The sequence below is a fragment of the Rhamphochromis sp. 'chilingali' genome (assembly GCF_963969265.1).
Source record: "Rhamphochromis sp. 'chilingali' genome assembly, chromosome: 2".
In the NCBI taxonomy this organism is placed as follows: domain Eukaryota; kingdom Metazoa; phylum Chordata; class Actinopteri; order Cichliformes; family Cichlidae; genus Rhamphochromis; species Rhamphochromis sp. 'chilingali'.
The window spans coordinates 35,687,574-35,759,662 of NC_137930.1; the positions used below are offsets into that span (position 1 = coordinate 35,687,574).

Sequence of the window (72,089 nt, forward strand, 5' to 3'; positions counted from 1 at the left end):
TTTACATATTGACTCCAACTTTACTCCAACTCTTCAGAGGGGACATTGAGGCTTGGCCAAGCTAGTAATGCAATGCAAACTCAACTGGGTTTGCTCCCGATAAGACATAAAACCCCTCACCTAGGAGTCATGCTAGTCAGATACCTGAACCAAATGAGCTGGCTCTTTTCGATGTGGAGGATTAGTTGCTCCACTCTTAGCTTGTCAGAAATGACCCAGCTACTAACTCTATATCTAAGGGAGAGCCAAAATTGAGCCAATTGAGAGCCCAAGATATTTGAATTCCTCAGCTTTGGTACAGGAAGTCATCGCCAACCCAAACAGCCACTGAAGGAGTGTTAAGACAATTCAGTCCATCAAAAAAAGTATTTATTTACATTTAGGAGTTATCTCTATATTCATGCCTGGATGGCTTAAAAGGGGCCAATAGTGATGCATTTACTGTATATAAAAGCTGAATGTTCCTTAACCCTTTAAGACCTACCATAAAACCAAGTCCGCCAGAGCTTATATTATATTTTTACATGCTGTGGAGCCATTTCTTGGAGCATTTCAAGTTGCTATACATCAATACAACCATTATAGCCTAGATTTTAATAATATGTATTCATTAAGTGCATAGTAATTACATAAATTGCAAAAAAGTGCAATAAACTACAAAAAAATTGAAAATCGTTTTTGCTTTTTTAACATATATTTCTAGTTAGAGAAATTTAAGAGGCTTATCCCTCATAACTGTAAATACAAAAAAGTTGCACAAAATAGTTTCCCACCACAGGAAATTTATTTTGAGTGTCTTCATAGTTTTATTTTTGAAATACACCAATTTTTATACACTGCAGGAAAAACGAATTTGCAAAAAAGCAGCATCTGCATCTAAATTAAATATTTCCAGCAGTGCAATATGAGTCCTAAGCATCCCAGAAACGACACAGAAAGTCATAAAGTCAAAGATAACTTTTAAAAAGACCAGTATAGGCCCTGAGGTCCTGAGGCCCTGATGGTAAAAAAGACTACATTTCCACGAAAATGACGTCACTTCCAGTTTCGGGCAGGTAATGGCGGAAATGCAAAAGTTCGCGCTGACGTCTATTCCAACGTAGGAAGTGTTATGAACAGCTGATCGGATCGGCAAAGCGTGTTTCTGGAATATTACGTTTTTGTTCCTGCAAGCGCTTTTTATGCAGTTTTTGCAAAGCTTTATGTGGAAGGAAACCGTGACCTAGGACAAGCTGATGGCATAAGATGTAAGTACAACTCCTCCGGTTTCATATGCAAAAAAAATTATTGCGCTAGCTTACATGGTTGCAGTGCTACCGGGATTTAAAAATAGTTACGCAAAACAGAGCGTGCCCGCTCCGATCGGCTCTAAAGGGTTAAGGCAACTGAAAGGCAAAGCTAATGTGATCACGTCTTAAACCTGATTCTTTTTCTAACAGTCAAAGATGGCGACTTCTCTCCTTATATAAAGAAGATCCATTAATATAAGCATGTTTCCAGTCTCTTTTTTTATGGAATTTGAGGCTCATTTTGTAAATTACAATATTATTTAGCATAAGTCAAGCTACTTTACACTAACTTACTACTGTTGATGCTGATGATGCATTTGTTACTTCTGAGCTGGAATATTCTATCTCACATTTTAGTGTTGTTTCTTTCCTTTTTTGAAACGTTGTGCTGCTGTTATGTCCTTCATTTATATACCATGTACTGGGTTATAAAGCACTTTCTGACACTATACTGTATAACTAAGTATGACATTCTTGCTTGAACATGCACAGATGGATCTTTTGGTATTGTCATATATTGTCCATAAAAGTTATATTAAAATATTAAACATTCCACCCTGAGTGGAGCCCACAGGCCCTCATCTCAATATAGTCTAGACTAGAAACACATTTCATTATGATGCAACAAACGTCAGCAGTATTGCTAACATCCTCCAAACTCACACACATCTGAGTGATCACTTCTTTACAACTCTGTCATTTCGAACAGGAACTCAACGCCGGTCCTTTACACTGCTTTTTATAAAAGACCTCTGAATTGATGTCTACTTTTAGCTGGGTGCTTTCACTGAAGGCCTATATTTAACTCAGTCAGTTCATGTGAATGTTTAAACCTGAACCCTCCTCACATAGCACACACACGGCAGCTGTTTTGCATGCATGCAAATGATGGCAACTCCTCGCCAGCTGGCTATGGCACATTTTATTTTTCTCTGACGAAAAGGAAGTGGAGCTGATTTCCTCTTGTGATACCATCGCCAGCATATCTTCCCTCTAAAGAGGCACACGAATGGCCCACACATGCTAAAACAATGACACATTCACAGCTAAGATGGCACAGATTAAGATGGAAAAGTTGACCGCTTGCCCCCCTTAACACAAAGTGGAGAGGCGGAAAAAAGAAGAGATTCTCACTCACCTTGATCGGCATGGTGCTGTGAAGAAACTGGCCAATGCGTGTCTGGGAAAAGGCAGTGACAGAGAAATACTGTGTGATATCAGCTCTTAGGCTGACTGTGGTGAAATGAGGAGCCAAGTGCTGCAGCGACTGTAGAGCATCCTCACCACTTCCTCTCTCCCTCTCTCTCTCTCACTCGCTCTGTCTGTTTGTCCCCCCGCCTACCTGTTGTATTATTTCCCAGCACATACATGACTCACTCTGAGTTGTAGAAAGGTTTAAAAGTGCAAGGTGTTAAAGTGCCAATGTAGGAAAAAGTCTTGAAAATAAATATCATGCACAACAGCTTTTAAAAGCTTTCTACCACAAATTTGGTCACATAAATATTGTTTACAGTAATGGTATAAAGCTAGCTCATAGAGTTATGTTGTAATATTAATATATGAGCTCAGAAGAAGATTTTTTATTAAGATATGAAATTGCAAAAAGCACAAAAGTTGGTTGAAAGGAAATGAGGGGAAAGACACAGGAAATGACATGGTGCAAGGATCAAGAACTCCTTAAGAGTCACAAATTTGAGATACTCTACCTTGATTTGAAATTCATATTTCCTGGTTTCTTTCTGGAATAAGATTTTACATTTTATAAAGGTTTTTTAAAAATAGGGTTGACCACTCAAAACCTATACATTCAATACAGCACCTTATTTACCTCACCTGCCCGGCCAGTTTAGAATCCCCAGGCTACCTAACAGGGATGTCTTTGGACTTCAGCCGGAACAAGAAGAACATAAACGTCACACAGAAAGACACCAAACAGCAGATCTGAACCCAAAACCTTGTTACTGTGAGGCGACGGCGTATGTTCTGCTATTGCAGCATCTGAAACAACCGTGTCCACGGTCTCATTTCCATCTAGGTGACCCAGTCTCTCTGCCTTTGTTTCCTTCCTGGTGTCGGTAAAGCCATCCCCCGTCTTCCTCAATAACTTCAAACACATTAAAAAACCTTTTGGGCTTTTGAGAAGAAGCCAAGTCACTTGTCACAGAGTAACTGTTACCACAGCACCGGACATCAAATATAAATGCACTTTGTTTTTGTTTAAATCTGGTCATCCAGTGGCCTTTAAAAAGTGTCCCTTGATGTCTAAATTAAATTGATAAAATTAATGAACTCAAGTGGCCTTTTCAGACTGATACCATTTTGAATTCCACCTAATTTCAACACAAGTTCATTATAACCTACTGAGCGACCCAATCATTGATTCAAAAGTGCAAATGCAAGTCTTTTTTTTTATGAAGTCAGGGGTTATTATGAAGTAGTAGTGGTTTTATCTTTGCAAAAAGAAACAGCAGGACGGACGGTCTTAGCAGCACCTTTACCTTTGTCCCACTTGATCAACACCACCACACACACAGTTGGAATGTCTTAGAGGTAGATTCAACACATTATTATAAATGTATTAAAAGGTCAAAGTGTAAGCATTCATTTTCACATGCTTTCATGTGAAAATGAAGTTCACAGGACTCTGTGCAGCCCTAAACTAAGTGCACCCTTACAGCTTCAACAGGATTGAAGAAGGTAAGTGGCAGCCCGGTTCCACTTAGCAAATGCACTTGATTAAATATTTTTCACTAAATGTACCTGTATATTGTTCACATGTTTGAAATAAATTAACAAAACAAACGAACAAAACAAACAAATTATCATTAGGAAGTGTGACCAACAGAAATTTGGGCAGTTTGTTGGTCTGCACAAATATTGCCTGTTTGGAAGGATTGTCAGGAGAAAGCCTCTTCCCGTTACAAACCACATGGCAGGACATCTTAGGACTAAACAAATTGCAAGACTTCTGGAACAATGTCATTTAGCCAGACAAGACCACATGTGTGGTCATAATGCACAGTGATACACTTGGTGAAAACCAAAAACAGCATATAAAAACACCTTATACCAAGTGTCAAACACGGTGGTGGAGGGGTTATAATTTGGGCTTGTTTTGCGGCCACAGGACCTGAGCACCTTGTGGTCATTAAGTTAAGCATGAACTCATGAGTTACTCATGAGCAACACTGAACACATGAACACTGATGTTTTCCTGTCTCAAACATAAGGTCGGCTGCTCCACAAGTAAAGCCTGGTAACAGGACCATGATCTCAAGCACACTATCAAATCTACAACAGAATGACTGAAAAATAGAAAAATACTAGTGTTGCAATGGCCTGGTCAGAATCCAGACCTAAACGGGAGTGAAATGGTGTGGGGGACATAAAGAGAGCTGTGGGTAAACTAATGTCTGCAAACTGCAATAAACTGAAGCAATGTAAAGAAGAGTGGGCTAAAATCTTCCTATAACAACATCAGAGACTGAGAAAGCTGATAAATCATGATCTGAAGTAAGTGCTGCTTTAAGTGACTCTTCAAGATGCTGAATCATGGGGTATAGTATTTCACACTATGCCTTAGAGCTGTGAAAACCCAAGATAGAGGCTTTATAGAGCCAGACTTTGAGACTTCAAAATGCAGAGCCCAAAACCAATAGATGGACTTCACGGATGCTACGTCTATCATTAATTCAGTGGACGGGCCTCATGGAACATGTAGTGAAAGGCACCTACATCCACATTGACTTTTATATTTGATGGAAGTATTTGTTGGCTTTTTTTTTGCCATGGTTCCTAATTTAACGTATCACACACTGTCAGCTGTCACAGTTAACTTGATCACAGCATGAACCAAATGAGGTGCGTTAACTTCCTGTAAAGTGCAGCATTCATACAGTACTACGACGTAAACACCATCATTTTGTATTATATACAAACTGGAAGAAAGTTGGTTTATTTATTTTTATTTTATTTATTATTAGCCTGTTTGTTTGTCCATTTTCACCAACCAGTTTGAAGTCTATTGACAGTTCTTTATTTCTGTATATGTTTAATAACCTTCCACCATTAATCATTTAATCTTTGGTGTTCAAAAGGCACCGCATCTAAGAGCCACAAACATGATGCAGTCATGAAGACGTTATTCTTGGTTAATCGCGATTGCATCAGTATCATTCTGCAGAATAAACACTCACTTCCTGTCAGTTTTTTAGCCCTTCCCCTGCCATAAACGTAGAACTGACTATGACGTTTAAATAGCCTTAGTTTTGCATAAATGTATGCATTGCTCATGTTTGCGCGATATCATATGGTCCCGGTAAGTTCCAGATGGCTTACGAGTTGCTACATGAAATTACTGAAGCTTTTTCATGCATAAAAAGATCATGTATGAATTCATGTTTCCTAAAATAAAATTTGGCTCTGAGTCAGTAGTCTCCTTATTGGATGAGGGTTAAAGTTTAAATTCATTTTAATTAAAGGTCTTTGGTGGAATAGTACCAAGAAAACGAGTAAATTTCCACCACAAAGCATTTCCTCTAACTGAGCACAGACAGGGAAGGGGAAGTTTTCTACACCCTGCCTTGTGTGTGCCTTCTCAGATACACTTTAAGGCACTGATGTCAGTGTTTCTTTCTTTAGGAGCTTCTATGTATCCTCTAGGGGGAGTAGTGGCAGCTCTGGCACATACCCTCCCATTGCCAGTAATGATAGTTATTTATCGAAGCTTTTCCTGTTGTTTGTCATATTTCTACTTGTCTCCTCCCTTTCTTTTGTTTCCTTTAATCTTGCTCCTTCCTCTTTTTTATGCTGATTTTATATTGTTATTGTTTACGCCTAAAAGCAGTTCTCCATCGCTTACTCTCCCTTTCTGTTTGTCTTCCTCTTTTCTCTCTCCAGCCCTTCCTCCATCTCCCCTTTGTCCTCTAAGTGGGCCAGAGGTCTGCTTGTCTGAAGTTTGTTTGGGAACACCATAGGGGACAGATTGCCCACTCCTTAAACATCAAAACGGTGACTAGAGGCGATCGTATATCAGCTCAGTCCACCAAGATTGAACACACAACTTTTGTCACATTTGTCTGTAGGTCAGTCATGAGGCTTCACAGCTGCTGGTTTGCTGCTGGCTTTAAGTTTGATTTGACTCCAGCAGTCGGTCATTTAAATTTAATAGAGAGATTCATTCAATGCTGAATACAGGAAACTGTTGTGTCCTCTCTCTATCACCATTGTTTTTATGGTCCCTCTTTCATGAAAAATGTTTTAAATATTCATGTAAAAAATATTTGGTCTTATCTAAAAAGGAAGTCTTAAGCCTGAGGTGAAAACAAGTAAACATAAAACAAAATACAGGAAGTCTTGCTGTTTTTTATGTGGTGTAAGAATAACCACAGAAATCTGCTGAGGCCCTTTGTTTGCAGTTGAAATTGCATTTTAAGTCAGTTCTGAGAACATGTTGGCAAAACCCCCAATTCCAAGTCTGCATCGTGGGTTTGAGCAAACATGTCCAGAAAATGTCACAGTTATGTAATGGTTATGCAGTGTTGTGTAATACTATGCACAATACACTTTAAAAAACAACAACAAATAAGAAGACTGCATTATACCACCTTTAGCTTTGATTACAGCCTGCTATCCCTGTGGCGTTTTTTAACACCATAACTCAGAGGAATATAGAACATCCAAATATAAAACAAACTGTCATGAAACACAGGGAAAGGAGGAGAGGACACAACAAAGGGCAAGAGGAGATGCAATGCATACATAAGGTAAGGTGGGAAACACAGCAGGAACAAATCAAGAATAACAAGACAAGGGAAGTTAAACTCAACACAAGGCACACGAGATGATAGACTGTCAAAATAAAACAGAAAATAAATTAAGGTGAGACAAAGGGGGTGTCCACATTCATGGGCTGTGTCACTACCATTGACTGTAGTCAATTGTCACTACCCGATCCGTACCGGAAACCCGATTGGTACCATGTGTAACAGTGTTTATGTGGTATTATTCCACTTGCCACAAATGTCAGTGTAATGGCGAAACAGAGCCCCCTCTCAGTGTTGCCAACTTAGCGACTTTGTCGCTATATTTAGCGAGTTTTCAGACCCCTTAGCGACTTTTTTTTCTTAAAAAAGTCGCTAAAAAAGACGTGAAAGCGCTACTCTCAACAAGCAGCGGGTGCTGTAACGCAGTCAGTTCTTCTTTTACTCTTTTACTCTTATGCTGTTTTGTGGATCACAAGGTTTAAAACTACTTATAAACACACACACACAAAGTAACTCCACCAGAGTGCCTATTTTGGGTCACTTTTGCCGGTCCAAGCCCGGGTAAAGGAGCAGGGTTGGAATTGTGACATTAAAAAAAACAATAATTGCTAAAAGAAATTTAATTTGTAGTTCTAAATAAACTCTAAATGCTTTTAGGACGTTTTTTACTCACTTTATGTCTCTTCCACGATGTTATTTCTCTCTCCAACAACATAGGTTACAGTTAGATTAGCATGACCAATTATGCAAATTAGGCGATGACGTCATTTAGCGACTTCTAGCGACTTTTAGGACAACCAACAGCGATTTTCCTTACTGAGGAGTTGGCAACACTGCCCTCTCTTGGTGTGGCTGGTTAGGTGAGGCTGGCTGCAGTAATCGCTGCCAGTCTGCCGTAGCCATACGAGAGGTGAGTTGTATTGTTGCACACACAATGTAGCTAAGTAGTACAGACACGTAAAAGATGTTTGATTAACTGATGGGCACCGAGTGTAATAAGGGCGTAGTGGACACATGTCCACAACACCCGTTTTATGTACTTTTCATTTGTTTATTATTGTGTAAAACTGTATGCTAAAGCAGAATGCTAATGGGATGTTCTGCCATAGTGTGCTGTTTGGAGTGGTGTGTGGCGAGCCTTTGCACTGATAAAACACCGCTGTTTCCATTCAGCAAATAATGTGGCAACGATCGATCAGAGACTCCTTGTCTTCTTAAAAACACAACACAACGCAGAGTCGAGGAGTCTGTTTGGGCCGAACTGTTGCAGTGGGGTGACGCAGAAACCGGTTACACCCGCATGTGAGAAAGGTGTCTACTTCCGGCCGAAGCATTTTACAATAGTTACGGGTCAGAATATCTGTTAAGATGTTAAGAATAATAAGTATCGCCTAAATTGTTTGGAGTAATGAAACATTTCAATATAATGTAGACAAAAACGAAAAATAAAACGATAGTTACGGATCAGGACTCCCCGATCCTTACTGCGCATGTGCAAAGTCGGACCGTACAAATCGGGTCTACCTCATTCGTACCGTGCATGTGCAGAAGTATTCTTCTTCTTCTGTTTCGTTTAATGGCAGTTTACTCCCCAGTGTACGAGGATACCGCCACCTGGTGACTGAGCGAATGAGCCCTATTGTAAAATGAACGAGCGTCATTACAAATGCGTGTTAAATTTGATTTAGTGATAGTCGAGTGTGTTTATGATTGTCTGTGTGGAGAGGATTGTTGGAATAGTAATGATGATGTCCGCTATCGCTGTCAATTGTCAGTAAACACTTCATCTGGCTGATGAATCTTCATGTGACATATTACTAAGTCAGTATTATTAAGTCTGTAATTAGGCGCCATTCTTCTTATTTTACGGAGCTGTTGTTCGATTAGGGGACGCTCTCTGTTGAGGAGAAAAGCATGCTATGAGCTAACTGGGTGCTAACCGTGTCACTCAAATACATTAACTGTCGCAATGTTGGCAAAGAGAGGAAGTGACGTAAGATTTGCGCATGCGTGGTACCGATCGGGTTTCTGGTGCGGATCGGGTAGTGACAGGCTCCATCCTCCGGAGGCAGCATTTGTAGGCCGATTACGTCAGAGCGACGCACCAAAGGCTGTCCAAATTCGTAGACTCCAAACGCAGCCAACAAATGCGTCCTCCTTTTCCCGAATTTGAAGGATGGGTCGGGTGTATCCTTCATGGCCAACCATATCCCAGAATTCATAGCACAGCCCAGCCAATTCCAGTTTCCAACAATGGCAGCCACTACTAAGTTTTAATATTACTCTTATTACTCTTTCTGGGTCACAAAATAAACTTTTAACATATTTTCCAGCGAGAATGTAGCTGTGTAAACTTCAAATATCTGCTTGGTTCCTCCTTGGTTTTCACACAGCTGAATAAACGTTAAACAGAAAACTGATTAAATAGAAGTGTGAGATGGTCGAGAATTTACGCCAGTGTCCTGTTATATTTTAGATAGCAGGGAGCAGGCGGCCGAGTTTATTAAACTCCACCGAGACAGCGGTGACGCTAATCAGAAAGCTAGACCGTCCAGTTTCACAGCCATTTACTTCCGGCCTACCCGACCTTCTGAGGACCCGGCCCAAGTAGACCGCGAATGACGGGTCCAGAAGGCTTAGAACCAAACGCAGATTCAATGCACATGGTTAAACTATTCATAAGAATTTGTTTAAAGAGATGGAATGGAGAACGTGGCTAGAGCTAGGAGTGTCAGCAGAGAGCAGGAACCAGAGGAAAAGCTATCGAGAGACTGATCACCTGGGTCGTGATGGGAACAGTCCAATGGGAATTCTGCATCAATCAGTCAGCGTAATGCCTAAAAGTTTATTCAGATGTAAATATATAAAAATTTTAAAATGAACAATATGAAAAAAAATCATCAGTGTTTTTAATGACACTGCATTTCATTCATGTGTCTCTATTGGACAGTGTTGTAGAAGTTACAGAAGATAGGAATCAGTTCCACCTTGGCCTGACGTTTGATCACGTTTGGTTGTACTGGCTTTGAGCCTGTTTGTGATACGCTACATCCACATGATACAGCTACTCTAGCTTTTTTTGAAGTGTCGTGAAATATTTTTGCTTAAATGTTCTGCAGAACGAATGCAGCGCACATACAGTACAGATATTATCTGAAACAGCATTACACAGTGTTACACCTACTTTACAGTTTCACCACAGTGCAACGTCTCTCAGTATTGTTGAGATGTTTTCTATTATTATGTCCAGTATCAAATTTCTGCTGTACTCAAATCTTTCTATTCTCTCTTTTTCTTCTGTGTGAGGGATTCCTGCATTAATCATGCAGCTTAGAAACTTCATATGCACACCGTGAAAACACCTCCAAATAAATTCAGTGAAAGGTTGTCAAGATAAGGTTGTCTAAAACATTTATGAATGAACTTGTATAGAAAGTGTTTCTAGGAAACATTATCTAACACTTCTACATTCTTAAAAAAAAAGTATGCTTGGTTTAACTTTCAAATAACCAACGAACCAGTCCATCAGCTCAAAGCTATTGTACATTACTGCATTTTTGTCATAATTAGTGGTAAAATTGAATGATGATGAGATGCTCCCCACTCATATAATTACAAATATGGGAAAATATGCTCACTTTACTTTTGCTATCAATGGCTTGGCTCTATTAACAGGTTGTACCACATACGACATGGGCAAGAGTATGAGGCAACAACTCTTAACTGATATCAGCACAAAACCTGTACAACAGGAGCTTCATGTCACTGGTTTCCATTAATGTTTAATTCTTGTCAGACAGAAACAGAAAAAAAAACCAGCACATGTTATAGTATAGTGACTCTGAACTTTTTAATATAATAACATACTGTTGTTCCAAATGCTTGGTACACTGTTCACTGATACAGCAGGACGACCAGATGAAGAAACACTGTCAGACTTTAACAAATGCTAAGCAGTTAAATCATTTCATGTATAAGAGTCTATATTTAGTGGTTGATGTGATAATCGCAGGTAGATATTCTCAGAATCTGCAGCACAATCCACAGACACCAGCATTGCAGCAGCCGCAGCAAAAGCGACACTTAATGCCACGCTTCTGTCCGTGGTACGGCATCTGTGTGAAAGAGGAGAAGAGCAGAGAGTTTATCTTCAGCTGCAAGTCACTTCATTGTTTCTAATTTTATGTAAAGCTGTGAGTGCACAGTCTATTTTAAACATCTTCCTGTATTTGAGAGATCTCACAATTACTGTCTTCATTCATTCATTTATTGAATGAAACTCACCACCCATGAGTCAGCTGATATCTCCTGATGTTCAGCAGCTGGACTGTCATTGCTCACAGCCTCTTGTAGCTCTTGCAGTTCTCGTATCTGTAGAGAAAGAAAACAGATCTTAGCATCTTCACAACAAATTCATGCAGAAGAAGCACATTACATGAATTTAACACAGTCTGTAACCTCAGCAAATGTGGCAGAGCTCTGCTGAATGCAAATACACATGAGTGCAACGGCCACTGCAACTGCAACGCTGAACGTCTTCATCTTCAGGAGGTTTGAGTGGTTTAAGGTGGTCAGATCCTTTGACTCTCTCGTTGACTCTTGTCAGCTCCTTTGTGATGGTTGACTGAGGGAAAAGGTGCTGGTATTTATACTCATTTGCTCCACTGCTGCCTCGTCACTTAGAGTACAGAAACTATGAACAGGCTTGCATCAATAGGACAGGGAAAACCCATATAGTTAAACATCCGAAGAAAAGGTCAAAGTTCATGCCGACTGAGAAAAGTACAGATTTTCTCGTTCCTCAGGAATTTCCCATTCCCAGAATTTCATAGCACAGGAAAATAAGGAGTTTTGCAAAGTATTGCAAAACTCCTTATTTTTGCAATAAGGAGTTTCTGCTCCTCAGAACTGCAAACCGTGGAGTTTGCGGTTCTGAGGATTCCTGCTCCAACAACCACTCAGTATTAACAAACTGTATGTCACAGACAATGTGTGAGATTATACTGTTTTAGTAACATTGTGTCCTCAGTTACTGCATCAACTACATGCTTGTATTACACAGTTTATCACAATAAACTTTATGGTCATTTAGATATAATGTGGAATTTTGTTGTCATTTTAAATGTCGTATTTTCCTTTGTTACATTTGTAAAACTGACTGCTATGCACCGTCCATCCATCAATTCATCCATCAAAGCTGCCATAAAACCTAATTTTTGGATTAACCCTCCGAAGTCTGAATCCCAGCTGTGCACATCAACATCACTGATTTGCACAAATACAGTTTATAATGAAGACATGTTAAATATTAAGCACTGAAAACAGTTTGGTTGTTGTTTGGAACGTCATTTAATGCATGTTGTTTTGTTGCCATAGTGATGCCTCCAGGGGAAAATTAGGGAGCAGAGCAAGAATAAGACTGTGGATATATGTTTTGATAGCTTTGGGTTCTCTTTGTTTTTGCCTAACAATCATAAAGAAATGTATTATATTTTGTGTGTGTCCTCATTATTGAGCTTTAATCCTGCATAAAGGCCAAGATGAATCTCTTAGAGTAGAACTTTACAGTAACTATTAGAATAAAAAAAAAACACACATTGACTGCTTTAGTTTTTAAGATTCACTTCTGTCTTAAGTATTTTTTGTCTCTATATAAAAGATATCAAAATCTGTGCATACAACTTGATGTAAAAAGAATCTATGTACATTCTGCAGTCTATGATGCTAGAATGGCATCACAGCATTTAAACATGTTTTGAATGAAAACATCAGTATATGAAAACAAAACTGAAGAGACACTGCAACCGTATGAAGGAAGACGACTATTTAGTGAAATTTCTACATTTCCCTGAGGATTAACTGCTCTGTCATTTACCAAGAACTAAAGTAAGCTCAAATTTCATTTTATAGACTTAAGATCATTTACTTAAATATAAAGCCTGATTTTCCTGCCTGCCAGGACAGTATTTATGTACTTTACATTGTGCAAGTCTAGACTATATTTTACATCATAGAGAGGATGATGTGGATCTATTATTCAGGAAAACAAATGAAGACTTAACTATTTGTCAGCTGTTGTAATATTTGACAAATTATACATAAATTAGAAAATGTTCTTAATCATATCTTAGAGTGACAGAAGCTCTGCTGTTAATCTTAGTATCTGCCGTTTTTACATGCTTACATGAACACACACAGTTACTGTCCCTCCATTTAGAAAGACAGAGGCATCAGAGTGAGCATCATTCAACACAGATGCTCTCACAACACAAATCCTGACGTCGGTTTGCAATAAATGTAATTTAAAAAATTTACATTCATGTATGCTATATGCATTTTGTCCATTCCAAAGTTGTGAGTCTATACCAGCTAAAATGCTGTCTTTAGTTATTAACATTTGAAATGATGAAGGCACTTGAAAGTAACACAACATTAGCTGCCTTTCCAGAAAAAGACAAAAACCTTTCAGAAGTACGTAAGGTTTTGTGAGGTTTTCCTCCCAGGCTTCTAGACTTCTGATTGGCCAATATTTCTACACAGTTAGGATTTGGCATGTTCCTGACTTTGTTTTTAGGGTTTACATGTGGAAGGAGATATTTTTTCAAAACTGCACATGTGGACGGGAATTTTTTTTAAACGAAAAAGGAAAATTTCCGTTTACAAAAATGCCCGTGTACGTGTGGACGTAGCCTAAAGTTATCACAAAAAAAGCAAATTCGCTGAACATTCTGAGTTTTTTAGTGATCATTGTTGTTTTCTGTTCCTTGTAGTCAAAATGAATGGAAGCGGAGATGGATCACAAAATAACCGTAATGGTAAGCACATGTACTCAGTCGTAAAATTGATGAAAAACTGATTTTCAGCAGATATTTATGAATGCTAATTAAAAGATAAAATGATCTTGCAGGCCGACAGGTTAACCCAGAAATGTTTCCAAGAGGAGATCAGGAGCCAGCTTATGAACCTGTTGGTGGATTCTGGGGTTTACTGGAAAGACTTTATGTTACTCTCTATGATATCTTTTTTTGGAGGCTGACTGAGCTACTAGATGAATTAGAGGATCGATATAATGTCTTATATATTGACTTTCACAATGTCAATGACGGCAATGTCAACAATGTAAACAATCACAATATTAATGTGAGAGACAATAATGCCAATGTTGACAACAATGAACTGCATGATGATCATAACGCTATTGTTGTTGTCGGCATTGAAAATGACGATTCTGATGAGGCATTTGAAGACTGTGAGGATGTTCACCCGTACATCCCAGAAGAGGATCCTCAGCCAGGTGTATCCAGGAAGAGGTCTAGAGAGATGGATGTGGAAGATGTGGACCCAAACAAAAGAATCAGATGGAGCAAGGAGTTTTCTGATGATGACTCTGACTCTATCTCTGCCTGTGACACTGATAGCGAGGGCTGTCCTCATCTTGGTAATATTGCTGATGAGGTACCGCTGCCTGTTGGATCCACGAAAAGGTCCAGAAAGGAAGATGGAGATGAAGAAAAGCCTAATAGCAAAAAATCCAGGCTCGCAAACTCTGATTCGGGGACCAGCTCAATTGTGTATGATCACTCTGAGAGCAGTAATGATGAACTTTTTGAAGATGCCCATGAAGAGCCTGACAACCATGAAACTGGAGGCACGAGGAAAAGGTCCCGAGAGGATTTGGAGGAAGAAGAGGAATACTTGCGCGTTTGCAAATTTCGGAGGTGTTCAAATGAGTCCACCAGCACCAGTGATGACAACTAACACTATTTCAACTGGATTTTTCTGTATCCTTTTAGTAGGCTGATGGCCTGCTCAGGTGACCCTGAATCCTCCCGTGGTTTTGCTGCAATAAGCTGGGCATACACTGTGCAATTTTTTCAGTCGTGTTATTCAGCTCCTGTTCAAACTGTACGATTGACTCGTAGGGGTTAGAAGTTCGTAGGTCACGATGCAGGGTCTCATACTATACGGCCCGCTGCTCTGTGCAACCTGAGTGCTCACACTGTGTGTCCATAGCATGAAGGTTATAACACAAAAGTTTACACTATTTTCACGGTTGTTGTGAGGCCACATCGAAAAGGCTCAGATGAGCTTGGCAGTTCTACAAGTTGTGCCTCCATCCCTTGTGTCCGGATCACACGCTGCACTGCTGTGCTGTTCTGTCTTTTCGCTTTCATCTCTGTGTTTGCGCGTGCGCAGTGTGAGACGCTGCGTTGACACCCTCACGACGGCCGACAGGATTTCAAACAGGTTTGATTTTCTTACGACCAAACGACTGATGATCGGGAGCTGGTCGTGAGGTGTTAATCACTTCTCGTTACCCCACGTATACGATGTACGACACACGATTAAGGCCAAACTCGGGTCGATCCCCAAAACGGTCGCATGACTGAAAAATCGGCTCAAAATGGGCCAAAAAATTGCACATTGTATGTCCAGCATTAGGCGTAGGCTGCCGGGGGATTCCCATGATGCACTGGGTGTTTCTTCTTCACCCACTATGTGTTAATAGACCTCTCTGCACTGAATTGTACTTGTTGTTAACCTCTGGCTCTCTTCCACAGAATGTCTTTATCCTGTTTTCCTTCCCCCTCCCCAACCGGTCGCAGCAGATGGCCGCCCCTCCCTGAGCCTGGTTCTGCTGGAGGTTTCTTCCTGTTAAAAGGGAGTTTTTCCTTCTCACTGTCGCCAAAGTGCTTGCTCATAGGGGGTCATTTGATTGTTGGGTTTTTCTTTGTAAGTATACCTTACAATATAAAGCACCTTGAGGTGACTGTTACTGTGATTTGGCACTCTATAAAAAAAAATGAATTGAATTTAAAATTGAATGGATGTCACTGTGTAGATTCCCTCCATACACAGCAAATCCAGCATGTCCAAATTAACACTGTCGGATTTGATTTCAACACTATTAAAGTGTCTATATGGGTCCACACCAGAGAGTGTTAATTTAACTCTTTTTAGAGAGTTGGTACGTTAACTCTGATTTAGTGTTAAACACCAAATCTGTCTGGAGTTGATAATTTAACACTTGGTGTTAAGAGTTTATATATTAACTCTCAAAGAGTATTTTAGTTTAACTACGTAAGAGTTATCTTCTAATTCATTCTAAAAAGTGGGAATTTTACTGTTCTGAACTTCTAGAAATTTCCTTTGGAAATAAACATTTACTAAAAAGATGCAATGGTTTTTGAAAAACATTTATTCTGAACTGTGCACCACAATTTCAAAACATTTTCTGAAAGATGTAACAGTATACATGTTCTCACTTTCATTAGAATTTTGTTTATCAAAAGGTCTGACATGGTAAATGCAAATAACAGCATTCTCATCACTTATTTCTTCAATACAATATGCATGTCCTTCATTCATCCCTTTGTGGAACTTCAACGCACTTCTGCTCTCCCCCATATTCCATCTTCACAAGCATATCCTGTGCGGAGATTGAATAAAAATTAGTTGACACTAATTAATGGCACAAATAATCCAGTAAACAATTGCAGCACAGTAAAAAAAAAAAAAAGTAATCCTCTTTGAGCTATTACTTGTGTAAAGTATTTTCCCAAAAGACAAGGACACAGGCAACAGGTAATACTGAACTAAATGTAAAACCTCAACCTTTTTCATTTTTACCTAAACCGTGTGCACAAAACTCTGGAGGGATCTAAATGCTAAGGTACAACAACAACAACAACAACAATCTTTATTTATAGAGCACATTTAAAAGCCAAGGGCATGCCAAAGTGCTTTACATAAAAGAATAAAACAATAAAACAATTAACACTATAACATCAGAGTCATATAAGTGTGGAATTATGTTCACAGGTAAAAACCACTAATAAGAGTAAACTATAGCACATAGCTATAGCAAAGTAAAGCGGTACCATCAAACACAGTGATAGAGAACATAGACAACGCAAGACAACGCAAGACAAACAGAAAAATTAATAGAATAACTCACTGCAAACAAGGCCAGGATTTAACTGGTAGAAAAAGCAAGTTCAAACAGATATGTTTTAAGCCGTGATTTAAAAGATTGAATAGAATCAGACGCCCGGATGCCAATCGGGAGATTGTTCCACAGCTCAGGTGCAGCTAGAGCAAACGCTCGATCACCTCTAGACTTCAAACGAGATCTGGGCTGAACCAACAATAACTGTGAGGATGATCTTAAAGCCCTCGCAGGAGCATATGAGTTTAAGAGTTCCTTAAGATAGCTTGGTCCTGTGTTATTAGTAATTTTAAAAGTAAGCAACAGAATTTTAAATTGAATACGAAATTTCACAGGCAACCAGTGCAGATCAGCGAGGACGGGAGTGATGTGAGCAAACTTCTTAGTTTTTGTCATGGTCCTGCGACCATGACTCAGTGACTTTATGTTTACGTACTTATTGTTATTACTTTCATTATTATTCATGGCTGTTTTGGGATGGTTTGTGTTTGGGATTTTAGACACTGGGTTCTGGGTTTGTGCTCCCTCTGTTGGTCCCTGGTGTTAGTGTTCCCCTGTCTCGTCAGGTTAATCAGGTCCAGCTGTTTCCCCCATCTGTGTGTGATTTCCCAGTGTCTCTTTGTGTATTTATAGCGTGTGATTTCCTCTGCTCCTCGTCGCGTCGTCTGTGTTCCTACCTGTGTTCATCCTCTGTGTTACCCTGCGTACTCTGCATCTACCCTGTGAAATCCTCTGCGTGCTCTCCCTGCTGTTCTCCCTTCGTGTTCAGGTTTGCCACTCCTTTGTGTAGTTTCACCCAGTTTAGTTCATCCGTAGTTCTGTTTTGCCATCTCCTCTTTATGTTTGTTATTATCAATAAATCACCCTCACACCTGAATGAGTGCTGCGCTTTAAGTCCTCCTTCCACTCTCCACACGGCCGCTGCCCCGGACCGTGACAGTACGACGCGAACACAACATGGACCCAGCAGCGCTTAATCCATCCAGGGAACTACGGGAAAATCTCATCGATGCCACACAGGAGCTGATCGACCTGTGGCTGGAAAGCCCGGGTGGCACGTCCCAGCGCGCTGTAGAGAGGCGGCTACAGCGTCTGGTGACCGGTCTCCCATGGCTTCTGGGCTCGCTTTGTTCGTGGGAGCGGGAGTTCCTCCTTCTGGACCTCGGTCTTCACCCCCCGTCTGCTTTTACTTCCGAGCAGTCCGAGGCGGTGAGCGAGCGACATGTTCTGGCTTCCCCAGATTCCGAGACTCTGTTTTCTGGGGCTATCCAGAGCGGGATGGGAGACTGTTCGGATCGCTTACCCACCTTCGTGGTAACGGACCCTTCGCAAGTGGGCGTGTACAGACCCTCTGTGAAACCGAGAGACTGTTTCTCTGCCGCTCCTTCTGAGCCAGGACTCTATCACCATTCTCCGGCTCAGTTCTGTGTCCAGCCACAAGCTTCCCAGTCTGTAGCTCAACCATTAGCCTCCCTTAAGCCACAATTTTCACACTGTTTTTCCACCGCCGTTTCTGAGCAGGGAGACAAACTGTTACATTACGGACCTGTTCCTCAACAGCTGGCAACATTAGTGACTGTTACTCACTCCGGGGCTTCCCCAGAGGCGGGGTTGCTGCCCTCAGCTTACTCTGGACCCCTGGTGGCCAAGATGCCAGCTGTGAACTGCACCGGGCTGTCACTGCCTGAGCAGGGTCAGTGCTCTGCGCAGCTGCAGCCCTCCGTATGTGTGCCAGAGGCCCACGTGCCTACTGGTTTTGTTTCACATGTGCCAGAGGCCCACGTGCCTACTGGTTTTGTTTCACATGTGCCAGAGGCCCACGTGCCTACTGGTTTTGTTTCATGTGTGCCAGAGGCCCACGTGCCTACTGGCTTTGTTTCATGTGTGCCGGCGGCCCCGGTGCCCACTGGTTCTGCGGCTGTTTTCGCTGGGGGGCCCGAGGAGCCCGTCCAGTCTCCCGCTTCGCCTGCTGGGGGGCCCGAGGAGCCCGTCCAGCCTCCTGCTTCGCCTGCTGGGGGGCCCGAGGAGCCCGTCCAGCCTCCTGTTTCGCCTGCTGGGGGGCCCGAGGAGCCCGTCCAGCCTCCTGCTTCGCCTGCTGGGGGGCCCGAGGATCCCGTCCGGCCACCTGTGGCTGCTTCTCCACCTGTGGCTGCTTCTCCACCTGTGGCTGCAGCGCCGCCTCCTGCAGTATCATCACCTGCAGCGCTACCACCTGCTACTGCCACGCCTCAGCCTGAAGCTTCAGCCTCGCCTGGTTCTGGTCCAGCTTCATCCTCACCTGGCCCAGCTTCAGCTTCAGCGTCTGCTTCGCCTAGCCCAGCTTCAGCTACAGCTTCATCCACGCCTGGCCCGGCTTCATCCACGCCTGGCCCGGCTTCATCCTCGCCTGATTCTGGTCCAGCTTCATCCTCACCTGGCCCAGCTTCAGCTACAGCGTCAGCTTCGCCTGGCCCAGCTTCAGCTGCAGCTTCTTCATCGCCTGGCCCGGTTTCATCCTCGCCTGGCCCATTTTCATCCACGCCTGGCCCGGTTTCATCCTCGCCTGGCCCGGTTTCATCTTCGCCTGGCCCGGTTTCATCTTCGCCTGGCCCGGTTTCATCTTCATCTTCGCCTGGTCCGGCTTCATCTTCGCCTGGTCCGGCTTCATCTTCATCTTCGTCTGGTCCGACTTCATCTTCGTCTGGTCCAGCTTCAGCATCATCAGCATCGTCTGGTCCATCATCAGCATCGTCTGGTCCATCATCAGCATCGTCTGGTCCATCATCAGCATCATCAGCATCGTCTGGTCCAGCCTTCGTGTCTGCATCCTCGCCTGGTCCAGCCTCCGTGTCTGCATCCTCGCCTGGTCCAGCCTCCGTGTCTGCATCCTCGCCTGGTCCAGCCTTCGTGTCTGCATCCTCGCCTGGTCCAGCCTCCGTGTCTGCATCCTCGCCTGGTCCAGCCTCCGTGTCTGCATCCTCGCCTGGTCCAGCCTCCGTGTCTGCACCCTCGTCTGGTCCAGCCTTCGTGTCTGCACCCTCGTCTGGTCCAGCCTTCGTGTCTGCATCCTCGTCTGGTCCAGCCTTTGTGTCTGCATCATCATCTCTGCCTGCTGCGGTCCCGGCTTCCGTGCCCTCAGCCTCGCCTGGCCCAGCCTCGTTTGGGTCTGGAGCTAAACGGCCGTTTTCTGGACCGCTGGCTAGGCTACTGGCCGAGCGCCGTCGCCTGACTGGCCGCCGTTGCCTTCCGCACGGCCGGCCCCCGGACCGCCATCGCCTGTGTGGCCGCCGCTGCCTTCCGCACGGCCGGCCTCCTGAACTCTTTACGCGCCGCCGTTGCCTTCCGCACGGCCGGCCTCCTGAACTCTTTACGCGCCGCCGCTGCCTTCTTCGTGGACGGCCTCCTGAACTGTGCTTTGGACTCTGCTCCCCTGTGGGTTTTGTGTTCATCTTTGTTTTGGGACTCTGGGGCCTCCGTCCGTGGTCGTGGTCCAGTCCCTCCGTCCTGGGCCCCCTGCCGCCCGCCCGGATCTGGTGGTGTGTTTCTGTGGCTGTCGGGGGCCAGCCCTTGAGGGGGGGGTACTGTCATGGTCCTGCGACCATGACTCAGTGACTTTATGTTTACGTACTTATTGTTATTACTTTCATTATTATTCATGGCTGTTTTGGGATGGTTTGTGTTTGGGATTTTAGACACTGGGTTCTGGGTTTGTGCTCCCTCTGTTGGTCCCTGGTGTTAGTGTTCCCCTGTCTCGTCAGGTTAATCAGGTCCAGCTGTTTCCCCCATCTGTGTGTGATTTCCCAGTGTCTCTTTGTGTATTTATAGCGTGTGATTTCCTCTGCTCCTCGTCGCGTCGTCTGTGTTCCTACCTGTGTTCATCCTCTGTGTTACCCTGCGTACTCTGCATCTACCCTGTGAAATCCTCTGCGTGCTCTCCCTGCTGTTCTCCCTTCGTGTTCAGGTTTGCCACTCCTTTGTGTAGTTTCACCCAGTTTAGTTCATCCGTAGTTCTGTTTTGCCATCTCCTCTTTATGTTTGTTATTATCAATAAATCACCCTCACACCTGAATGAGTGCTGCGCTTTAAGTCCTCCTTCCACTCTCCACACGGCCGCTGCCCCGGACCGTGACAGTTTTAGTTAGAATGCGTGCAGCGGCATTCTGGACTGTCTGTAATCTATGTAGAAGGGTAGAGTGGAGACCAAAATAAAGTGAATTACAATAATCTAGCCTTGACGTTACAAAGGCATGGATGAGCTTTTCCAGGTCATTGTGCGGGATATAGTGTTTGGCCTTAGAAATAAGGCGAAGTTGGTAAAAACTGGATCTGACGACAGCAGACACTTGTTTATCAAGTTTAAATGAGCTGTCAAGTAGCACACCCAGATTCCCGACAATGTCAGAGAAGGAGCTAGTGAGAAAACCAAAGGCATCACGAAGTTTGGCACGGAGGTAGGTAGGTAGGTAGGTAGAACCCAGTCAGGACATCTGCTACTGCTGTTTGCTCGTTTTTATTTTTATTTTTATGGGAGATCGTTTTCAGGGTTCAAGTAGCACCATTATACCAACATTTCAAATTCTAGACATTGTTTTAGGTGTATTTGACCAAAGGTTTGACTGAAAATTCACATGCAAGCTTTTTTTCAAGGCTGTGGTATTTGCCCGCAAACAATACCTTTCAGCTAGCTAAAACAGAATATTATGCTATCACCGAGCAACATGGCTAATGCCTTTCACACAGCTTTGTCTCAACTCCAAAGAGCCACAGAAGTAAAAGCTCATAATAATAATTGAAACAATCTTTGAAAAAAAATGCCTTACCAAGCATCGCAAACAACTCAAATATGTAGAGCAAAATGTTCTGAAACGGCTTCACTTCAGCTTTGATCGGAGCCTGTGGTGCTGGGGGCGGAGTCTGTGAATTTACTCTGTTGGTGTCATAGCCCCTGTAGGAGTTCAGAGTTAAGAGGTCAAGAGTTAATGTTTCCATTGTAACACCTCCAGATTTGAAATAGAAACACTAATTTTTAACACTCGATTTTAACTACTATCATTTTACACCTCAGAGTTACTTTAAAATAATGTGACTCTGCTTAGAGTAAAATTAACTCTACTTTTGCAAGAAGACTACTAACACCAAAACATTTAACACTTTTGAATTTGCTGTGCAGGAGGATGCAGCCCATGAATTTGGACACCCTTAAAGACTTAAACATACAAATTTGATGCAGCAAGACAACCATAGAGACAGGACTGAAGGAACAGAATGGCATCATCAAAGGGAGCTCACACATCTATAGCCTTACTAAGCAACAAACTAAAGGCACAAATGACAAAAAGACACAAAAATAGCAAAATAACTGAAGACCGTAAACAATATGAAACTAAAACAAAAAATCATGAACCCACAAAATTTAAAACTCTGAGTTTATAACTGCAGTTTGATGGTTGACCACTATCACAGGTTTTAATAATGCTTCGGACAGTTCTTAACCTAGTTTCAGCAGCTTCAGTAATCTCAACTGTTTTCTTGATTTACCTGTTTGCTTAGTTAAATCCAGCTGGAGGCTTTTTCTTTTTCTTCTTCTTCTTCTTCTTCTTCTTCTTCTTCTTTAAGCCAGACAGTATACAGTATGTCCATTACGTAACTGAGATCAAAAATCTCATTTTCAAGAATGACCAAGCCACAACACAAACACATAAGACCAACATCCAGATCATCTGTAATGTAGGATCAAGGTCAAAACACGAACAATTACTAACAAATTTCTGGCCAGCGACATCAAAATGACAAACACTGTTTTCTCTGTTACTCATAAAGGAGCAGTGCGATAGTTGCTGGATCTCAGAATATAGTCTTAGTTCAATATTCTAGCACAGTCGTTTAATTTCTGTGTTCTTTCGTGTAACTTGTTAGTTAAATAATGTCTGACCAAGTCTAACTTTGCCTTTTCAGTTTTTAGTTCTTAAAAATTTCAGTGTGACTCAACTGGATGATTTGTTTTATCGGTGGGTGTGCTGAACAACTGTCTCACTACGCTCGTGTTTATTTCAGTGAGTGTGACAAACTATCTTCGTGAGTCGTTTCATCATCACCACAACAATGTGAAAGCCAGAGCCACAACGTGATGACTCAGGAACAAGTCAAGTAGTGTTTTCAAACCTTTAGAAACAGGCAGCTCTTACTGAGGACAGAACACTTCCACAACATATTTGACACAGACGAACTCTAAATAACATAGAAAAATGCTCTATTAGAAGTAAAAGCCCTGCCTTAAAGCACTCTGAATAACACAAGAAACTCCCGTAAAGTAAAAGAAGTTTCACAAAACAGACACGGTGTTATTGTTTTAATTACATGAACTATAGTTAGCTAGTTTCCTCACTGGTGCCCAGCTTGAGAGTCCAGCCTATCTAAGAGGCCACCATATAAATCTGAGGAGTGGTGAGATGATTTTGATTTATAAATACTAGATGAGGAATCCAAACAGCTTTTTGCATTAGGTTTATTGAAATTGAGATGTTTTATTATGTTTTGGGTAAAAATATTTGCTTTATGCTGTAAAAAAAAATACATCCTTGTGAGATGCAGATGGCACACACGTTTAAAAAGGCACTGACGTCTCACATGGCTGACTGTCAGAGCTGTTTGCCTTGTCAGTTTTGCAGCATCAGTCTCAGCCTGTAAGTTGGTCAGAGTCACAGTGTTGATGCAGCTGTGCTCATCGGTCACAGGCTGGGTGAACCTCTACCCGCTGCGCTGCTGGGAGGCTTTTAGGCATCTAAAACAAACACACAAAGACACACCGGAGAGGAAGACAAACTCCTGAGCATTTTTAATGAACAACACAGCACAGCCAGTGCAGGGCTTTCACAGTTATTTGCACTAGACAGAGAGGACAAGAGCAGGTAGAAAGCAAACCCAAGTAATTACCAGAGAAAAGAAAATACAGAGACACATTTAGAGTGACAGACAAGATAGTCAGCCATGCTACACTGCTGAGCTCAAATTATCCAGTAAGCACCAATCATAAAGTACATCTGCAGCCAAAAGTTAAAAAAAAAACATGCTCATCTGTGTCACATTATTCAGCAATCGATGCAGTGGTTGTGGAAATATTCAGTAGTTTGGTGATCAAAAGTCTGTACAAGATTTTGAGGCTATTTATCAAGTATATTTAGAGATATTTAATGTAATTTTTGGCAAATTAGATAATGGGTAAAAACTGTGTTTTTAAAAAAGAAACTAATGAGAAGTTTCATACTGGGTCAACCAGCAGGCCTGACTTTGCCCTCCCTTGTGACATACACAAGACAGGTAAAATATTTAGTTATAAAGGTAGAAAAGACAGAATCAAAAACATGATATGAAAAAAGTATAAAATGTTAGCATTAAACCTGAAGACAGCTGTTTCTCCAGATGTTCGATGTACTGCTGGCGTCTGTCAATCATTCTCTCCCACGCAGAGACCTCAGAGGTCAGGTTGGCAAGTCGTCGGGCCTGTTTATCAACGAGAACCTGCAACACAGCAACAATGTTAAAGTGTAAGAAGATCTCTGAACTTCATTGATAAATCCATCGAAGCAACTGCTGAAGCTTTCTTCTTTGTAAAGTTCAATCAGCATGCTCCTGATCCAGGACAGCTCCAGTGCTAATGGTACAGCAGCTGTTGATATTTATGCAGCATTTGGAAAGTTTGTCATGTTTTTAACACCCTCACAATTGACTTCCTTGCCTCAGTAGCTCTGTTAATGTTGGTAAGGTAATGTTGGCTGAAACCTGCCCACATATAAAGAGATCGCTTGGTAGTGGCCATTTCCAGCTCCAGTTGCTTAAGTAATGTGCTAATTTATTTACCACCCCCTCATATGCGAGTCATCAATATACTTTGCAAAACATTTTTTTGCAGCAAACGTGAGTGTGACTGATGACTTGGTCTCTTCATGATTCCTGATAATTTATTGGTTAACTTCCTGGTTTTTGCTCACCTTCATGGAGCTGATGCCAGTGCAAGCCCCACCCCCTGACCTTGCCTCAGTCAGGCTCCTCATACTCTGGAGGATCCGGTTCATGCGGCGTTGCATGCCTGCCTGTTCAGTCTCCAGATCCTCCGACTCCTTCTGCAGGTCTCTGACTGTCCTCCATTGTCTGTCCCTCCTGGCAGACGATGTCTGCAGGACCTTCCTCACCTGGAGAGAAACACATTTAAATCAGCCAAACCACCAAGGAAGATGCAGAGCTATGGGCTTAAAATCTAATATTTTATGCCATTTTAGTTGATTTTGATTAATAAAAAGTAGAAGATGGTTACCTGTAATTTTATCAATACTTTCAGCTTAACAAAGCTGCCATATTCAATGTTATATTTTACCCATCTTACAAAGGACAGCACAAATATATAATAAAATAATAATATAACAATCAGTTATTAGGTAATTAATCAATTACTGGATTTAAATGACAATAAATTAGTAGCTAGTGTGTTAGAGTAGTGTTATTTTTAATCAAATAACACTACACTAACACACTAGTGTAGACTCCAAAATTTTAGACTCCAAAATGAACTGTTTTCTTCAAAGTTGTTAGTTGTAGCTTTAAAAAACATCCAAAATATATAATCTGAAGCATATGCTGGAGATTTTGGGGCAAAGATTGCACACTAGGTTGTCTGATTTGCTGTGAAAAGTAATTTGCAGAGCTCTCACTCACCTGTTTGTGAGTCCGTCCCACTTGTATATTTTTCTTACGAAGGCTCTCCAAACGCTTTGTTGCCCCGTCCATCTCTCTTCCCATCATTTGCCCGTGCTGCTCCAGTCGCTCCACGTTCTCAGTCACCTCTTCCAGCAGGTGAGCCAGACCCAGCGAGAGCATCTTCACCTGAGACACAGGGACCTGACCTAGTGCAGGTGAACACCAGACATGGTGAAGTCCTACCAGTAAAGTGGACAACTGCAACACTTGGCTCACCCTCATGCTCCAAAACGTCACCAGTTAGCGGCTTTAAATCCCTCTATTCAAATCTACTGACAACTCAGAAGCACATCTGATTAAATACCAGAGTACCAGCAGCTGTTGAGCTGTTGAGAGGTGATTAAACGTCTGCAGAGTCTGTAGTGTACTGATATGTCTCGGATGTTCCCAGAGGAGGTCTGGAGCTCTGTATGGTGAAGGATAGAGGGATGAGGAGAGGGTGGAGAGCCACATGGAGGCAAGAAGGGGTGTTCCCAGTCTGACGTATGAATTATAAAATAGGAGAATTTAACCAAAAGTTTGAATATTATATTTAACATCACAGGCTGGCTTGTAATATATATTCACTGTATGAATTTTAAGTGATCAATATACTAATACCTTTCACATGTGCACATCACACATTGTTTGCACATGGAAAATTATTTAATAACTCCTTAAAGAAAGACGAACAATAACAAACGTTTGCAATGTTTAATAATTTAAACTAAAGCCAACACTTTGCTGAACTTTGAACACATTTTTCCCTATGTGAAAGAGTCTGTGTTGCATTTATACATGAAAGAAAGAGAGAAAGAGAGACGCCTGCTGGTTGTTTCAGGAGCTTCGATGAGCTCTGTACTTCTACAAAGTGAACTGGATATACAGGATATTTATTTCTTCCTCCAAGCCAAGTCTGTGGTTGGTTAGAGGGAACACTATGTTTAAATCATATGCAAAAATAACATCAACGACAACAATATTGTTACTAATGAGGTAAAGTGCAACTCCAAGAGCAGCCACACTGATCAGGAGTAATATTTTCTGACTCTCACACAGTACCAGCTCTAACAGTTTCAGATCCTCATGTTGGGGAAACATAGGCACCATATTTAATTGTTGCCCATATTCTCTTCTGACTCTGGGGACAAACGATGGTAAAATACTGACCCAAGGCCATAGCGATGATGGTTTTCGCATATGTATGTGCAGAGATCAGAATGAGCTTAAGGAGAGATTTTTATTTAAAAACAAAAAAATACATCTAATGGGAAACTCTACAGATGTACAAGGATATCTACTTAACAGGTGTTCATGATCCTCTCAGCCAGTAATAAGACAAAAAGATCAACTGCATGCACTATCTAACGTTTTTGGGTTCGGGTCAGGGTAATGCTTTATAATACAGCATGTAAATAAGGGTGTAATACTCCTGTATTTAATTGGACTTTCAAGGTATTTTATTTTAAATTACAGTGTAATTATATTTTATATACAAATGCTTAAAGGCACACTAGAATAACGTACATTGTAAATATGCTGTACTTTCAGGATTCAGGGTTTATATTTGAATATTTTGTCTTTACACCTTTATGTTTTTACATCTTTATTTAATAGTCACTATGTTCATGTACATGAAGGATGTTCTTTTATTCAACTGTCCTTTTATTTTATCAAGATAATTATAATAACTTATAAGAAAAAGATAAATACTATTAAAATCTGCAGGCCATTGTGTCCTTATAATAATGGATCCATGTCTAACGTCTAACTTTTTTTTTCTGTCACAATGACTGTTCAAACAACTGTCAAAAGGAGTGTACAGAAAGCACTTTCCTGCAAAATACCAGGAAGTTAGGTAAGGTTAAACTACTCTGTAATATGGTCCACACGCTGAAAAGTACAGTGTACTTACAGTGTGAGATGAAGAAATATTGTTTGTTTTTTCTGTAAAATTACCAAGAAATTATGCAGTACTTAAAATTACTTACAGAATAATTTGTGTCTCCTTTTCTGCAAAATACCTGAAGTTATCTGATTCTTAAAATTACTAAAATTACTTATGCATTACTTAAAATTTACTTAGAGTATAAGAGTATATTGCCATTCTAAAAAATAACATGATTTTTGATTTATCTGCATTTAATAACAACTTACACTTACACCATGACACTTTTAAAACATTGACTTTCTACAAAAACAAAGAAAGAAAGAAAGCGTATACTACCTACCTAGGTTACATACAGACCAAGTATGGACATAAAGAACATACTGGAGCATTTACCTGCTAAACAGCCAGATATCCTCCATATGGGGGTAAAGACCGAAAACAGAGCAAATATTGGAGATACGGTGTTCAGCTGGACAGAAATATAACACACAGCTGAATGATAATGTTTCCTCGTGCTGGACGTGGGTGCTAGTGATGTGATCAAGTACACTCACACAGGCTTGTTTTGATTTCATGTTATAAAACACAAAAGATGAAACCTGCACTAAAATGTTTTATTTTATTGGATAAAAAGAGACAGGAAAAAGAATGAAACTGATTTACTCCGATGTGGGTTGTTAATGCCAGAAAGCTGATGAAAATATTATTTTCAAACCTTCTTGTTTGGCCTCTTTGTGCCAGTTAAGGTTTTCTGCAGTGAACTGAATTAAGAGAATAAGACTTCCTGCACTCAGACGCATATGGAACGCCAGGACTGCCATAATGAATTAATTAAATACACCATTAAATAATTAATTAAATGTGGCAATAATTAATTAAAATTGGAATTAATTAATTAAATAAATAGTTATGACACATGTAATTAATTAATTATTGACACATTTAATTAATTATTTATGTATTTCACATTTTAATTAATTATTGACACATTTAATTAATTAATTGACACATTTAATTAATTATTTATGTATTTCACATTTTAATTAATTATTGACACATTTAATTAATTATTTATGTATTTCACATTTTAATTAATTATTGACACATTTAATTAATTATTGACACATTTAATTAATTATTTATGTATTTCACATTTTAATTAATTATTGACACATTTCATTAATTATTGACACATTTAATTAATTATTTAATGATATATTTATTTATTTCATTTTGGCAGTCCTGACGCCTGGCTCTCATCATGAAATAATTTTATCTGTCAGCCTCACCCATCAAACTCAGGGGGCGGGGTTAACGCTGCCCATGCAGCTTCTCTAACATTTGATTGGTTGCCGTGCAAAGTAAGTCAAAACAGGTCGATCCTAGAAAATCGATTGCTTGTGTAGACTTGGGGCAGCCAGGTATCCCAGAATGCAAATCAAATCACAGGCAGCAATGGTGGTGGTGTAGTTTTAAAATACCCCGTTTTTCTGTCACCAGCTACACTTTTAACAGTGTTTTAGCCGCGAATGTCGCGACGTATGTCTGGTCAGGTTGTCAACATAGAACATGTTTGCAAAAGTGCTCAGATGTTTTCAGAGATTTCACTAGCTCTGCTAACAGTTAGCATGCAGAGTGCACCGAGGGGGTTACGTTAACCGGTTTGTTTACATATTCCACTCTCCGTGTTCCACATGTTGCATTCGCAGATTCTCATTTTCACCGAACGATCGTCTCTTTCCGCCTGGTCTTGTGTCTCTGTGCTTCTGTAACATAAAGAACGAGCTGACATTTTTCTCACGAAACCAGCGATCAGCTTAACAGACCCTCAGTTTACCTGCATGCATCCTCCTCCTCATCTGTCAGCTGTTTAACACCTGCTGCTAATTCAAGAAACACGCCTAGTTACCTGGTGATAGTCACAGTTTAACTGGGCAGCCGGTGCTCGATATAACGCAATGTCAGCGCATTTTTCTGCACAAGATAAGTAAATATAGTGTTTTCCCCGAGCGCAGAGCTGCTGGAGCTTGTTTCCTTACAGAGCACTTTATAGGCGAATAGCTTCATCAGCGGCTGATGTCCAATCACCAGCACACAGCTTTCAAACCTCAGCTGAGTTTTAGCTCTCAGTGGTTAAACGCTGGACTTCATTCACTCAGGTTCTGTCTGTCGGGTCACGTTTACTTCGCTGTTTTATTTACAACTGAGCAAATCGGTTTGGCTGAGGTTAAAGTTACGTTTCATAACTGCATAGTTTCACAGACGTTTAATGGTTCACTGGCACATGTGTTAGACTGAACTATCATCTAAATATCATCTGTTTTTTAATAGTTATTCAACTGTATTCTAAGCACCAGCTGTCTGTTAGAATGTGATTTTTTTTCTCTCTCTGTTGGCAGAGGTATAAAAATGCGCAGGAAAATCTGACGAGCGTGGCAAACTTCAGCGACGATATTTAGGGAGGAATAAACACACATCAAACATAAATGAACCATTTGCCTGTCTCCATAATTGAGAGCATTTTCTCTTCTTACGTCAATACTCTCTCTCTCTCTCCTTTTTTTTTTTTTTTTTTTTTTGCTTTTTCGGTCATGTTATGTTTACCTGTCAAAGGCTTGTTACAAACTATGAAACACATCGTGCAGACTTCTGGATGTTAGAAGAAAACGAATACTGCTCATGAATGAGACTAAAGGCAGGAAGGTGTCCTTTAAAACTAAACATGTTAATAGGACCTCCCTGTTTATATCATAGTTTATGATATAGCACGTGTATTTCAGTAATAGCCTGCTGAGGCCACTATACGTGCTGGCCTCATATCAAATGTGAAGGCAGACTGAGTCTATGTTTGACGTTTGTTTATATCTAATCTTCCTTTTCAAACATTTAAACAGCAGCGAGTCTGCAGCTGAGGGAATACAAATTCAAATTGTCGGAACAGGTTTGCTCGTTTCTTGGATTCATTTGGTGATTTATTAAATGTATAACTGTTATTCTAATCTGCTGCTGAGTCTCTTACACTTTTCTTTATGCTGTATATTTTCACGTCTCTGGAATAGTTGGCAGTTAGATAGTCAGCTGGGAAACTTTGTGTTAACTCATGGAGCTGAGGATATCGTGGATATGCTGACCTCGCTGCGTGGTGTACAGAGCGAGGTCAGCATGATTAATATTCACAATAAAAATATTAGCCGAACATCATGAAGTCTGTATGTGTTTCATAGTGTCGAACAACCTTTGTACAGTTAAAGCCAGCAGTTACTACATGACGGAAACACCAACGTTATCTCTTTTATGTGTTTATACACAGGTCACGCTGATTACTGAACAAAAACCCAAAGATCAGATGTTAAACAGATTTATTTGCTCTCTCTCCTCCTTAAAAATGTTTTTAATGTTAGTTATAATTCAGAATTGGCGACTGAAACACGTAGGACACATAAGAACATCAGGAAATAAAACACCGATAAATATAACCTCAGTAAAAGAAGTCAGCGGGGGTTACTACAGCTGTGTACCGGGGCCTGCGCTTTGTCGGTGGGATTGCTTGCGAGGCGAGCGGGTCTATCCCACGCTTTGCCGTGAGACTGGGACGACATCTCCGAAATCATCGAAACACTTTTGCAAAGAGGCTGTATCTTGACAAACCGACCAGACACATGAAGATTAAACCACTACATTCTCGGCTAAAAAAATATTAAAACGGTATTTGGTAACACACAAACAGGGTTTTTCAAAGCTCAGTTCTGTTAGCTTCCACATGCCGGTTGTTGTGTGCTAGAAACAATGGCCACCAGGCCAAAGCAATGGTTTTGACTCGATCAGCGTTAACCCCGCCCCCTGAGTTTGATGGGTGAGGCTGACAGATAAAATTATTTCATGATGAGAGCCAGGCGCCAGGACTGCCAAAATGAAATAAATAAATATATCATTAAATAATTAATTAAATGTGTCAATAATTAATGAAATGTGTCAATAATTAATTAAAATGTGAAATACATAAATAATTAATTAAATGTGCCAATAATTAATTAATTAAATGTGTCAATAATTAATTAAAATGTGAAATACATAAATAATTAATTAAATGTGTCAATAATTAATTAATTACATATATCATAACTATTTATTTAATTAATTAATTCCAATTTTAATTAATTATTGCCACATTTAATTAATTATTTAATGGTGTATTTAATTAATTCATTATGGCAGTCCTGGCGTTCCATAGACGCAGGCTGAAAGAGTGGCTTTGTCAAAAAGAGGCAGACCAACAAACTCTTTGAATTGTTTTGGAGCAGGGACAGGCCTCATGCACAAATGGCACTATGTAAGCTCATAAAGCCCGATTTATAAAAGGAGAGAAAAGAGTCAGCCTCAGCCCACTGCTTCCTCCTGGCATTGTGCAGAAAAAAGCTGCAGGGCAGCAGAGTCACCGGGTCACTACATGAGCAAGAGGACAGGCTACAAAGTAAGGCAGCGTGTCTTTGTTATTAATGATTTCTGTGAATAATATACAATAAATAATGCTTTGATCCTCAATGATAATAAAGCTCTATATGTCAATATTTAAAAGGTGAGGTTGTCTTATAGGAGAGATTTTAGTAAACCAAAGCTTCATAGAAAATTATTATATCTTGTATTGCCTTGTCAATCTAATGAAAGACTTAACTGAGGGCTCTTTAAAATAAAATTATGAAAAGTGACATGGAGATCAGAAGTGTTTTTAAGCTGTAAATCTTAAGTTGCTCTCAGAATGCTTTTTGTAGCCTCATTAGCTTGTTGTTCTCGGACCCAGAAGCTACTGTAGTCTACCCTCCTGTCCAGAGTGTGGTTACATATCCTTCCTTCATAGGGAGTCAGAAACAACATTTAACTGGTGTTTATTGATAAATAAATGCATTAATAAAATATTAATATTTAGTTTATCTCATTTGTTTTGGGTGGGTCAGCAGTATTTAACTGTTAAGTGCACTAATTACTTGATTCAAAACGTATGATGTGTTCACCTGTGTTCAGCTGGACTGGCACTTTTAAATGGAATTAATTATTAATCATATAATACCAGATCAAACATAAAGCCTGTGGGCCAGAATCAGCCCGGCAAAGACTCCAATCCGGCCCACTTGAAAGCTTTGGAAAATGCCAAGAAATGCACAGATGTTGAACTTTAAGCTGTGTTTTTATAATGTGTACAGGTTTTCCTACTGATAAAGCCCTCCCTCAATTCCCATTCATGCTATCCTACTACAACAAATTAGTTAAGTAATAGATAAACAACTTAATGACAGAAAAGTTTTTCACTCCCCGTCACCACTACTACTACTATTGCTATGTTTTTTTTAAAATCTGTGAATTAAGAAAAACTTTATGTTTTATAAATACAGGACAGTGCGAGCAATGAGCTACCAGAACATTCTCTGTAATTTCACACATTCATCATGTAACTAAGACAGTGTTTAACATGCACTTCTTTTTCTCATATTAAGAAATCTCAGGGGCTAAATGTTTAGGAAATGTCATTCACTGCTCCATTCAAGATCAAAGTGAGCTGTCAAATGAGTTTGATATTCCTGATATAAACTCTTCTATAGTGGCTTTTTACTTAAACACCATTAGAAGTGTAAGGGTGAGGAGCCAAGAGCATGTGTCAGGGGTGTGTGTGTCTGTGTTTGTCTGAGGAGGCTGGACTATAACTCCATAGCTTGTCAGAGAGTCTGTAAGAAAGAAGCTATGAAGAGTATGAAGACGTGCATCTGGAGCATCTGTGACTGACACTTTGCAGTAAGTGAAAAAGATTTTTTGAGAAAAATAGATTCTCTTTTTCCCCCCTTTGTTTCTGCATGTTTTATTTTTGGATTTACATGGTGAAATGATCATATAGTCTGCAGCTCTATACAATATTTGATCATGTTATAGGTTTCAGTTCTTGTTCCATGTGCTTCAGCTACAATCTAAAATAATCTATGCTTAAATTAACCTCTGTCTGCAAAATAGGTCCGTGCATATGAGAGCTAAAACAAATCTATTTTAGTATCTACAAATGCAAGTTTCACAACTTTTTGGGCTGCTGGGCAGACTGTGTTTCCCCTGAGACTTTCACACTAAAAAAAGGAATGTTATGTGCGATGGGGGACTGAGAAGACTGTACAGATAAGCCTGTCAAACAGGCTTTGGCAAACATAACTGAAAGGAGAAACAGGCAGGCAAGAAGCTGTAAATATTAAGAACTGTTGCAGTACAAGAAAAGGAACAGCCCTTTTGACTTGTCCAAGCACAGCCACCACTTATAACTGTGTTGTATCAAGACTTGTGAGAAAGAAAGAGAGAGAGAACAGAAAAATACATTTCAGGCATAATGAAGTCATTACACCTGCACTTTCCCCACTGAGGCACATCAAATTACCTCTTGTTAAACAAAAAGCCTTTGGCAAGTTGTGAAATTACACAAGACACTGGTGACTGCCAGAGTGACAACAGGGTGTGTGCACAAAGGTATTTCACAGCACAAAGCTGCTAGTGTAATCTACTGCAGAAGAGACTATCCCTGCTGTTTAAGAAAGGAACAGTTAGATCCTTACTGGGATAAGGGGGCTAATTGTTAACTGCCAGTGACTTTTGGTTATTTGTGTAACCACAGTTCTCAGAATAGCATCTGTGTTTTTGGTAGGTCTTAAGAGCTTGAAAAGAAGGTGTAACGTGGTAGACTAACGTGCGTGTTACAGAAGGCAAAACACCTTTAACCTTTTAAAAGACATTTCAACTCTTATCCCAAAGGTTTCTTTAGTTCTCAAACAAAAAGGTGGAGATTCCCAGGTATTTAAAACCTAGTGGGTGTTGTCACTTAGGGGGTGGTCAGTGACCCACTATCATCATGCATCATCATCTGTGTGAAAAAGGCGTGGGTCATTACCACCGAAGGTTTTGGGTGAAACCACTGTGATACTTTCCCCTGCTACATGTGACCTACTGAAGTGTTGTTGTTGTTATGCAAATAACCTTTAAGTAGGTGTGTAATATTTTTCCCTCTATTGTGGAAAACAGTTGTTCAGTACAAAATGCCTGTGAAGTGCAGCTGTTCAAACGTTGCCATATGTAAAAGCTACAGTGCAAAATATTGAAACATTTCCAGGACAGTACTTTTAATGCATTATTTTTATGATGCAGCTTTATAATCCCCGCCCCCCTCAATTTAAGAACTACCCCCAAGTGGCTCTTAATGTTACTGGAGTTCAAAGAAAGGGTGCCTGAACAGCTGGCAGGACCACATCCCAAGATCATCAAATATGTAAAAAACTAAATCCAGCAGGGAGGCTCAAACGACTTATTGTAGTTACTGAAATTGTTATTCACACTGCTAACTGCTCAACTTATTCCAGCATACTGTTAAAGTTTGGCATGAACCTGAGCACATTGTGTTCACTTTTGAAAGTGAATGAGTGCAATTGAGTAAGAGCGGAGAATTTATAGCAAAAATGGTTTACGTGACATGAGAAAGTGGGATGAGTGACGGGTTTAAGATGGAGCTGTGGAGTGCGGCCACAAGTTGTAAATCATTGCTAAATGGCTGAGGAGATTATTTAGTCACTGTTGGCACTGCGTGTCAAGCATCCTAACAGTCATACATACACAGTTTTACTTTGTCTTCAAAGAAAGAAGAGAGGGCTTAACAAGATTCTGAGCACAAGCCTGTTCATGTGATATGCATGTAGTGTTTGATGTTTACCTTGAGGCTCAGACCAATATTAGAGTCAATGAATTTATTAACTTACCAGCAGGAAGTTGTGTTCACATAACCTGTGAACACAATGCATATGTTTCTACTTATTGGTCTCTGTATGAGTCATTTAATTATTAAAATAGAAAAACAAACAAACAAAACACAAAAAAAACCCAGGCAGCATAATGCTAGCATGACTTTAAAATGTCAAAATGTATAAAAATGCTTGAAATGCTGTAATCCAGTGTATTATTTGTAGTAATTAAACTAAATACAATTAAATTCCTTACAATTTAAGCATTAAATTGAAAAAGCAAACATCCACAAAATTTTAAGTTGTTCGAATATTCTTTGGTTTCAAACATTTTCAGTGTAAAGGAAATGCCCTTTGTATATTCAGCTTTTACAGCTGGTTAAATCAAATAACTCTACCCTATAGGAGACCTTTGTATGAATTTTTCCTGCACAGAAAAAGTTTCGATTGATCTGTCCACCCATCATCTTTGCTCATCTGTTATCAGAATCATCAGAATCAGAATACTTTATTAATCCCGAAGGAAATTATAGGTTACAGCAGGCAGCACGCTAAATGGCCCATGCGCACTTACAAAGGAACCCTCTGACCAAACATACTTTACACAAACATTACATTGGGGAGACATGTCAGAGAGATAGGCTGATAGGAAAAAAGAACAACGAAAATACATAACATGAGGTGAGAGGAGCAGAAAAAAAAAAAACTCCACTCAGACTGAGCTCCTAATGGGAGAACAGTTTGAGAACAAAAATTATCAGCTGGGTCATGGCAGCACCACCACTATATTTTAGATGCCACACTTCCCACGGGTATAATCTCTCAAACAGGTTCTCGGTCTACTGTTGGGTGTGCCCATTTCTGGGTATTCCCGGGTACCCCTCAGGGGCCCTGGAGCTCATGTGGGACCTCAAGCAGTTACTAAGCAGCAACTTTGAAGAGGCTGAGGTGAGACTTGCCTTTCAAACAGCAACCAGCTGCAGCTGCCTGTGGAGACACACCTGTCTATCAAACTGACCACACCCCGAAATTTAAGTCTTAAAAATCCAAACAGTTGGAAAAAAATAATCACCCTGAGGGGACTGGGCGACTAAACCTCTTCACTACACCTTACTTGAATCCTGCAGGTGTGGGTGTGATACTGAAACAGGTGGGGCCCTGTGATTGGTCCATTCAAAGAATTGCTGCCTGTTTATTGGATAAAAAGATGACAGCAACTTCTTCAAACTCAACACCAACCTCTCCTTTCCCCTTCCTTCAACAATTGCACCTCCTCCTTCAACAATTAGGCTGCTTGGTCTGTAGGTAGACAAAACCTCAGTTTGCAGTTTAGTTTATCCTTAGTGAAAATTACACTTTAACTGGTGAGTGAACATTTTTGCCTTATTGCTGTGAATGTGGATGGTTGATTAGGTGGCTTTTTTTCAAGTTTTCGTGCTGTGCGAGTGGCCTTTCTTGGAAGTGGGAAGAGTCAGGGAGTCACACGGGACTGAAAGAAAGTTTTACAGTCTTTCAACTGCAAAAGACACATTTATTGTGTAACAGGTTTGCTGGGCAGATTTATGCTTGCACAATTTTCTTTTCCTTTTGTTTCCTTGTAATTAATTTTTTGTAAACTTGTTAGTTTTATGAATTCTGAATACAGAATGTCTATTTTAATTTTAAATCTACAGTTTTTATTGTCAAGTGTGTTTTATTTAGTTTTTTTTAAAAACATTAAGAGTCTGTTCTTTTGACTTGCTCTATAATAATTGTGGTTTTCTAATCATTTTAATGCCAGAAAGAGTTAATCTGAATTATTTCTGTCAGGTTAGGTGTTTAGTGTCTGCCTAGGGCAGGGGTCGGCAACTTGCGGCTCCGGAGCCGCATGCGTCTCTTTAGTCCTTATAGTGCGGCTCCGCGTGGTTTTAGAAAATAAATTAGAAGTATTTAGCTGAAGTGTATTTTATTTATGTTAGTTCTTTTTAAACTTGTAGTTCTAAATTGGAAGATTATTGTTATATTGAAATCTAAAAATAAAATTATATTCTATTATTTTTTTCATCGCTCAAAATAAGCCGGTATACCCGCCCAAACGCCATGCATTTATCGAGACTTTCAACCCAATTATGGGTCTTCGGATCCACATTATATCAGCAGCTGTTCTCCACCGTGAACTATGTTTAAAAACAAACACCGCTCACGCCTCACAGATGACAGCTTACAGTCCTGCGTAAAGATGAAAGTGACTTCGTACAGCCCCAATTTGCAGACGCTGTGCGCAGAGGTTCAGGAGCAGAAGTCCCATTGTAAAAATATCACGGCAGACCCGACAATGTTTGCATGAACATGCTTTATAGCATCTCTTTATTGACCACTTTTCACACACGGTTGCTGTACGCATACAGCCGGCTGTAGCTTTTCAGCTCACAGCTTGACACACACCAACACAACAGCAGAGATAGCATAGACGTAAAGGCGGCGAGGCGTGATTTCGGGTGCTGCTCTGGTGCGTCCGCCTCCAATGCAGCGGCGTTGCAGACCACACCCCGCCACACACATTAAGCAGGTAAAATACATATTTAGGCAGAATTTTGCAAATATCTATTTTTCATTTTGTAGCAGCATAGTGCTTTTTTTCCAATTATTTTTTAAAAGTCAGGCTTCAAAAGCCCAAAGGAGATATAAGGGTGGTGGCTCACAACAGTTTTTGTTTGCTACATGGATCATTTTAGTTCCGCTGGGTGTCTTTCCTTTTGTTATATTTCTTTAAGAGTTCAAAATGTGTTAATTACATAAATAAAATGTAATTTTCTCTGTAGCACTTCATGGATTTAAGCAACACACCTTAGTTGTTCACACAAAGCATAAAGGTAGAAAACAATATATACAGTGTTATTTTAGATGTCAAAAAGTATTTGCGGCTCCCAGTGTTTTCTTTTGCGTGGAAACCGGGTCCAAATGGCTCTTTCGGTGTTAAAGGTTGCTGACCCCTGGCCTAGGGGTTTTCTGCAGGAAGAAATCCTGCTGGTCTGGTGCAGTGCAAAGCACTAAATGTACAACTTTTTTGTAAGTGGAAAATTGCAATAAAATCAAAGCCTGTAATACTCAAGTGTATATTAAAGATCTGCTATAACTCATTCACTTGGCCTTGCAAACTGGTCAATCTCCAGGAAGACACATCGCTGGATTTGTCTCCATGTGGAGTTTTTTTGCTTATTTGCAAGAGCCCATTTTCTGCAAGACATCTCATCATGGCCAGATTAATGTGTACAGAATTTAACAGAAATGAATACTTTAAAGAAAAAAAGGAAAAAAGTTAAGACTGTTTTGGGTCTACTGCATTTTTTGGGCTATAAGGCGCACTATAAATCCTTTTAATTTTCTCAACATTGACAGTGCATCTTATAATCCTGTGTGCCTTATGTATAGGGATGGGTACCGGTATCATGACAACGGTTCTGACATAAACGGTAGTAACCAGACCGAAAAGCAGCGCACATTTCGGTGCTTTATTTCGGTGCTTTTTTTTCCTGAGCTGTGATACACTTCTAGCCAATCATTTTACGTTTCTGAGGATAGTAGGCGGGTCCAGGTACGTACGTTCTGTTAGAGCAGAGCTACAGATTAAAAATGCCCAAGGCGAAGTGGTCAAAAGTCTGGCTGTACTTCACAGCAAAATATGCAAACTCAGCAGCCTGCAACAAGTGCTTTATTAAGCTGATACTGTGATACTGTCAAAGGAGGTAACACCTCAAATCCGATGAAACACCTGGCGACGCATAGCGTTTTTTTTTAAAAGCCAAGAAATGCGCTGTATTTGATAGCTTGCTGGGAGACCTCACACCGAGCACATCTACTGCGGGTGTGGTGCCTGTTATCGGACCCGGAGTTAGCAACATCCCCAAAAACACGAAGAGGAGAGTCCTGGCCCCTAGCCCTGCCAGTGTAGCAGAAATTATGACGGATGATGATGGCAGCAGCAGCCGTTCTTCTCTGCGTGAGTAGCTTAATGTTGTTCGTGTGTAATTCACGTTGAGTAGGCTAACCATGTTATTACATTAATGCAGGTAAGGTGAACTAGCAAACATCATCATAGCTACATGCGGCTGTCTTCTTGTTTGATGGCAGATACTCCCTTCACCCTGGCTAAAAAGGCTAAAATGACCAAAGAAAAAGAGGGAAACGGCTAAACATGAGAGGTTTTTGGATAAAGTTTGTGTTTTTTCCATTGTCTAAGCACTGCTTCCAGCCAAGAGTGATACCATATATGCCCCATAGCTGCAGAAAAGGCTAACATTGTTATCTTTTTACAAAAACCAGCTGAACATGAGAGGTTTTTGGACCAAAAATGTGTTCTCCATTCTTTAAGCACCGGTTTGAGCACCGGCACCGTTTCAAAAGTACCGATTTGGCACCGGTATCGGATAAAACCTAAACGATACCCATCCCTACTTATGTATGAATTCCAGTTGTGTTTACTGACCTCGAACTGATTTTATCTGTCAAAAAATGTTGTGGTACGACTTTGGTAAGCTACGAAGCTGCACTGCTTGATGGATTGTTGGAGCCTCGCGGAGTAATCTGTGTCCAAAACTCCGTCTGCTTCAGGTCCCAAAGTCAAACGAACACTGAAGCATTACTGTCTGAATTCTTTCACCTTTAATAAAATGATCAGCATTGCTGCTTTACCAGATGTAACAAGGCAAGGCAAATTTATTTGTATAGCACAATTCAACAACAAGGTGATTCAAAGATCTTTACAGAGACATTAGAAACAAAAACAAATAAAAAGCATGATTTAAAATTGATTAAAACAAGCAAACAAACAAACTAACTAACTAACTACACACATTTCACACCTGTTCGCGCGATCTGAACCCTTATCGTAAGGGGAGCTACCAGTCCTTCTGTGGACGAGCTACTTTCTATTTTAAATTCCCTGAATTTAAAATACTCTCTAGACCCAGTCTAGACCCAGCTGGGGAGCTACCCAGAGCTCTAATCCCACACCTGTTCGCGCGATCTGAACCCTTATCGTAAGGGGAGCTACCAGTCCTTCTGTGGACGAGCTACTTTCTATTTTAAATTCCCTGAATTTAAAATACTCTCTAGACCCAGTTGGGGAGCTACCCAGAGCTCTAAACCCACTTAACAAACAAACAAACAAACAAACAAACAAACAAAACAGTATATAAAATCAAAACAGATAAAATCAGAAATAGATAAGATCAGTAGTTAGTGTAAGTTTTGAAATTTAAGCTTAAAAGTGTGGATTTGGTGCTTTATTCAAATGCAGCTGAGAATAGGTGAGTCTTCAACCTGGATTTAAATAAACTGAGTGTTTCAGCTGATCTGAGGCTTTCTGGGAGTTTGTTCCAGATATAAGGAGCATAAAAGCTGAATGCAGCTTCTCCGTGTCTGGTTCTGACTCTGGGAACTGATAAAAGACCGGATCCAGATGACCTGAGGCATCTGGAAGGTTCATACTCAGTCAGGAGGTCACTGATGTATTTTGGTCCTAAACCATTCAGAGCTTTATAGACCAGCATCAGAACTTTAAAGTCTATCCTCTGACGGACAGGCAGCCAGTGTAAAGACCTCAGAGCTGGACTGATGTGGTCCACTTTTTTGGTCTTAGTGAGGACTCGAGCAGCAGAGTTCTGAATGAGCTGTAGTTGTCTGACTGATGTTTTAGGTAGACCTGTAAAGATGCTACAGTAATCAAGCCTACTAAAGATGAATGCATGGACTAGTTTTTCCAGGTCCTGTTGAGACATCAGATCTTTTATCCTTGAAATATTCTTGAGGTGATAGTAACAAGTCTAACATCCAGGCATCCATGAAAACAAAATTTACTAAATTTAATGGAGTTAGAAGTTAGCAGGAAGTTAGCTCGCTAGTTTCCACCTAAACATGATACAGCATGTTCTGACTGAGGGATTTCTGAAAAAATTCAAACGTACAGCTCTGCTATCACTTCCAACATAAACAAAGACAGAAAACTAAACAGCAGTGATGCTTGTAGGGTTACTGAAGTTGGACTAGCTAGTATATAATGCTGTACACCAACAGCGCACACAGGGCTTATATACACAGGGAAGTAATCAGGGAATGAGAAACAGGAGGAAGACACAGCTGGGAGAAATTAGGCTAATGAGACAAGGGAGAAGTAAAACACGCTGACATGAGACATGAACTTTCAAAGTAAAACAGGAAACCAGAAACAATTCACAAAGATGCGGACTGAGAAACATGGACTTTACACAGAGGGACACACGAGCAGAGAAGACTAAGCACAGAACTAAACCTATACTAAACATGAGGGCAAGAGAACAAAACCTAAACCAGAATAATTAAAATAATCAACACAGGATAGCTAAAGAATCAGAACATAAATATAATGAACATAATCTAGAAAAACACCAAAATACAAGAAACCGAAAAAGCTGGTTCAAAATGACCCAGAACCGTGACACCTTGTGTATGAAAACAGACCCATTCATCGACGGTGCACCTTATGATCCGAAAAATACAGAAAAATTCTTGCTGTGTAGACATGGTGAACAAAAGAGTTGCACCTCCTGACTTCAGGTTGAATGCAGGGGACATGCTATCCCTAATATTTAGACTGTGCCTTTGTCCCTCTAGTAATATATAAAAGGAGCAAATCGGTCACTAGAGACTGATTTCTTTACTTGAAGGCAGGAATTTCCATCATGAATGTTGCAGAAAACCCACTAAATCCACCAGGAAAAATTGAGGCTGACACTTGTCTTTTCCTGGGGGAGGATACCCAAACCATCGGATTAATGTGCCACCAAAGCCCTCACACCTGCTCACCTTAAGACACAAAGGGGCAATCGGTTACTGTCAGAGGAACACACTGTCATGTTAGGAATTCCTCAGGCCTCTGGAGTCACTGTTAATCAGGGAAATGCCCCAAGTTAAATAGAGCATGGAAGCCTGTCAGGGGAAGGTGGACTGGAGTATCAGGAGAAAGACTACTAACCACACAGGGAGGCAGAGCAGTGGGGGATTTCTCCGGAGAAACGACTGATTTTCTGTGGCTGTGTGTGTCTCTGGCAAGATGATTTGGGCCACAAAGTTGAAATCACATTGCCAGAGATTACTGCACTGCTACGGAGTCTCCGACTGTTCCTGGAGGGCAACGCTTACCTGTGTACTGGAGGTTCTTCAAGCAACCAGTCTGAAAGAGCTTATCCGAGGCACGGTCAGTGGATTGGTGCTAGCTGTGTCATGTGTACAGTGTCTGATTGGGTGCAGAACTTAGTTGACTGCTGACCAGGGAGTCTTGAATATTTGTTCACAGTGGCTAAGTTCGTCACTCATACAGAGACGATCGGCATTTTTTTTTTTAACTTGGCGACTGGCTCTATTGAAGACTGTTTTATGAGGACATTACACTCCTGCCATGTTTTGTTCATTATGTAGAATTTCACCTTGTGACTATCAGGGGTCACATGTGGAGTCTCTTTACCATCTTCACGATCCCCTGAGAAAACATCTGGCCTCCCCCTCGTGCTTTCTGAGCTGACAGCAGTTTGATCAAATACACTGGCTCAGTTCAGCAGGAACGAGAGTTTAGTCAGCGGGCATCATCTTAATGCCAGATGAGCAAATTTATCCACAAAGAATTGGAAGTGTTTGTTTTTCCAAATCTTCAGTTTGACATTTTGGTGTTTACCCTTTTCCTGAAAGGAGTCAATTTCCTTTTAACGACTTTTCTTTTCCCATGTCTGCAATTTGCCAGATTTTCTCTACCTGTGCCTTGTTCCCACCCGAAGTCTGGCCTGTCCCTCTAATGCCCTCATACATTGTGTGTGTGTGTGTGTGTGTGTGTGTGTGTGTGTGTGTGTGTGTGTGTGTGTGTGTGTGTGTGTGGGGGGGGGGGCTGTGAGTACAGCAACTTTTGATCATCAGTAAGTGCCAACAAATATCTTTATTCTTCTACCTGCCAGCCCTCTGTCTGCATTTTGGGTCACAAACAAGACATTTTTCCTGTACAAGTCACAAAATGACAATTTTAAAAGCTGCTGGAAGGTCATGATGGAGCGATGGAGGACCTGCCGATTGCTTCACGACAGCGGAAATTTCAGTTGGAAGACCTGTGAAGTACCTCAACAAATGAAGCCACGAACATCCATAAAACAGCATGTTTTAAAGTATTAAGGCTATTTTTTTTCCATTTTTGAAGATCTGATTTCTTGTCTATACTTCCTGGATTTGGAGGGGAAAATGTCATTTAAAAACATATTTCCCCATCAGAGGTACATTTGTAATGTGTACCACACTTAGTCTGGTGGGAAGGTTTGGTCAAATGGTGAAAAAACAAACACCTTGTATCTTTTCATGGCTTTTCTGGAAACAGTCCCCAGCTAAATCAGGTGAAGGTGTCTTAAACAGTGCAAAGTCATTTATGGTTTATGCCCTTTATGACCAGATTCTATTAAATGTAAAATTTCACTTTGTACTTGTGTAAGCACATTTAAAATTAAGGTTGTTTTTCATTTTTGTACATAACTTTATAAACAGATTTTGCACAACTGCATAGTGTTAGGTTTATAGACTTATGGATTCTGGTCTAATCTGGGAAATTTAAAGACACATGACCTACTTGTTTTGTCAGTTTTGCTGTTTGTCTGTTTGGATTGGGATGATGTTATTTTGTTCGTTTTATAAAGCATGAGCCAGTATATCCTCTGCAAAACGAGGTAATGAAACACCTTTTCTTAGTATTTAGAGGCTCGACCAGTTTAACACAAAAATCTAGTCTGTAAAGAAGTAGTACCGCTTTGTGGCCCATAGAGGGCAGCAGCGAAATGCATTTACTGTCTCTGGGAAATCAGTCGAAGAAGTAAAGAGAGGAAACAAACATGAGCTGCTGAACTTCAGCAGCAGAGGATGTCTGGTTTTATGAGTACTACAAACAAAATCACAGTCAGACATGTTCAGGCTGGAAACATTTGAGAGTCAGTTGTCGTCTGTGATGGAGACTCTGGTGGAGGCGGCCGTGACAGAGCTCGGGAGACTTCTGGAGAGGAGCTCGGCTCCGGTTGTGGCCGCTCAGCAGCGCTCAAATGCGGCTTCCGTAGTCGCCGTGAAGCGCGAGGATGAGGAGAGGGAGGTGACGCTACGCAGGCAACTCCTTCACGAGGATGTCACGGTAACCCCGCGGTCACGCGCGCACGGGAAATGTGTGCGGTTTCACTGATGACAGGAAATTTACTTTCCACTAGTTCCACTTACCCTTCTTAGCTTAAGTGTACGGTGTCCTAAAATGTATACCGTATAAGTGGCACAAATGAGCACTACGTCACCCAAAAGTCCAATCGTTTGTTTCCATGGCGACCACTCCAACCGAAATCCCATCTTAGAAGCTAATCATGAGTTAGCTTCTTCAGCCTGTCAGGGCAGATGAATGAATGAAACTTTGCTGCACATTTTGTTAAACTACAACGAACTACAAGCTCATGTTCACTCCATGGACAATTTATTAGTTACAGCTTACTAATAGTGGGTTGTAACCCATTTTCCCTGTAGAAATATCTTAATTCCTCATCTCATAGCTTCATGAAGTTGCTGGAAAAATCCCTTAGAGTTTTTGGTCCGTGGTAACATGATGGCACATCATGATGGCACAACCTTTGGAAGGTGGTGGAATGGGAGACTCGCATGTCTCCCATTCCACCACCTTACAAAGGTTCTCGATTGGATTGAGAGGTGGTGAATGTTGAGGCCATTTGAGTAAATGGTAAATGGCCTGTATTTATATAGCGCTTTACTAGTCCCTAAGGACCCCAAAGCGCTTTACATACCCAGTCATCCACCCATTCACACACACACATTCACACACTGGTGATGGCAAGCTACATTGTAGCCACAGCCACCCTGGGGCGCACTGACAGTGTACTGACAGTACAGTGAACTCATGCTCAGAGATGCTCTTCTGCACACATTAGTTGTAAAAAGTGGTTATTTGAGCAACGGTTACCATCCTATCCTGCCCATCCTCCTAGAGATGGTCATGTGCAAAACCCCAGTAGATTAGCATTTTCTTAAGTACTCAGGCCAGCCTGTGTGGCACCAACAACCTTGCAGCTCTGCTTAAATCACCTTTCTTCCTAATTCTGCTGATCTGTTTGAACTTCAGCAGATCGTATTCATCATATCTAAATCCCTAACTTTAATGCAATACTGTTATGTGATTGGCTGACTATACATTTGCAATATCATTCTGTCTTTCCTGTGATTGTACAGAACCAGTTTGCTTCCCTGATGAAAAAGTGGGCTGAAGTTGCTGTGGAGAAAATCTCCTTAATTTTCAGTGTGTCCATGAGTGACGCCAGAGATGCTCCTGCTGCAGAGAAACCCAGAACAGGGCAGATCGATACTGGGGGCAGAAAAAGTAAATAAGCTGATGGTTTATGAGGCTTTTAATGTTCTCACTCTGGGATTTCTTTGTATATTAAACTAGGCTTTTAACTTTTGTTGTGTAAAAACAGAATCTGTGTCCAGAAAGAGAAATAACATGCAAGGATTGCAACCAGCAACAAGACAGATGAGTGATCACTTATACTGTAGAGGTATTCAGCCAGTAACCAATAAAAAAAAACAACACTTTTTCTAAATTAAATTTTGAAAACAGTTTGGAATTTTTTGTGTGTTTTCAGAGGAGGAACAGATCGAACAGTCAACAGATGAAGCTGACCCAGAATCTGTGCCAGAACCTGGTAACTATGTTTTCTTTACAAGTTACTGCAGCTGTTTTTATACACTCTTTACTATTTTAGGGCTCAAATAAAATTAAAAGAATATAAAATAATTTTAAAAATGTACATTTTTAATATTTTGTGGACAATCCTGAAATCTGGAGCCCTCGGACATCATCAGATAATGAGTTTCCTCCTTTGCGAGGCTTTATCAGGCCTCTACTTGAGCAGTCTTCAGGTGTCAGTCGTTGGTGTTTTTTTTTCTGCTCTTTAGTTTTCAGCAAGTGGAAAAAGCCACTGGGCTCAGAGAAGGTTGAATCACTTAGCCACTGCAAAATATTCCGCATCTTTACATTTCAATAGGTTCCGTCTTGTTCTCACAATGTTTTGGGCTATTTTCCATCTGCTTTGTGAAGCAATATCCAGTTAGTTTTGCTGTGCTCAGCTGAATCTGGCGTATGATTTTTGATATTCATACTTTCATTTACCTTCTTTATTTATGAAGCTTTAATGAAGAACTGCTCATGCTTGACCGTAAAACAACTGACTGAATTATGACTTTGTATTTGAGTCCCTGAAAACAGGACTGTGCAGTAATTATGGCTTTATTTTTCCAATATTTACGTTATAAAAATGCAAGCATTATCAGAACTTTAAGCACATAATCATGATGTAACTGCGATCTAACATATGTGTAGCACACAACTGTAATAGCAAAACTAGCTGCAGTGTCCAGATAAATGAATCAGGTTATACATTTAAACACAGTGGGATCCTCTGTTTAGGAGTTTGTCTTTTTATAACAGCAGTATTACTAAAGTAGCATGTTTGCAGTGTGGCATTAAAGTCTTTGAAATGGATAGGTTGGTGTTACTCTCTTGTTAGTTCTAGTGTTGTTTTTGTTTCAGCTGATCCAGCATCACATGAGGAAAATAGCTCTGAAGTCCTCTCTGAACCTGAAGTCACAATAGCAGATCGTGAACCAGCCTCCAGTGTCATTGAGGAAAATGGCGTCCAAAAAGACGCTGAGCATGAATGCACTGCTGTGAAAATCGGAAGGAAGCAGCCCACCAAGGACTTCACATGTCCTACATGTGGCAAAGCATTTGCTCTGAAGTGTTTGATGAACAGACACTGCCTGACTCACTCCAAGCCTCACCTTTGCTCTGAGTGCGGCAAGCGCTTTGCTGGACTCCGTGGGCTCATTGCACATTCGAGAAAGCACACCGAGAAAGTGCGGAACGGAATTTGCGTACAAATCAACCTTCCACAGGCACATGCGTCAGCACAACCTAAACAAACTGATCACCCACACGTGCTCGCTGTGCGAGGAGCAGTTCACGGGGAAACAGGCGTTTCAGCGACACATTTGTTGCGCGTTGAAGAAGACATTTGTTTGCTCACTTTGCCCAGAGACCTTCGAGTGCAGGCAGAGCTTGGACGATCATGAGAATCTTCATTCAGGAAACAGAGATTTTGTCTGCAAAATGTGCGGCAAGACCTTCTTCTCGTCCGCATCTTTGGCCGCTCACCGAGTTACCCACACACAAAAGGAAAACTGCGAGGTGCTCAGCCTCAGTTTCAGTGACACGAGCAAAAACGCCGGAGAAAAGCTTTTCACCTGCGAGGTGTGTGGCAAAGGATGCAGTCACAGGAGCGCCCTGAAGCATCACATGCTGATCCACATGGGCGAGAGGCCATACGTCTGCGAGACCTGCGGCAAACGCTGTGGACACGCCAGTGCACTTCAGAACCACATGAGGATCCACACGGGCAAGAAACCAGGAGAGAAGCCCGTCTGCAACGTGTGCGGCAAGAAATTCCGCTGCATGGTCAATCTCAAGTATCACACGAGTGTGCACACGGGGGAAAGGCCGTACGCCTGCGATCAGTGCGACAAGAGATTCAGCAACCCGAGCAATCTGAAGATGCACATGATGACGCACTCAGAGGAAAAGATGCACAGCTGCAGCATCTGTGGCAGGAAGTTCACGCAGCTCTACAGCCTGAAGCTGCACAGGCAGGTGCACGCGGGAGAACGGCCATATCACTGCGTCGTCTGTGGGAAAACTTTCATAACCAACAGCGTGTTCAGGACCCATCAGAAGGTTCACCTGCAGGAGGCAGGACAGGGGCAGACTGGAAAAACTGCAGTGAAAATCTAAAACACTCTGTGAGGTCACTTCTTGTACTGGTTATTGGTTTAAACTCTTTCTAATGGCCAGCAGGGGGCAACTCCTCTGGTTGTAGGAAGCCATCCAGTTTAATAGGAGTTTAATAGTTTCAGGTCATACTGAATAAAGCATGAACCTACTTCTGTTAAATACGGTCATTATTAGAGTTAGAAAGGATGATAATCTAGGACATGTTCTTGAGATGATGTTCCGAAAAGGACGAAGGAAAGAATTGCAATGACTGACCAGCTCAGAGACAGTTGGCACAAAGGTCACCTGATCAGAGTAGTAACGATAAAAGTGAGAATGAGGAGAGTTTGACGGTATCGAAGTGGCAAACAACCTAAACAGAAGAGAGCAGGTAAATGAGAGATCAAGTCCAAGTTTCATCACTGATTGACGACACAGATGCTTCACCAGAAGGACTGTGTTAGAGAACCTAACAAAGGTTGGTGGGGTTAAAGTTAACTCTTAAACTTGGGCATGACGATTTTGGTGAAAATACTTTTACTGTATAATTAAATGAAAGCTTATATTCACAAATGAAGCAATTTGATTTCTGTCTGCCTACAGAGAATCATTAAAGTACCCACTTTGTTCAAATTAACTTCTTCAAAGTTAAACATTTTTTAACGAGTGGTACGTCTTCATTAGCAGCTGCTGACTCTAAGTTTCCTTTTAAAGCAGAGCTCGCTCTCAGTTTAATATATTTTTTTCACTCGATCGGTTTTACTGGAATTACACGAATTACTTACATGTTGGTAATTTCCTTTGTCATTAAACAAAGGAGGAAGTAAATAGGGAAAATGGGGAAAATAAAGAAAGCAGATAACTGAAGCGAATTAGCACTTCTTCATTGTGCCTGAAACCTTATAAAAAAACTATCAGGAAGATACACGCCTGAGGGGGAGTCTTGACATTTGGTGGCTTTTAACTCAATAATAGTTACACTTCAGTTTTTTAGTTTCAGTTTTTTGTGCTGTTGTGAAATTTTCCTCACAGTCCACTGTTAGTGGTATTATAATAAGTGGAAGTGATCCAAGCGTTCCATCACCAAAACCAAATGCAAAGCGTTGGATAAAGTGGTTGCAGTGGAGTAAACCACGCTGCCACTGGACTGTAGGGCAATGGAGATGTGTTCTTTGGAGTAACAAATCACGCCTCTCCATCTGACAATCTGATGGACATGTCTGGGTTCGGTCGTTGCCAGGAGACCGTACATGTCTAACTGCATTGTGCCAAGTGTAAAGTTTGGTGGAGGGGTGATTATGTTGTGGGGCTGTTTTTCAGGAGTTGGGCTCGGCCCCTTAGCTCCAACTCATTTTAGACAATTTAATTTTCCTAACTTTCTGGAACAGTCTGGGGATCGCCCCTTCCTCCTCTACCATGACTGCAGATCGATGCACAAAGCGAGGTCCATAAAGACATAGATGAGCGAGTTTGGTGGGGAAGAACTTGACTGGCCTGCACAGAGTTCTACCTCAAGCTGACACCTTTGAACACCTTTGGGCTGAGTTACAGTGGAGACTGCGAGCCAGGTCTTCTGTCTAGCATCAATGTCTGACCTCATAAATGCACTTCTAGAAGAACAGTGAGAAATTCCCATAAACACTCCTAAACTGTGTGGAAAGGCTTCAAAGAAGAGTTGAAGCTTCTTTAGGTCTTGTGAAGGTGGCAAACATACTGCAGGTGGTCCAGAGCAGCATAGCTTTGGATGAAGAGGATGGCTTCCTGGTGGAGATGAAGTTAAATACGTATGATGCTTAAGCCATAGACTGTATAAAAGATACATCGGAACCACTTTTTTGTTTTTGGAGCAAGAAGTGAGCATACTTATCTACAAGAGGTCAAAGTGCTGAAGTTATTTGCTAACTCCAGCAACCTGGGGTCCGTTCTTCGTACGTCGCTTACTACATCCAAGATCAAATGACACATCCAAGATCAAATCATCGCGCTAACCGTGAGCTCGCTAATCCGGTTCCCCGAACACACCTGCTGTTGACGATTAGTACAGCTGGACGCAGTAATGTGACATCACTGGGTGTCATAAAAGGGGCTACGCATCGATAGTAGAAACATTGATCGGCAACCCTCTGATTGGTCGGCGAAAATGTCGAAGGAGCGCGCTCGGCTCGGTATTTTTCGGCAGCAGAGCAAGAACTCCTGAGTGAGGGATTTCAGGAGTTTCAGAGTTTAATCAGAACGCAAGGGAACACTGCAAAGGCTGCAAAAGCAAGGAGAGAGGGCTGGCAGAAAGTTGCTGACAAATTAAACTCGTAAGTAATTTAATAATAATAATAATAATATATTGGATTTATATAGCGCTTTTCAAGGCACCCAAAGCGCTTTACAATGCCACTATTCATTCACTCTCACATTCACACACTGGTGGAGGCAGCTACGGTTGTAGCCACAGCTGCCCTGGGGCAGACTGACAGAAGCGAGGCTGCCATATTGCGCCATCGGCCCCTCTGGCCAACACCAGTAGGCGGTAGGGTAGATTTATTATATTACACTATATTATCCAATATTATATTACATTATATTATATTGTTATATTATATCCTCTTTCACATTAGAGCCACAACAGGACCCACTAGAACATGGGAACAAGTAAAAGTGAAATATAAGAATATCCTACAGAATGGTAATATTTATCACTTATATTGCTTTTAGTCTCTTGGAAAGAGAGCCTGAAATAATCTGTTTGTTTGTTTATAACAGCAACCAAGAAAAGGGCAGAGCAAAAAAAGACAGGTGGTGGTCCTGCACCCCCTCGTCAACAAGTTGGTTAAGTAAATAATATCCTCACGGGAAAATCGATATCTCTCAATGAGCACACTGTCGCGCTGAGCTAAAGGATCCTGTCTGTCCCGCAATATACGCTGAATTCTGAGGACTCTCCTTATCAATCTTGCACCTTCCGCAATGGGTTGCTCGCGTAAACGGACAGGACATGGCTGCGACAGGCTTCCCAAATCCACCTTGGCTTTTATAGCCGTGGTCTCTCATCTTGATTACACGAAGTAATTTACAATTACTACTCTGAAATATGAATTACATCTGTAATAATCACATACATGTAATAGAATGTTAATAGTACATTTCCCTTTTTTAGGAAATGACCTGTATGTATCTGTGTGACATCAATAAAAGGATCAAGTGCTGCATTATCTTCAGTTACATTGATGTTATTTATTTATCGCTGTTGCTTTCGTATAAATGAAGCGGACATACCTGCGTGGCCGCGATCTAATCCTGTTTACATAAAGTAAACCTGCTCCCGAGCAGGTTTACGCTTACGGCTCTGTTGCTATGACAGCAAGTCCCGGATGAGCTTCGGGGAACCGACTGATCCAGGATCACGTGAAATCGTCAACAATCTAATCCGGCTAACCTACTTAGCGAGGTACGAAGAACGGGCCCCTGGATTCATAATGCACAGACTGCTGTTGGATAATCCACACAATGTGGACTCTTTACCTTCATCTGAATGGAAAATGTCATAAGGTCAAAGAAAGCCATGAAGGAGGATTAATGAAGATATAGGAAAAGAGAATCAACTGCACTTCACTAGGTTACTAGTATAGCTAGCTCGGTTACGAACAATTTAAATATTCCCCTTTTTGTTTAATCTTCAAGTGTGAATCTCTATAATGGCTAAAAAAATCATCATATAATACAATCTAACAGTGACAAAATTCCTCAAGCCACATATTTGTGTAGTTATAGATGCATTTTTGAAGAAATACATTGAAAAATAATGTAAATATGTGACCTTCCCTAATATTTACATCTTCATATTTAATATTTTTGTGATCATTGCTGATTACACGGAGCTAAGAAAAGTAATTATGTTGTTTAGAAATATTTAAATGAGTGTCACTGAATCCAGACCTATTAAAGTGAGTCACTGTGCTCTGTTATGTCATCCACTAGATGGAGGTAGAGGCTCAACACAAGAAGCTACAGCAGTAACATTCAGCTCCACTAAGGTGCAACATGATGCTCCTTCAGAGACTGTATGATTATCTGTTGATACTGTCTAACATATTGCTACACAGTGACCTTTAGCAGCTTTACCTTGGCAATGGATCTATTAGAAATCTATGAAACCTGTCCAGCTGTAAAATCTGTGTTTGAGTTAAAGAACTTGGGACTTTCTAGTTATTTATTATTATTGTTTTCTTCTTGCAGCTATTTTAACATTTATCACTTTTGTTTATGTCTTTTCTTTCAAATATTTCAAGGTAAAGGCAAAAACACAGAAATTCAAAACTTTTTCTTTTTAGGTCAATTGAAGATTAAGCAAAGTCTGAAAGGTTGCTGCCAGAAGAAACTTTATTTCTTGAAAACATGAAAAATAGTGCAGAATTCTGGTTTCTCGTGGCTGGAACAGCGCTGAGTATTTCCCTGTGTGAGTCCTGCACTAAGCGGGTCACACGCTTCTAATACCAGTTTATTGCATTTAGTCTAACCTTTCTGAGAGCTCTGCTTAATGCGGCTAAGAATTCAGTGTTTTCACAGAGATTAAACTCCCACTGGCTCAGAGGTGAAGTTCTCTTAGCAGGACGTGTGTTTAAAGGAAATGTAAGACACACAGTGTTCCTCATTTAGTTTATTATCTGAACAACTGAATATTGATTATGCAAAAAAATATATATACGTATGTAAGTTATGGATATTATATATATTAAAGACCAACTACTGTCTGACACCTGCTGGACAGTGGTGACTATGGCGGTAGTACTTTTGATTCAGCGCATTTAGTAAAGTTAAATGTGAAGGAATTCATTCATATGCTCAAAAAAGTGTTTTAGTTCAAACACGCCCAGCTAACTATCCAATAGTTACTAGAGATGGACCGATCCGATATTACATATCGGTATCGGTCCGATACTGACCTAAATTACTGGATCGGATATCGGAGAAAAATAAAAAATGTAATCCGATCCATTAAATATCAGGAAAGCACCTCACAAAACTTGCAACGCGTCGTAACTCACCTCAGAACGTTAGCACGTCGGAGCAGTATGCATCACGTGATAGAGCGGCTGTGGCATGCGGGACCTATCGGTGGTCTGGATAGCATGTGGAGCTTCGCTAGCAACCCGGCATTTCATCTCCGACAAAGTTATCCCGAGAGAAGTAAAGCAAGTGTGTAAGTCCATCTCTGAATGTTTGTAAAGCATTCCTGCGTTAAGCTTAACAAGCGATATATGGAGCGACTGCCTCCTCTTGCTGCTACTTCAATCATGAAACTGCTTAACGATCAGCTGATCGGCTTTTCTGTCGCAAGTCCGTCTCTCTTCTTTGTTTTTGGCCCACTTTGCACCAGAAAGAGGAAACCAGCGGCTGAACAGCAGCAGCACGTTTAAGCTTGATAAGCTGTTGTTAGAATTTATTTAATATTACTTTCTACACCAGGATCTTTTTCTACGCAGCTGACGGCTGTAACTGTGCAGGGGCGGATCTAGCAAAGTTTAGCCAGGGGGGCCGATAGGGCATGAACAGGGAAAAGGGGCACAAAGACACACTTTTCTTTATTCTCATTTAAAATGTCTAGCTTTTAATAAATAATTATCCGAATCTTACACCCAAAGTTTTAATTTGATGTAAAAGGAATAGAAGTCCATTACTGTATATACACAGCAAAAATGCCAGTGTTGATTTTTCAGTGTTAGTAGATTTCAACAGAGTTCCGAGTTAGTTCAACACTTAATCGAGTTAAAATAACACATCGGGAGTTGATTCCTGAAAAGTGTAAGTGTAGATTTTAGTCGTTACTGCATTTTAACACTGTGGGTGTTAAATTAGACCACACCTTCATTTCCTGTGGAGCTTCGCAATCCAGAATCTTCGGTCGCCATTTTTTCTTGCTGATGTGGTAAGTTTTATTCGGTTAAATATTAAGTTTTAGATTGATGTTAGAACAAGTAACATGATAACTAGTAAAAGAAATAGTATTTATATCAAAATACATCATCTTTAAGTGTCATATTTGAATTTTAACTGTTTTTGTTAAGCTGGGCTACTGCTAGCTAGAACTCTGCAAAGTACCAGTTTCTTTCCTAATATTCATTTAGCATAATCTGGCTATTGGCAGACTGTAATGAATATTACATGTTAATATATTTCACAGTTTTTATTAAATGCCTTTTATTTATTTTCGAATTAAACTGCCAAAGCCTTAGGGTCAGTGGTCTCAAACTCGCGGCCCAGAGGCCACTCGTGGCCCAAAGGCCACTTGCGGCCCACGTCAGGTGAGGTGAAGAAGTATAATGCAATTTGGCCCTTAAAGTGACTTTTTTTTGTCATTAGCCAAAAATGATTTAATATAAAGGCAATGAGGGCAGAGTGTTACCGGCCCTCATGGGTAGTGTAGTCCGTGCTGCGGGGAGAACGTGTGGAACTGCCCCTCCCGTTGTGTGTTTGAGCGCGAGAGAGGGAGAAAGTAAGAGCTGTTACCGATGAGAAATGGAAGAAGAGAGCATGTAAATATAATAATAACCACTGCCGCCAAAATGAGTGCCTGGTTGTAAGAAAGCTGTTAAGATTCGACTGTACACTGTGTTCGCTGACAGTAAAGCTACAAGCCCGACAACCCAGCGTATTGGCCAGAGGTGTCATTACCACGGTTCAGAGCCGCGGACCTGGCCGAGGTAACAAGAGAGTACAAACATGTGGAGGGATTGGCTTTGTTAGTTCAGTGAGAGTCAAAAACTAATGTGTACACTTATTTCTGCATTTTTATTTTGTTAAATATGAATAAAATTACAGCAGAAGTGCTGCAAAGTGTCTGACCAGAAAGAGAGGACCATTGTGTTAATTTGGTAGTTCAATTAAAGGCATCGGTTAGTTAAGAGGGAGAGGGGGGGATGCGTTCATATTTGCAGTTTTGTCTTGTTATACAATATTTGAAATTTAAAAACGAACAAACCAAACGCTACATTGTCAGGAATATTTGTGGGGAGGGTTTTTATCGCTTAAAATATATAAAAAATAATAAAATAGAAATATGGTTCCTACTAACCCCTGTGATAGTTGAGAGAATACTGTATTGCAGTCATGTTACACAGCTTGTACTACTTAAAAAATGGATCAAGGATGTTTTTCTTAACAAAATTAATTTTAACTCAGTCTAAAGGGACTAGACATGCTAGATATTTTGCAAAGAAATGGTGTTATATGCTGGACCTTATTTTACTCTTGGCAGGTGGTGATATGCTGGTTCCCGAGAAGAGATGAACTAATCAAAGTCAGCTTTTCAAGACAGCCCCAAGACTCTTCGCAACTTGTGTTCAAATGTGAGGCCGTTGTCAGGTGATAAATGCAAGGAAGAGGCACTCAACTGACATGAAACATGTCAAAGACAACATGAAGGTGACATTTCAACATAGGCAAAAAGTGGTTCAAGAACCTGCCATAGCTTCTACTGTCCTGGACCTTTTCCCAAGATTTCTGGATACACCTGGCTTGGTAAGGCATAAAATAATTTAATGACTGCTTTGTGGTTCCTTTGTTTGTTTTCTTGTTAATGTGTTGTTTCTGTTGTTACACTTTGTGTTTAAGATTGACCAAGACTTCACAATGCTGTTTTTTGGGGAGGAAGTGTCTGGTAAGTTCCTTGCAAAGTGGCCAACATTCTTCAAGCCAAGGATCATCAAAGATTGCAAAAATCTGTCCCAGAGTACAGAATTGGATGAGCTGCTCATTTCTGCACAGCGTTACTCTAACGAGGCTGGTAAGTGTAAGTTGGAAATGGTAGATTTTGCATGCCTTTACAGCATTTGCTTAATTCCCACAACACAATATATCACTCATTTCTGTATGGTATGAAAACAAGCTTACAAACATGTTAAACCTGAAATGACATTTAATGTAGTTTGAACACAAAAAAAGTTACATAATCTTACTATTGTTATGACTCGATATCTACTTCACTTGGTGGCCAGAAGATTTTAAGTCTCTAGAAATGAATTTTTATACCAAGGCGCTGGAAAACTGCCTTATTAGAAAAATTATCAGGTGTCTAAAATGTCATCATGGTATTACATAACGTGGAAAAATGACTGCTGTGGTCCTTTAAATGACAGTAATTGTGATGATCTTAATTTCTATTCTGTAGTTTGGGACTGCGAGGCGGCTGCCATCTTTTGCTGCTTCACTTCACTCCAACATCTAAGGGAAGGACGTCTTCAAAGATTAGCACATCAGATGCTGCTCACCACCTAATGAAATTCATCAAGGTATGCTTTTTAGAATTGTATATTTCTCTTTTGATGAGAACAGATGCAAATTATCAACGGCTGATATTTTAAGATGGCAAGGTGATCCAACCTGCAGCAGATGTATCTATCCCAGACAAGCTTGGTGTTGCAGGACTGACATGTCATTGTTTCTATTAAAACTAAATGTACACATTGAAACAAAAATAATTGTGCGCACGGAGTGAAACTTTTTAATATTGTCATAATTTCAAACAGCAATGCCTCAACATCAGATTATCAATTTTGTTTAATGTGAATCACTTGGTTTCTTTCTCTCCCTCAGGTGGGAGGTAGCACAGAGGCTTTTCTTAAGGCTGGCCCCACTCAGCCATTCGTCCTGTGGGTTGGAGAAAGAAAGAACATCATCCAAAGTTTCTACCCAAAGTTTCTACATTGTCCTAGATCAAAAGGTCATTCCCTGTGTGACACAGATGGGAGATGCAGGTTTTGACAAGGCAAAACTTTTCAAGGCACATTTTTTAATTTGCCGTGTCCTTTGATAAGGCATTGGACAACTTCTACACATTCATCCAGACCATCAAGTGTATGGCATTGATGTTGGCAGCGTGAAGGACAGTCCTCGGGTCAATGAAACAAGAGGAAGTCTTCACTGTACGGTTTAAAGATATCCACTATTCAGCACTTTGACTGGAAATGTTCATCTGTTACATTTGCAAGATACACCACACAAGTTGCTCAGTGTTATTTAGACATTTGAAGTTCCAGCATGGTTTGTACCCAGGAAAGTTTTTACGTTTGACCTGTGGAGAGCCTGGATGTTCATTTATCTTTCACACGTACTCTGGTTACAAGCGGCACTTATTCCGAGCACATGGAGACTGCGTTCACTCTGAGGTCATCAACAATTTTGAGCCTGTACCTAACGATGGAACCTCTGTTTCACAGCCTGTAAATGTGGCTCATCCCATGACAATAACTACACCGGTTCCAGTTGAAAAAAGGCAAATACTGAACATGTGCAGCTCTGTTATTGCTCAAGTACAATCATCAGGAGTTCCTGAAAGTACTGTACAGTGTTTAGTTGGTTCATTGGAGGAACTGGTTAATGACATCCATGCACATGCAAAACAATCTGTTGTCGACTGTTTGTCAACTGATACATCAAGAGAAACCTTAGAAAAAGTTGAGGATTGCTTTGATCAGCTTGAAAATCCATTTTCATGTCTTAACACAGAATCTAAAAGGATAAGATATTTTGAGCAAAAATGGAAAATAGTTGAACCCATAGAGCATGTTCTTGGTGTGCGTTTTGATGTACGCAAAGATAGAACAACAGGGACATACAGGCAAGTTCCTGTCAATGATAAATTCATGTACGTTCCTATCATGGGATCCCTTTCATCTATGTTTCGAAACAGTGAACTTTGTAGCAGTTTCCAGAAAAAAAAACTAAACATGGAGGGATTGTACAGAGATTTAAATGACGGCTCCTACTTCAAAAATCACAGTTTATTCTCACAACAAGAACATGCTCTCCAGATCCAGCTCTACTATGACGATTTTGAAACTGCTAATCCTTTAGGCTCAAAAAAGGGGGTGCACAAACTTGGTTGTATTTATTTTGTTTTGAGAAATTTGCCACCAGAGTTAAATTCTGTGTTGATGAACATTCATCTTGTAGCCCTTTTTCATTCAGAAGACTTAAAAAAATATGGGTTTGATCCTATCCTAAAGCCACTTGTTGATGATCTAAAGATTTTAGAGACTGAAGGAATGCAAGTGCCCTTTTCAGCCACACCTGTGAGAGGTTCGCTTTTTCAGATTACAGGTGACAACTTGGCTTTACATAGCATTTTTGGTTTTGTTGAATCATTTAGTGCAAACTATTGTTGTAGATTTTGTTTAACTGATAAGACAGAGTTGCAGTCAGTTTTTAGTGAAGATCATGTAGGCTTAACACTGCGTTCCAAAGAACTTCATTACAAACACTGTGGTGCCATTCAACAAAATCCTGCTTTGGCCTCAACATTTGGTGTAAAAAGAAATTGTTTACTCAATTCACTTCGGCTGTTCCATATTTCAGACAACTATGCTGTAGACATAATGCATGATCTACTAGAGGGAGTGGTGCAGTATGAGTTAAAGCTTGTGTTTCAGTACTTGATTAAGACCTCTTTGATATCCTTGAATTCATTGTCACAGAGAATTATAAGCTTTAACTACGGATATGCACAGAGAAGGAACAGGCCAGGTGGGCTAAAACTGGATGACAACAGCAAAGATCTTGGGCTTAATGCTGTGCAGTCATGGTGTCTTTTGCGGAATAGCCCATTGATTTTTGGAGATATCGTTTGCAGAAATGATGGACATTGGAACTTGCTACTTTTGTTAGTTCAAATTGTGAACATTGTTTTTTCACCCATTATAACTCATGGCATGACTTGCTATTTGAAACATCTGATTGCCGATCATCACAAGGCTTTCAAATCTCTCTTTCCAGAACGGAATTTGATTCCAAAGCACCACCTAATGATCCATTACCCACGCTGCATTAGAAAAATTGGGCCACTCATACATATGTGGTGCATGAGATTTGAAGCAAAGCACAAGTTCTTCAAAAGATCTGTAAAGAACTTTAAAAATATCACAAAAACACTAGTAAAAAAACATCAGAATCAATTAGCCTTTCATTTTGAAAATTTTTATTTTAAAAGATTACAGTTCGGCCCCATTAATGAAGTCTTGGCCAGCAGCTTAAAAGGCAGTGAAGCACTGAATAAAATGTTTGATGTTTCTTCTATTGTTTCTACAACTTCCTGGGTCAAAAGTTATGGTACAGAATATCAAGTTGGGATGTATGTTTGTTCTGGTGTTGAAAATGAGATGCCTTTGTTCAGTAAGATTGTCAGTATAATTGTTAGCGATTTCAATACTTATCTTCTAACTTGTAAGGTCTCAACAGTATATTTCAATGATCACTTAAATGCATTTGTTATTGAGGATGGATTAGATGTCTTTGCACTGATCTCTGTAGATGATCTGGTGTACTATAGACCTTATGATAGGCAATTTTCAAATGGCACTGATGACAAAATGTACATTGTCCCATACTGTAATTTTGTATGACTTGTTTACTTGTGGTGTATCTGAATACAAAGTATTTTGGAACGTTAATGTCTTGTATTTCTTTGTAATGGGTGGATGTTGGGGGTTAATTGTAGCAGTAGAGATATCAGAGATTAATGGGAGTTTATTGTAATCTGGTGGTATTAATGATTTGACTGACACTAGTGTTAGTGTTAGAAAATTAACACTATTCAGAGTTGAATTTTTTAACACCAGGGCTAGTGTAAAGTACCACCAACACTATTCGGTGTTAATTTTTAACACTTAACACCAGTGTAGAATATTTTTGACACTGGTCAGTGTTACTCAGTGTTAATTTTTAACTCTGTGCAGTGTTAAAATAACACTAGCTCGTTGTTAAAAATATAACACTTTGAAAAGTGTTAATTTAACACTCAAAAGAGTGGACACATATAGACACTTTTCTAGTGTTAAATTTAACACTCACAGTGTCAATTTAACACTGGCGATTTTGCTGTGTAGTAACTATTAAGTCTACGGTAATATATATACCCTAGTAAGCTATAGTACTTTTTCCTTTGGGAAGGTACCATCTGTGCAGTCTGCAATTTTGTTGAAGAAAGATGTTGAATCTATTTAATATTTCTTGAAAAATAATTGATTTCTGTGCATTTTTTTTCACACTGCATCAAATTAAGGTTGATTACGTCGATTAAGCATCATGAGGTGGAGCGTGAGGGGTGGTTTTGTTGTCAACAGTTTTGTTGATTAAAAAACACTATATCAGATTCATATCGGTATCGGCAGATATCCAAATTTATGATATCGGTATCGGTATCGGACATAAAAAAGTGGTATCGTGCCATCTCTAATAGTTACTAATTTTAAAGTATTACTTTGCTGTTTGTGCCGCACATTTTAATCTTTTAGGATAAATTTCATGTGGTGGATTTAGTGTTAAACAGTGGCTGTAATCAGTGTTTTTATGCTGACAACAAAATGTATGAACACATTTGTTTTTGGGTTAGTGGCATTGCTTCAAATAAATGTGTCAAATTCTTTGACTACCAAAAATATATCACTTATACTACTGAAAGGTTCTGTTTTTTCACTATAACTATATAAATTTTGTTTTTTGTGGGGTTTTTTTCCACATTATAGACCCACAGTTTAAAAAAAAAAGTTAAAAAAGGAAAAAACAAACAAACCCCAATGTGAATAACAAGAACTTTGTGCTTTATAATATACGACAGTTTGGTAAAAAAGCTTACAGAACTTTTTTCGTACTTTTATACATTTATTTCTCCTTTTATTTACTACAGCTGTCACGGTTCTGGGTCATTTTGACCCAGTATTTTGAGTTCTCGTGTTTTGGTTTAATTTTGTATTTTGTGTATATTCTGACTGTTGTGCCTTGTTGATTATTATTAGAATTCTATGTTTCAGTTTATTCTGTTTTAGGGTTTAGTTCTTAGGTGTTGTTCTTATGCCCTCATGTTTAGTTTAGGTTTAGTTCTGTGCTTAGTCTTCTCTGCCTGTGTGTTCCCTCTGTGTAAAGTCTGTGTTTCTTATTCTGCGTCCTTGTGAATTGTTTCCTGTTTTATCTTGAAGGGTTATGTCAGTGTTTCTAGCTTCGCTCCCCCTGTCTCGTTAGGTCTTATTTCTCCCAGCTGTGTTCCCCTTCTGTGTCTCGTTCCCTCGTCCCTTGTGTATTTAAGCCTTGCGTTTCCCTCTGTTGGTGGCTGGTTCATCTGCGTGTCTACCCCTGTATTTCTGTTGTGTCTTTCTCCATGTTCCACGTCTCAGGTTTTCATATTTCAGGTTTCTCGTTGCAGGTTTTTGATCCTTTCATTATTATTTTGTAGCTGTTCCCTGTTTAGGTTTTTGTTAGCGTAGTTCCCTGCAGTGCTCTGCTTTGGTTTATATTTTGCCTTTCATTGTTAATAAACTTTCTCACAGCTACGCTGTTGTCCATGCTTGTGTTTGGGTCCAAATCCTCCTTCTTTACACTCGATGTAAAATGAGTTAGAAATCCCTGGATTAAACGATTAAGCCATTATTCTTATTGTATTAATGTAAAACTGTAACTGTGTCTAAGACATTTCAAATCATACTGCAAAAACAGCGTCACCTACAGTGACAAGTGGCAAGATTGGATTTATTCCCCATTAAACACAATTTAGATGAGATGGTTGACCTGGTCAGTTATTAGTCAAGACTAGCACTGGCTAGCTAGTTTGGTTACCAAGTTACTAGGGAAAAATCTGTATTGTGTGGCCAGTTGTTGAGTTGTTTCTGGCTGTTAGTGGGTGAAACAAAAGTGACATTACAAATGTGTGATTGCTTTAGTCACTAGCAGATTGTCTGGTCACCTGTAGTTTGCATGGAGATGCCAACTCCTCCCTGAACGCTCGCCAACTAACCATCTAGCTACTACCAAAACCAAAACCTTTTGAAAACCCAAAGCTTTTACCTTGAAGGAAAATATGCTGCATTTCCAGTTTGCATCAGACTGCTTCAGATTTCACTGGAACTCAGAAAGTAAATGGCAAATGTTTGGAGAGAAGTCAGCATCTTCCATGCCGACTACTCAGTAACCAGGTTCTGGGCCTTTTTGGCCATGAACAGTCATACAAGTTATAGTAATATACGCAGTTGTCATGAATAGAAAATTAATTGTTTATTTATACTGTAAAGTTGTGCATTTTAACATGGGAGTCAGTGGAAATTCACTCTGTTTTGTAGTCGGCCTCAAGTGGCCATTTGGGGAACTGCAGTTTTCTTAAGCGGTTTCATTAATTAAAGTAATTTAAAATGTTTACTTACATGCCTAGCTGTGTATTTGATTTGGTAAGACTTGTAAATACCACTGTAAATAACCTTATCTTTTAGCCTTGAAAAAGAAGTACAAAGTCACTGTGATTTCATACACTGATTTGTGGAATACTGTTTTGAAGATTGAGGTTTGTCAGTAGCAATGTGCAAGTGATTTAAAACTAGTGACAGAGACCATAAAATTACTAGCACAATTTTTACTGAAGAGATAAATCAAACAATAAGTAGGCTAACTTTCTATAACCATTATCTTTTGTTTTGGTTTCTTTCTGCTCCAGCTGGTCAGGAGAAATAATGCAGGTTTCAGGCACTTCTAGACTGTCATCTTGGTTTAGACTCAGGGTCTATGTTCATCTTTTATATACAGTCCAATATACAGCAATAACCGATAATTTGAAATGATGCTGTCTGCCAGATTGACCTCCAGCAACCTTCATTTCTTGCCCACTGTGGCTCCCTATGTGCTGTCTAACTGTGATTAATGGTAGGCGGTTTCAGGGGTCACTACCCTGACAGTTAGCTGAAGCCATGTGGTTGTGCCACTGACTTCAGAGTGATGAACTGTTGGGACAGAACAGGCCATCAGCATGCAGGGAGAGGTGCTTTCCTCCCGATCATTTGATCCAAGTTCCAGATTTAGTAGCAGGTTATCATACCTTCACTATCAGAGCAGCATTTTGGAGGGACCCATCTACAGATAAGAAGAGAGAAAAGGTGGTTTCTTCGTTTGAGCTTAATTTAAAAACTCAGTCATGGATGAAGGGTTGAGTAAGTGATTGACTGGATACATAAACAAATGACTGGGTAAATAAAAAGTCTGTGTGTGTGGATGGATGTAAGGGTGTGTGACAGATGGACAGTTGGATGGAAAATTAATTTAAGATGGGGAAAAACTGAACTGGTAATTGAGAGACTTAGTAGTGTAGACAAAAGAATAATAGATGGTTGGAAGAATTCATTTGAGTTTAACAGATGGATGGATTTACACATTTAGAAATGCACTGCATGATGGGTAAAAGGATGGATGGATGACTTTAGGATAAAAGATAGAAAAGATAGATAAAGGTAGGATAATGTAGGATGTATCAAAAGGATGGTTGGATCTCTGAGAGATAAATTGTAGGCTCTGTTATAGAATTATTGAGGGTTGAATAAATTTATAAAGGACTGATGAAAGGTTTTAAGTAAATGGTAGGATGGCTAATAAGGGTGGATAGATAATAGTAGGATGAGCATGAATTTAGGATAAGATAGTTTAAGGGACTGATGGGTCATTGAGAGATAAGTCTTAGGATCTGCACAGAATAGAAGCTGATAAATTTTGGATGGTTTAAAAAAAGATGACGATTCACAGATATAAATATGGTAGAATGGGTAAAAGTTTGGCTGAGTCACTGAGAGATAAATGGTAGGCTGGATAAAACAATTAAAATTTAGAAGGATTTAAAGGAGGAATGGAAGGTTCATAGATTTTAAAATTGTGCTAAGGGCAAATGGGTAAATGGAGGATGGCGGTTAAAAGAAACAATGGGGTAATGCAATGGATGGTTGGACACATTTTGAATAGTTTAATGCAGCGGTCCTCAACCTTTTTTGCACCACGGATAGGTTTATGCCTGACAATATTTTCACAGACTGGCCTTTAAGGTGTCGCAGATAAATACAACAAAATAAAACCAGTAGTGGTACCAAAAAAAAGAAGATTTATTCATAACACACGGAAAAAGGCCCAGGGAAACAGAGTTGACTATAAAAATGATTAAAAAAAAAAAAAAGATTAAAAACCCTGAAAACCATAAATTTCACACCTGAGCCTCAACTCTCACAACCCGGTACCAAACGACTCATGGCCCGGTACCGGTCCATGGCCCACGGGTTGGGGACCGCTGGTTTAATGGATCCATAGAAGGATGGAAGGGTGGATGTACAGTTAGATGGAAAAAGGAATGTAGGATGGTTTGAAGTATGCACAGATCATTGAGACCTACAGTGGGGCAAAAAAGTATTTAGTCAGCCACCGATTGTGCAAGTTCCCCCACCTAAAATGATGACAGAGGTCAGTAATTTGCACCAGAGGTACACTTCAACTGTGAGAGACAGAATGTGAAAAAAAAATCCATGAATTCACATGGTAGGATTTGTAAAGAATTTATTCGTAAATTAGGGTGGAAAATAAGTATTTGGTCACCTCAAACAAGGAAAATCTCTGGCTCTCACAGACCTGTAACGTCTTCTGTAAGAAGCTTTTCTGTCCCCCACTCGTTACCTGTATGAATGGCACCTGTTTGAACTCATCATCTGTATAAAAGACACCTGTCCACAGCCTCAAACAGTCAGACTCCAAACTCCACCATGGCCAAGACCAAAGAGCTTTCGAAGGACACCAGGAAAAGTATTGTAGACCTGCACCAGACTGGGAAGAGTGAATCTACAATAGGCAAGCAGCTTGGTGTGAAAAAATCAACTGTGGGAGCAATCATCAGAAAATGGAAGACATACAAGACCACTGATAATCTCCCTCGATCAGGAGCTCCACGCAAGATCTCATCCCGTGGGGTCAAAATGATCATGAGAACGGTGAGCAAAGATCCCAGAACCACACGGGGGGACCTGGTGAATGACCTGCAGAGAGCCGGGACCAAAGTAACAAAGGTCACCATCAGTAACACACTACAACGGCAGGGAATCAAATCCCGCAGTGCCAGACGTGTTCCGCTGCTGAAGCCAGTGCATGTCCAGGCCCGTCTGAAGTTTGCCAGAGAGCACATGGATGATACAGCAGAGGATTGGGAGAATGTCATGTGGTCAGATGAAACCAAAGTAGAACTTTTTGGTATAAAGTCAACTCGTCGTGTTTGGAGGAAGACGAATACTGAGTTGCATCCCAAGAACACCATACCTACTGTGAAGCATGGGGGTGGAAACATCATGCTATGGGGCACGTATTGAGTTGTATTTTTGTTATTGACCAAATACTTATTTTCCACCCTGATTTACGAATAAATTCTTTACAAATCCTAGCATGCGGATTCATGTTTTTTTTTTTTTTTTTCACATTCTGTCTCTCACAGTTGAAGTGTACCTCTGGTGCAAATTACTGACCTCTGTCATCATTTTAGGTGGGGGAACTTGCACAATCGGTGGCTGACTAAATACTTTTTTGCCCCACTTTAAATGGTAGGATGAGTAAAGCAATAAAGAATGGATGAAATGTGGATAGTTCAATGAATGAAAGGTTTGTAGATTTATAAATGGTTGGACGGTAAAGTGGTAGGTGGTTGATGAATGATTCCAGATAGATAGATAGATAGATAGATAGATAGATAGATAGATAGTTAGTTCGTGGATGAGTATATGGTCAGATGGGTAAAGGGTGTATGGTTCAACGTTTGTCTATAGATGCATGTAAGATTGGGCTGGTTGATGGTTTGTAGCTGGATAAATGCTAGGATAGGTAAAAAGATCAGAGGAAGCATTGGTTGGATGAATAAAGGATATGTAAAAGGATGAATTTATGGGTAGATGTTGTATTTGGAGTACTGGAACAGACCACAGAGCCAGATCAATGTTTGTCACCTGACTGCTTTAGAGCAGAATGTGATCAATCAAATCTGGGGCCACAGCTCACTGACGTGATGACTCTGACCTTGGCTAGACACCATTAATTAAAACTCTGTTGAGCTCTTTATCACTCACCGCTCCCCCTCACGTGGATGGCCCATCAGTCAGAAGCAGCCGGCGGTTGTCAGTAGTGAGTAGGATAATGTGAGCATTCAGCATGCTTACACCACTGAGTAATGCTGCATTAGCAAACATATGTGGCTTAAATTGTAAACATCAGAGTGAGGTCGGGGCTGTCAATGATGATGTGGACTCCCTGCTCCCACACTTTAAATCAATGCTGAGCCTTCAGGAAGTGAGACAATCAATCAAATGGGAGGTTGGACCTATAAAGCATGTAGTCTAAAAAAAGGTATGCACATAGTACTTCTCTTTAGGCACTATTATATGGGAAAACACAGCTCTACTGGACTAGCAGTCTTCCAGAGAGTAGACATATTCTAATTCTAGTAATAAACAAATCAGAGATCAAAATAGAAGGAAATAAGGCTGAATAAAGGAAAGACCTCTTCTAGCTGCAACAAAGGGTTTTCCTGCAATGTTTCTCACCGGCTTCAAATACTGTAATCATCACTGAATGGATGTTATCAGTTGTAATCACTGCCATAAGGCCAGCAGGTGCTCTCCTATTCCTAAATCCATTCTAATCAGTGACAAACCAAAACAAATTATATTTTGTAGGATACCTTAAAATTCTCAGGGGTCTTCACCCTGGTAACCTAGAAACCTGAGCTTTTATAATTTGTACATGTTGTAAAAAGATGTTTTTTCCTACTGTCGTTCAAGTAATTTTAGTGTCTAAAGTTACCCAAACAACATGTGAAAAGGGAAGAAAAAGCACAAATTTATAAAACAGTAAAAACAAGTTTCAAGTCTTATATGTGAAAGCTGTATAACGTGAACTTCGAAGTGGTTTGTGGTGGGCAAATCTTCCCTACCCCTAGGAAGTAGTGGAACCTTTTGTCCTATCATAAACATCAAATGGATGATCCATTCGGGGGGACTCTCCACTCCAGTAACTTAGAGCTTTCTAACTTTTTCTGTTTGTTCTGTTTGTTTTTTTGGGGGGGCTTTCAAAATTAAAATGTGTACATTTCATTTCAGGAATACTTACGTGGATTGTTTAGGACAGCTGGAACAAATGAGCAGTGAGATTCTTTTAGAGGATTTCTTGACCATTACATGATGCAATAACTGTGTATTGACCAACCCTAGTTGCTGTAGTAGGTCACGTAGTGCCAGTAATGTTGGTGGTGACACCAACTTTTCAAGTGGCTGACAACATTTTGAATGGGTGCCTTTGTTCACATTTTCAAAATTAGCATTCCACATTAAACGTGTAAACTGTGAACATGTTCACCTGGTGGTGCTGATGTGGGTGGAGCAAATACTCAAACATCAACAACTGAAAAAGGCCAAAATGGAGAGCAGTTTAGTTGAGAGTGTAAAATCTGTAAATCCAGAGCAGAGCTAACATTGGAGACATTAAAGTGAAACCTCAAAGAAAAAAGCAGTGAGAAACAGCAGTTTAGTGCACAGTTTATAAGCAATAACTAGTAACTAGTAGTAACTTTATTTAAGTGGCCCACAATCATTGGCTTGATGGCAAATATGCAGTAGCAAATGATGTATTCATTTTTCCTGTCGGGTCTCCGGATGAAAGGAGGGTTGCTTTTATTGATTGACAGGTAAAGGTCAGAGTGGGGGAACACCACCGCCCTATGGGCTTTTAAAGATGGAGTGATATTTCATGTGAAGAAATCAAAACATGCCTCTAACTGGAACCTATTGGGAACGGAGACCCAGCTGCACATTTGACAGGAGAAGAGGAGAAAAAAAGAAGAAGAAGGATTTCACTTAGAAACGAGAGCCAGATCAAATCTGACATTCTCACTGTCATTTAGCTGAATTCCCAGTTGGCTTATATTCCCTCCTACCTGTGGAAGACATCTCATCTACTATGCACGCAAATACGCTATTAATGATTGAAGAAAGGCCTCATTACAGAAAAAATAATGCTGGGTTATTTTTAAATCTTGGCTCATGAAATATTTATAATGGACAAATACATAGCCAATGCAAATTGTAATAAATGGCATTAAAAGCCTGATTGATTTAAAAAAAAATTACATAAAAAACAAGATATTTCATTTATAACATATCATGAAATTTGGAGATGGAAGAGTCAACAATACAAAAAGATTACAACCACGCTAGAAGCTCTTCAAAGCTGCATAGATGCTAGGAATCTGTATTTCAAGCAAAAACACTACTCTCTGCCCAATCCTGATTTGCTTTGACTTTAAGAAAAAAAATCTTACACATATACACTGTGTGACTGCTATACGCAAACCTTTAAACAGGACTGTGTCAAAGCAATTTACAATAGATTCTAGAACTAAAACAAATTATTTTATCTTTGATTTTAATAGTTAAGGCTCAGTCACACTAGAGTAAAAATAGGACTGCAACTTCTTGGAACTAGTAAAAATCAGTGGTTTCCTAGTCATTGGAATACATTTTTTCAGATTCACAATTACAAATAACTATGGTAACTGGCTGCCCAGAGGTTAAGGGTGTTGCAAGTTCTACCTCTGGGCGATACTTTTCAATCACAAAGTGATTGCACTGGTTGCCTGGTGGGAAGCAATCTGTCTCCAAACAGTTGCATCCCAGTTCAGAGTCACTATAATCACTTTCAGACAGAACGTTTGCAAATAACTGCCGTCTAATTTATAAACACAGAGACTGGCAAAACGTTGCAATCGGCTAAAGCACTTCTGGATGGATGCAAACTGCATTTCGTTGCCCTGTGCATGTGCAATGACAATAAAGTTGAATTCTATTCTAATTCAATCAATCTTCCTCAGTCTGTGACACACCTCTTTGCAACAGAGGACTTGAATCAGCTGGTTCAATTGGTTGTATTCTGCATGCAATTCCCAACGTGACTCCATTCAGTTGCAAACTGGTAACAGACTGTCTCCATCGTATTGCCGTTTTATCACCATGTTTACACGCCAGAAAACTGAATTCATTCTCTCAAATGGTTTGCATTGTTTATTTGGTCTGAATAAACAAACTAAGTGATTTATTGTGATGTAAAGAGTAAATTGTAAAAAATACCCATGAAAAATAAAAATTAATATAGTGAGCACTGACAACATATTTGCTTTAACAGATCAAGATCCAGAATGATAAAATATTTGCTCTTAAATACTTAAACGGTGATGCTTGTTGACAACATCAAATTTAATGTTTAGTCAAAAGAATTCTTACAGCACATACAACAAATTGCAGCATTTTGTGATATCTTTTTTTAAATCCATAATATGAGCTAAAATAAGAGCCATGGCTGCCACATTCAGGCATCCACAGAAATGTCCAAACACTTTTTCTTACATCTGCTTACTGACCATGATAGACATTTGATGGCTCTCATAATCCTTTATAATGTCCTGAAATGGTTTTCAGAGGCCAGGGGAAGCCAGTCTTTGACCCATAAAAGTATTCCAGTTACAGCATTACAATCATACCTTTCATGTTCGTTGGTGTTTCACACAAAAACAGGTCTGTACATTTCATCAGTTCTAAAAATAGAGAGTAAATGAAAGCACGTTTGGCTTTTGGCCCCTTCCTGAGCATGCTCATAGTGGGTTCCCACAGGAGCAGAGGCCTGCAGAATCACTATCGTCTTCCAAATTGCTTAGTAAGACCTGTCTCCGTTTATTTAATTATGTTTCTATCTCCCCTGTTGTTAATAAAGTTCCTCTGTGTTCTCTTCCTCTTGATTCTTCTTGTTATTTGTTTCCGCTACTTCAACTGTTCGATCGCTTCAGGCTCAGTTAATAGAAAAGCCTTTTCTTAATCATGTGGTTTTGTCAGGTTCACTTGTTTTACTATATACGTGCCATATTAGGACATGAAAACAGACACGGATCAATTTTTTTTGTCCTACAATCTCAGAATCAAGACTCACTTTCAAACTTTATCCAACTTTACATTTTCCTTTTCTTGCTTTTTCTGACTACATTCACAGCATGAGCTGGGAGCTCACTGTGAGCGCATGTAGCGTGCCTGCATGTGTGACTAATCTACCTGCTCTAATGGTACTATTAGAGTGTTTCATTGGGGCCCAAATAGGCTGAGGCCTGCTTTTAATGGAGCCTGTGCGGCTCTAAACCGAAATCGCAGTCCAGTGGCTGGAGAAAGACATTCTGCTTCAGCGATAATAAGGCATAACAAGATCTGCAAAGTGTTCAAATGGTAAAATCAATATTAAACTGAGGTGTTGCCATGGACACGAGGAAGCTCACAGAGGAGAGTGGCGAGGCGCCGCTGATCCTGAGCAGGAATATTAAGGTTGAGTGTTGCATGGTTTTATCTTCAGTGATGGAAGAAGAAAAATGGCCCAAAAGTGCAAAGAGAATTTTTAAATCTGGGCTTGTCAAAAGAAAAAGAACAAAGAACTTCACTTGTATGAAACTGTAAACATGCTATTGAATCATCCTATGTTTCCCTGTAGCCTCCAACATTTTTGCTTACGTTTTTTCTTAAACACTCAATTGCCTGGACTTCACTTATATGTCTGCCTATACGTAGTGGTTTTGGTATCAAGACATCACAAAAACTCAGCACTTCTTATTTGGACTCCTTCGAAAGCAGAAAATCTTATAGTTTCAGTCCCAGCTTATCACATATTGATGATTTAGACTCCTCTGTGTCACCGTGAACCCAATTTTTCACTGTGGAACTGTGTGTGTGTTCTATCCGTGTTAGAAAATCCTGAGGAAATCAGTGCTACTTGAAAGCATATCAGTCAGGTCTGGTCATCTCTTTCTGTCCATTGTGCCTGATGACCTCTCGGGTTAAATTTAGTGCAAACTGATGCAGTTTAAAACGGTTTCAATTTGAGACCAAAAAAAAAAAAAAAATCTGTCTCAGGCTTTTGTTTTGTTTTTTGAGAACATGAAAAAGGAGAGACTGTAGGGAAGGCAAGCAGAAGTTCAGTCACAGTCTAAAGTGCCAGTCAGCGGTTGAACCTAAGGTGTTGGATTGCAGAAATGCTGCACCAGTCAACTGCATGAATGATGTGGCTTCAGATACTTTAGTTAAAAAAAAAGGTGTTTCAGAAAATTGCACATGTTCTATAATAACAATTGACTTGTAGAGAAAATGGTCATTTTAAAAAAGTAAGGAGAAGTGGCGGTAGTAGTGTAAATCAAACATTCAAAGAAGACAAGAGCTTGTCAAAATGTTTTGGAATATTTATGTTTTGGCAATAAAACTACTTGTTTAGGCTTAAAAAACATCACTTTCTGGGTTATACTCTTAAGCAATATTACCACTGCACTGCTTGTATTGTTTATGGGTATTTCAAATGTTTCTGAAAAAGTTCCCACATTTGATATGATGAAGTACAATTGTGCTGAAACAAAGGCCTGCCTCTGGGGTTGAAAAATAAAGTGTAGGCGTCTAAAACTGCAGTTCACCTAATGGCCACTTGAGGCTTAAAATCTTAATGGTGTCATATTAAAATATCCAACATTACAGAATTAAAAAGTATGTTTAGACCTAGTACAAAATATAGTTTTGGCCTCTCTGGATAGTTTCCCTTTTCCTAGCAGAACTAGGTTAGGTGGTGGTTTGGTATTGAGTTCAATTCAGTTTTATACAGCGCCAAATCACAACAACAGTTGCCTCAAAGCGCTTTATATTGTAAGATAGACTCTACAATAATACATACAGAGAAAAACCCAACAATCATATGACCCCCTATGAGCAAGCACTTTGGCGACAGTGGGAAGAAATAACTCCCTTTTAGCAGGAAGAAACCTCCAGCAGAACCAGGCTCCGGGAAGGACGGCCATTTCCTGCGACTGGTTGGGGAGAGAGAAGGAAGACAGGATAGAAGACATGCTGTGGTAGAGAGAAAGAGATTAATAGCAAGTATGATTCAGTGCAGAGAGGTCTATTAACACATAGTGAGTGAGAAAAGTGACTGAGGAAGAAATATTCAATGGGAGTCCCCCAGCAGCCTATGCCTACTGCAGCATAACTAAGGGAGGATTC

General features: G+C 40.2%; 4 protein-coding genes and 1 pseudogene across 5 annotated transcripts in view; 2 read left to right on the forward strand and 3 right to left on the reverse strand.

Annotated features, from left to right (window-relative positions):
• Positions 1–2,543, reverse strand: part of pip5k1ba (phosphatidylinositol-4-phosphate 5-kinase, type I, beta a) — a 20,499-nt gene extending 17,956 nt beyond the window's left edge. Inside the window, exon 1 of the mRNA XM_080876296.1 lies at positions 2,428–2,543. The gene's annotated coding sequence lies outside the window, so the exon portion shown is untranslated. The remainder of the gene's footprint in view (positions 1–2,427) is intronic.
• Positions 2,544–7,952: 5,409 nt separating this feature from the next.
• LOC308391672 (uncharacterized protein) lies at positions 7,953–16,182 on the forward strand. Its single transcript, XM_080874330.1, has 3 exons — positions 7,953–7,964; positions 13,825–13,869; positions 13,962–16,182. The coding sequence occupies exons 2-3, from the start codon at positions 13,830–13,832 to the stop codon at positions 14,810–14,812; spliced, it is 891 nt and encodes a 296-aa protein (XP_080730456.1). The 5' UTR covers positions 7,953–7,964; positions 13,825–13,829; the 3' UTR covers positions 14,813–16,182.
• LOC308388744 (hepcidin-like) lies at positions 10,149–11,876 on the reverse strand. The gene is made up of 3 exons (XM_080869628.1): positions 11,513–11,876; positions 11,339–11,425; positions 10,149–11,169 (listed from the first exon to the last, which is right to left on the reverse strand). Exons 1-3 carry the CDS (start codon positions 11,594–11,596, stop codon positions 11,077–11,079), a joined length of 264 nt encoding a protein of 87 aa, XP_080725754.1. The 5' UTR covers positions 11,597–11,876; the 3' UTR covers positions 10,149–11,076.
• Positions 16,183–23,590: 7,408 nt separating the features above from the next.
• LOC308391804 (uncharacterized protein) lies at positions 23,591–25,985 on the reverse strand. The gene is made up of 4 exons (XM_080874555.1): positions 25,692–25,985; positions 24,971–25,171; positions 24,380–24,500; positions 23,591–23,763 (listed from the first exon to the last, which is right to left on the reverse strand). The coding sequence occupies exons 1-4, from the start codon at positions 25,953–25,955 to the stop codon at positions 23,756–23,758; spliced, it is 594 nt and encodes a 197-aa protein (XP_080730681.1). The 5' UTR covers positions 25,956–25,985; the 3' UTR covers positions 23,591–23,755.
• Positions 25,986–43,256: 17,271 nt separating this feature from the next.
• Positions 43,257–59,648, forward strand: LOC308386133 (annotated as a pseudogene). Its single transcript, XR_013974767.1, has 10 exons — positions 43,257–44,523; positions 45,618–45,765; positions 45,863–45,943; positions 46,031–46,090; positions 46,978–50,890; positions 50,968–52,238; positions 55,460–55,722; positions 55,816–55,987; positions 56,372–56,492; positions 56,797–59,648. The product of XR_013974767.1 is annotated as an uncharacterized misc_RNA (transcript).
• The last annotated feature ends 12,441 nt before the right edge of the window (positions 59,649–72,089 follow it).

Coding starts and splice junctions, on each gene's coding strand:
- LOC308388744 (XM_080869628.1), bottom strand. CDS start 11,596: ATGAAGACGTTCAGCGTTGCAGTTGCAGTGGCCGTTGCACTCATGTGT. Junction 11,426..11,512: donor GCTCTGCCACATTTGCTGAG/GTTACAGACTGT, acceptor CTTTCTCTACAG/ATACGAGAACTGCAAGAGCT. Junction 11,170..11,338: donor TATCAGCTGACTCATGGGTG/GTGAGTTTCATT, acceptor TCTTTCACACAG/ATGCCGTACCACGGACAGAA.
- LOC308391672 (XM_080874330.1), top strand. CDS start 13,830: ATGAATGGAAGCGGAGATGGATCACAAAATAACCGTAATG. Junction 13,870..13,961: donor ATCACAAAATAACCGTAATG/GTAAGCACATGT, acceptor ATGATCTTGCAG/GCCGACAGGTTAACCCAGAA.
- LOC308391804 (XM_080874555.1), bottom strand. CDS start 25,955: ATGAGGGTGAGCCAAGTGTTGCAGTTGTCCACTTTACTGGTAGGACTT. Junction 25,172..25,691: donor TGGGACGGACTCACAAACAG/GTGAGTGAGAGC, acceptor GTTTCTCTCCAG/GTGAGGAAGGTCCTGCAGAC. Junction 24,501..24,970: donor CTGGCATCAGCTCCATGAAG/GTGAGCAAAAAC, acceptor GCTGTGTTGCAG/GTTCTCGTTGATAAACAGGC.